The 71,419-nt window shown below is 43.9% G+C and overlaps 2 protein-coding genes and 1 long non-coding RNA gene across 7 annotated transcripts; all 3 read left to right on the plus strand.

Moving 5' to 3' along the window:
- Window positions 1-10,677: 10,677 nt before the first annotated feature.
- On the plus strand, window positions 10,678-32,312 carry ECHDC3 (enoyl-CoA hydratase domain containing 3). Its single transcript, XM_037846013.1, has 5 exons — window positions 10,678-11,006; window positions 15,095-15,216; window positions 16,643-16,740; window positions 21,165-21,365; window positions 31,073-32,312. Exons 1-5 carry the CDS (start codon window positions 10,840-10,842, stop codon window positions 31,382-31,384), a joined length of 900 nt encoding a protein of 299 aa, XP_037701941.1. The 5' UTR covers window positions 10,678-10,839; the 3' UTR covers window positions 31,385-32,312.
- A 10,309-nt stretch (window positions 32,313-42,621) lies between these two features.
- LOC119541776 lies at window positions 42,622-45,170 on the plus strand. The gene is made up of 2 exons (XR_005218344.1): window positions 42,622-42,799; window positions 44,248-45,170. It is a non-coding gene; the product is annotated as an uncharacterized LOC119541776 (long non-coding RNA).
- A 2,676-nt stretch (window positions 45,171-47,846) lies between these two features.
- Window positions 47,847-61,397, plus strand: LOC119541941 (transport and Golgi organization protein 1 homolog). 5 transcript variants are annotated; one of them, XM_037846342.1, is made up of 13 exons: window positions 47,847-48,317; window positions 48,992-49,123; window positions 50,792-50,810; window positions 51,555-51,652; window positions 51,915-51,992; window positions 52,325-52,385; window positions 52,549-52,684; window positions 56,206-56,307; window positions 56,945-57,149; window positions 59,674-59,891; window positions 59,937-60,050; window positions 61,046-61,085; window positions 61,186-61,397. In XM_037846342.1, the coding sequence occupies exons 1-11, from the start codon at window positions 48,240-48,242 to the stop codon at window positions 59,944-59,946; spliced, it is 1,137 nt and encodes a 378-aa protein (XP_037702270.1). In that variant the 5' UTR covers window positions 47,847-48,239; the 3' UTR covers window positions 59,947-60,050; window positions 61,046-61,085; window positions 61,186-61,397. The 5 variants fall into 5 exon arrangements, with proteins under 5 accessions (XP_037702270.1, XP_037702271.1, XP_037702266.1 ...); XM_037846343.1 differs by having other exon boundaries at window positions 56,945-57,005; window positions 57,114-57,149; window positions 59,674-60,050; XM_037846338.1 differs by having other exon boundaries at window positions 59,674-60,050.
- The last annotated feature ends 10,022 nt before the right edge of the window (window positions 61,398-71,419 follow it).

Genomic DNA, 71,419 nt, shown 5'->3' on the forward strand with positions numbered 1-71,419 from the left:
TAAACTCGTACCCTGCCACTTTGTTAAGTTAGTTAGCTCTAGAAGCTTTGTTGTGGATTTTTCAGAATTTTCTGTACATAGGATCATGTCATCTGCAAACAGGGAAAGTTTTGCTTTCAAACTTGGATGCCTTTTCTTTCTTTCTTTCTTTTTTTTTACTTAAGTGTTCTGGTTGGAACTTCCAGTACAATGTTGAATAACAACAGTGACAGTGGGCATCCTTGTCTTATTCCTGCTCTTAGAGGGAAAGCTTTCAGTCTTTTGCCATCGAGTATGATGTTAACTGTGGGTTTTTCATATATGCCCTTTATCATGTTGAGGAAGTTTCCTTCCATTCTTCGTTTTCTAAGTGTCTTTATCAAGGAGGGGCACTGGATTTTGTCAAATGCCTTTTCTGTGTCAGTGAGATGATCATGTGTTTTTTTTTTTTCCTTTGTTCTATTAATGAAGCATATTACATTGGTTGATTTTCTTATGGTTGAACCATCCTTGCATACCTGGGATAAATCCCACTTAATCATGGTGTATAATTCTTTTCATATGCTATTGGATTCAGTTTGTTACAATTTGGCTGAGGATTTTTGCATCTATTTTCATAAGAGATACTGGTTTATAATTTTCTCTTCTTGTTATATCCTTATCTGATTTTGGTAAAAGGGTTATGTTGGCCTTGTAGAATGAATTAGGAAGTGCTCCCTCCTCTTCAATTTTTTTGGAAGAGTTTGAGCAGGATTGGTGTTAATTTTTCTTGGAATGTGTGATAAAATTTACCAGTGAAGCCATTTGGTCCTGGTTTTTCTTTGTTGATTTGATCCTGGCTTTTCTTTGTTGGGAGGTTTTTGATTCCTGACTCAATCTCCTTACTTTTAATTGGTCTGTTGATATCTTTTATTTTTTCTTGGGTCAGTCTAGGTAGTTTGTGTGTTTAGGAATTTGTACATTTCATCTAGGAGGGAAAAGCCCCAAGATTCACCCTAGTTCCCCCTGGCCACACTCTTTCCTTGCCAATCCCCTGGCCTTGCAAGAGCCTCGAACATCCAAGCCCTCCTGCCTTGCAGCCTTCCTATTCATCCCCTCTGCTGGGTGAGCTCATCCCTGATACTTGCAGGGTTTGCTCCCTCGTTTCCTTCTAGTCTCTGCCCAACATCTTATCACTCACTGACTGCCCCTCTTGTAAAAGGGTAACCCACTCCTCCTGCTCCCTCCATTGCTGTGTTATTCTTCAGAGCATCTGTCACCATCTAACACTATTTACCTCCTTCTGCTTCTCTGCACTAGAATTAGAGAATCCAGAGAGGTGGGACTTCATACCTGGCACTTAGTATGCTCAATAAATATCTTTTTAATGGATGAACGGATAAAGTGTTATTTTCCCCACTTTTTATAGGTGGTAGCAGGTTCAGAGGTTAAGTAACTTGCTTAGGTCAACAATCTGGTAATCTAGTAACTAAGAACTAACCTGCCCAACCCTTCCTCCTAGCCACAAGCAGGAAGTCACCCCTCTCCTTTCAGTCAAGCAATGTCCCCCACCCAGCCACCCCACCCCCACTACTTAGCTCCTCTGCTGAGGCTATGTGGACTAACCCAGCCATTTATCATACTGCACAATGGAATGTTCCATCTGGTCAAAGGTTAACCTGTTCAGTGCATCTGTTCAGATGCGGTCGCAGTTGACTCGTCTGGGGGGGGGGTGGCGGCCGGTTGCTAAATCCTAGGCTCTCAGGATTGCTCGGAGGGTACCGGCGGCGGGGGCTCTTTCCCGGAGGCGAGGGCAAGGCGGGGGACTGGGCCCGGTCCCCGGCGGTGGCGTGCAAGGTGTGGAGGGCGGCGAGAGGAAACAGGCGGGACACGTTTCTTTGAGGGTGAGGAAGCCAAGAGAGCTTATTAGGGGAGAGTACAAGCTTATATCGGGCGGTTTAGAGGGCGGGGTAGCTGTAGGGGTTGAAGGCTTGGATTGGTTCTGAGAGGGCGCGGAGGTTGTTTGAAAAGGGGCGGGAGATGCTCCGGTAACGAAGAGGGTGGAGGGTGCGGGTAAGGCACGGGGGGGGGTTTTCTCCGGCAAGCCCTTCCCAACGGTTGTACTTTGGGGTGAGGAAATGGGGCCTGCATTCGGCTCCACTTTCTCAGGCCCGGGGGGCCGTGGAGGGCGCTACCACCCGTGCCCCACTACCTTTCCTATGGGCTGATCAGTTCCCCTGGCCCAGGCCCGCCAAGTCGGAACTCGATAACAGTGTCCCGCATTTCCCCCTTCTTTTCTAATTAGCTCTAGTGATGACGTCAGCCCTAAGCCGGGCCGGAAACCGCATGCGCTTTACCCCGCCCTTTCACAGGGCGGAGTTAGTCCGCCATCTTATGCCTTAGGCCCCGCCCTTTCACAGGACGGGGCTAGTCCGCCATCTTATGCCTTAGCCACTCCCACCGCGCCGCCATCTTGCGACGCTTGGGGCCTCCCACTTCCGCCTCCCCCTTCGGCGAGCTCCCCATCGAAGCCGCTACCGGCAGCCGCCGCCTCTCCTCCCACCCTGCTGACTAACAACCCCTGGCTGCCTTCTACACCTCAAGACAACCCTTGGGACAACGCTGCCCCTACCCCCACTCCCACGCCAAGCCCTCTGCAAGCGTGTCCTCCTTTCTCTCGTGCTTTTCACTGCTTTCCTCTTAACCTTACCCCCACACCGCAGAAACCGTACGACTGGTATCCCATTGACTCAGATACTATCAAGCAGCTTCGCAGGGCCGCCAAGGAAGACGGGTTACGTAGCCCATACGCTTCCCAAATACTGCAGGATATCGCCATGGACTTTTGCCTCCCCCAAGACTGGGCCTCGCTTGCCCGTACCATCCTTAACCCCGGCCAGTTCGTTGATTGGCGTGCCCACTTCCAGGCGGAAGCAGCTAAGCAAAGCGAGCAAGACGCAGCCACTGGAGTCTATCATCACCCCGAAGCCTACTTGGGCACGGGAGCGTTTATAAATGCATCCGCCTATATTAATGCGCCTGCCGCCTTTTGGCCTATCCTTCGGGGAATCACCTTGCGAGCTTTTGCCAACTGCTCTGCCTGTCGGCCTAATAAATTCACCAAGCTCTTCCAGGAGCCGAGTGAGCCTTTCGCCACCTTTGTCTCCAGAGTCGAAGAAACCTGCGCTCGAAAGGTAAGTGATCCCCAGGCCCAATATTACATGTGCCCATCCTCAAATCCTGGAAAATCGTACTGCAATTCCCCCAACGAGTACTACTGTGCATACTGGGGGTGTAAAACGTTAGCCACTAATTGGAAGCCTCCTGTTCCTAATCAATACCTTACCTTAAGGTGGGCCCCTCCAGGGTGCAAACTCCCTACTGTTAACTGGCTCGGCCAAGAAAGTGAGGGATCCTGCACACATCTTAATCTTACAGTGCAGCTCCCCACTGATCCCTCCTGGTTACTCGGTCGAACCTGGGGCTTCAGAATCTATTTGGAAGGAGTCGACCCAGGTTCCCTTATTTTGATAAAAAAGGAGGCTGTACTAAAAAACCCCTCTGCCATTGGTCCCAATAAAGTCATTAACCCCCTTTTTCCACAGCCCTCCAGCCGCACCTCAGCTCCATCCAGCCGCACCTCAGCTGCCAACAGCGCATCGCCAACCCCACCACCCCAACCTTTTCTGCCCCCCTCTCGTTACTCCTCTCCCCTCCTCGGCCTTATCCAAGCGGCCTTCACCTCAGTGAATTCCTCCAACCCCAATCTTACCTCCTCCTGCTGGCTTTGCCTCTGCACCTCCTCCTCCCTGTATGAGCCCGTCGCCTCCAACCTTTCCTTTTCAGAAAATACAGAGAATAGCCCCTCGGAATGCAATTGGAATACCTCTGCCGTCCCCCTAACCTTTCATTCAGTCTCCTTTACAGGACAGTGCATCCGCTCTCGCTCAAGTAACTCTCCCAACCTCACAGCTTGTGCCAACTACTCATCTCCCAGCAGCCCTGCCAAATTTCTTATTCCTCACAACTCCTCCCAATGGCTCTGCTCCTCTACAGGACTTACCCCCTGCCTTAATGTGCAAACCCTCAATACAACTAATGAAACTTGCCTCCTAATTGTCCTTATCCCTAGGGTCCTATACCACAGCGAGGAAGATTTCTTCCTCCGCCTGGAAAGAACTGCAGTTCCTGCCACTCTGCAAAAGCGAGAACCCATCACCGCCCTCACAATTGCCTCCCTCTTAGGTCTTGCAGGCGCTGGCACCGGAATCGCTGCATTAGCCAGTCAAGGCTCCGCCCTAACTCACCTCCGGGCGGCTGTTGACGAGGACATTCGTCACCTATAAGACGCTATTTCCCATCTTAAAAATTCTGTCAATTCCCTCTCTGAAGTCGTGCTCCAAAACCGCCGAGGTCTCGACCTTCTCCTCCTCAAAGAAGGAGGCCTTTGCGCCGCCCTAGGAGAAGAGTGCTGTGTATATGCCAATTCCACAGGTCTCGCCGAAGACAGCCTAAACAAGGTCCGAGAGGGACTAGAACGACGTAGCAGAGACCGTGAAGCCACCAGCTATTGGTCCCACATCTTTACCCCCGTCCTCCCATACCTCCTCCCTCTCATCGGCCCCCTACTAATGATTATTCTAGCTCTCACCTTAGGACCCTGCATTATCCGCAGAATTGTCCAGCTTGCTAAGAACCAAGCCAATGCTGTCTTTTCATCATTTGTGCAAGTCCAGTATCAACAACTTGCCTCCACTGAAGAGGCTGACCCTCCGCAGCGTCGCCACCCTCGTCCATCCCGCAAGCAGCGAGGCCCCTCTCGAACGCCCGGGCGCCACACCAACGTCGAGCTCCAGCCTCTCTGACTACCATCTACCCCTATCCCTTCCCCCACCTCCCCTTTCCCTCATCCCTTGGCGGATCTCTCCGGTAAGCTTCTTCCTCTAATTAGAAAAGAAGGGGGAAATGCGGGACACTGTTATCGAGTTCTGACTTGGCGGGCCTGGGCCAGGGGAACTGATCAGCCCCTAGGAAAGGTAGTGGGGCACGGGTGGTAGCGCCCTCCACGGCCCCCCGGGCCTGAGAAAGTGGAGCCGAATGCAGGCCCCATTTCCTCACCCCAAAGTACAACCGTTGGGAAGGGCTTGCCGGAGAAACCCCCCCCCCCCCCCCCCCCCCCGTGCTTTACCCGCACCCTCCACCCTCTTCGTTGCCGGAGCATCTCCCGCCCCTTTTCAAACAACCTCCGCGCCCTCTCAGAACCAATCCAAGCCTTTAACCTCTACAGCTACCCCGCCCTCTAAACCGCCCGATATAAGCTTGTACTCTCCCCTAATAAGCTCTCTTGGCTTCCTCACCCTCAAAGAAACGTGTCCCGCCTGTTTCCTCTCGCCGCCCTCCACACCTTGCACGCCACCGCCGGGGACCGGGCCCAGTCCCCCGCCTCGCCCTCGCCTCCGGGAAAGAGCCCCCGCCGCCGGTACCCTCCGAGCAATCCCGAGAGCATAGGATTTAACAACCGGCCGCCACCCCCCCCCCAGACAAGTCAACTGCGACCGCATTCAGAGAAACTGCTTTTTTGTTTCTTAAAGTATTGAAACGTAGTTTAACCTCCTCTTCATGTCTCAGGATTATCGTGCTTTTTTAAAAAAAATTTATTTTGATAACATATAGAACACAATTTTCCCATTTGTCTTTAAGTGTACAATTCAGTGGCATTATTACATTAACAATATTATGCTGCCATCACCACCATCCATTAGCAGAACTTTCCCGTCACCCGAAACAGAAACTATATATCCATTACACATTAATTCCCTACTTCCCCTCCCCTTGTCCTTGGTCACTCTAATCTACTTTCTTTCTCTATGAATTTGCTAATTCTAGATATTTCATACAAGTGGAGTCAAACAAAATTTGTCTGTCTGTTTCTGGCATATTTCTCTGAGCATGATGCCTTCAACCTTCATTCATATTGTTGCATGCACTGGAACTTCATTCCTTTTTACAGACGAATAATAGTCTGCTGTATGGATATACCACATTCTGCTTATCCACTCATCATGGATGGACACTTGGGTCCCTTCCACCTTTAGGCAATTGTGAATAATGCCACTGCAAACATCAGTGGTATCTGTTTGAGTCCCTGCTTTCACCACTTTGGGATCACATGGTAATTCTCCATTCAACTTTTTGAGGAATCTCAGGATTACCGTTCATGTTAGATGTGGCTCAGGTACATGAAACACAGATGCAGCAGGCCTGGAAGGCAGGAAGGAGCAGGTGCAAGCCCCTGCAGGGACTTTGGACCGCATTTTTCTTGCCTTTGGTCTCTTCTGAAGGGACCATGAGCTGGCATTAGTGCCCTAGCCCAGGGCTTCTGCATGACTGTCTTTCTCTAAGGTCTTTGAATGAATCAAATATTTAACCTTCCTCTCCCGAGTGATCTCTTGCCCTGCAGAAAGTCTCCAACACTGTCACTATCAGGAGCCTTTGACTTTTCAGCCTCAATCAGAATGTTACCTAAACCACAGCTCCGTGAGACCCAGGGCCTCTCCACAGCTTTCCACCACTCTCCCACATCCCTCACTGGGGTTCCCTAGGTTTGTGTAAGGAGTGTGAGCAGACTCAGGAATCTATGCTAAGTGGGATGGGGTGGGGGGAGAAAGTTGGTGTCTCCCACACCCACCTGATTTAGTTTCTAAATTAATTTACACCCACTTTGAAGCACAAGTAGAAGTTCGGTTTGCAAGAGACATTTGGATACTAGCTGGTGGGTGCAAATGAGAAAACTGGTATATTGAGAAGCATCTACAGCTGTATGAAGCAATGCAACTGAAATATTCCTGAGTTTATGGGTGCTTGACTTGTCTATAGCTTTGTGTGTGGGGGTAGTAGGGGTGGAGAGGGTCTGGGCTGGGGGGAGAAGGAGCAGGGTGGAAAGTCAAAATTGGAGAATCTTTCAGATGCCAGAGGGGTCTGGTTGAAGCCAAGCTTCTCTGTCTCAACTTCTGTATCCTCCGCCTGAGCTGTGTCATTACATGCCTGTCTCAATGGAGCCTGAATCAATAAAAGGAGAAGTTCAAACACTGTTCCATAAGAAGCTGAAAATCTGCCCTTTGCTTTCCTTTCTCTGCACCTTGAGGGTTTCTAAATCTTCCTTCATGCCTACAAAAGCCCCAGAACCATCTTTTATTCCATGAGATTTCTGCAAAGTTCTGGTGAGCACCTGCGGATCTGTAAAAGAAACTGGGAAACGTAGCAAAAACACATCTATGCGGCAAAGACGTGTGGCACAGAGATGACAACATAAATCAGGGCCAGAGAGAGGCCTGTTGGCAACCTGGAAATAAAAACCATGTCAGGCAGAAGACCCAGGTGGAAAATAGATGAGCAGGGCACAGAGCAAGAGAGAAGATGACAAGCAGCCCCTGCAGAAATGAAGGAGCGGCATAGCAGGCCCCGAGAAGCTGCTGGCATGAAAAGCCTCCTGCACTCTTGAGGATGGGCTGGGGTTGCAGATAGTAACGGTGACTCCTGCCTGGGTCCCTGGTGGCTGGCCGTCTCCACTTTCCTCTTTCTGTGTTGTTAACTGCTCTCAACGTGGGCTACGGGCTCTGAAAGAAATTAGGGTGGAACAGGGCGTGGAAGGAGCAGGGAGCAGGCACAGGAAGTGAGCAACAGAGACGAAGCCTCTGTTGACAGCTGCATTCTTCACTGGGCTCTGATGATCAGAACCAACCCTAACCTAACCTGGTACTCTGTATCAGTACCAACTGCATTAGCGTTAACTTGAGGGCATGACCTCTCAGAGCTGGGATAATGAGTCCTACCTCACAGATTGTTCTAAAGTCAAATGAGATGGCACCAAGGACCATAAAGTGCAACTATTAGTGTCATTAAATAAAATGTTAAAGTAGGTAGGAGTTAGGAGTTGTCTCGAAGACTTCCTTTGTATGCGTATGTCATCCTTTCCTAATTTCTGGATCCCCTCCAATTCTCTCCTCCACTCCAACTCCTTTGCAGGGTGGGGCATCTCTTCAGCACCTCCCATCCAAACCCCCATCCTCCCAGAGAGTGGGTGGGAGACATCCTCCCGCGGTGGGCTCCTGGCCCTCGAGGACCATTTGGGTTTGGGTGTTTGACCCTACGTGCTCTGCAGCATCTGTAGCACACTCCACAACTAAAAGGACAGGTAGAAATCCCAGTGCCCAAACTCGAAGGTTCCAGAAATTTAACTTTAGCTATGAACTCCATTTCTAAGTCAAGCCCCAATGCTGTCTGGTGACAGGTATGTAACTTCAGTCAATTTAGCTTGGAATGCCAACCACAGACCCTGAACTAAGCATCATCTGGTTAACACTCAGATGATATTTGTGGGTGGCCCTGATGGTCATTAGGGTTTTTCAAAAAGATTCTGGTTCTTCCAAACAGAGGGGGTGTGTGTCTTAGTTTACTGTAACAAAGTACCCCAAACCAGCTGTTTTAAACAACAGAAATTTATTATATCATGGTTCTAGGAGTTACAAGTTCAAAATCAAAGTGTCAGCAGCAGCCTACCTCTTCCCTGGCATCTGGTGGGTGGCTGGCATTCCATGGCGATCCTTGGCTTGTGGCAGCATAAATCAATTTCTGTTTCAATCTCTGCTTCTGTCGCATGGTCATCCCTCTCTGTCTCTATCTTACTGCCTGGCTCCAAATTTCCAGTCCTACTGGATTAACATCCACCCTAATCCAGTTTGGTCTTACCTTAACTCATCACCTCTTCAAAGATCCTATTTTCAAATAGGATCATATTCACAGGACTGGGAGTTAGGACTGGAACATGTCTTTTGGGGGACACAATTGAATCCATCACAGGATGTACGTCCCACACACCTAATGTTAAGTGCGGTCTTGTGTCTTGCTTTGGCAAATGAAAATGAGAGGAGATATCACATCCAGAAGGAGACTGTAAGACCAGTTTGTGTTTCTTTCCATGTTTTTTTTCCCCCTTTCTGGGAACTTTCCAGATAAAGGCTACTCCATCAGCCTGGGTCCCAAGACAAGGACAGTGCTGACATAGCACAGAACCTAGGACTGATCTGGGAGAAGCATGCAATGTTAGGGAGAAATGTAGTTTTGTTGTTTGAGCCACTGAGATTTATTTTTGTTGTTGTTACCTCAGCATAGTCTAGCCTGTCTGAAGGATTCAGATGATGTTCACACCCTCACCTTGTCTTCACTTGCTGACTGTTCCCCACCTCAGGGCCTTCACAGGTCTCCAGATCTCACTTGCCTATTTCAGAGCCCCCCCCCCCCCCCAGAGGACAGGGACCATTGTGTGGCTATAGCATCGCCACACCTGGCTGTGGGAAACTCTGCAAGGTGTTCAAGCCCATCCGCCCAGACATTCTATACACAGTTTCTTTAGAGACTGATGACTTCTCTGGGGTTCTACAAGGGAAGATGGGCAAGACTGCCTCAGCCAAGCTGGGGCTTCCACTGTTTCCACTTCCACCTCAGGAGGCTTGACCCCAGGCACTAGGCTCCCCTTTCCAAAATCCTCACAGCAGATACTCTCTTCTGGCTTTTCCCACAATTCCTTCTTGCCTGACCTTGTCCCCAAACCTGGGGAACCTTGATCTTGTCTCAGGCTGGAAGCTTTGCTCTGATTCATCAGTTGATCCCCCAAATTGATTATCTGTGTTCTTTCTAAGTGCTGGACTGTTAAAACTCAAAAGCCAAGAACTGCCTGCCTCTTGTCTCTGAGTTGCATTGGATCCTACCTTCCTTTGAGGGAATGAATGATGAATACTCTAGCTGTTGGATGGAGCAAGGACCCACTTGTCTTGTGCATGAGTGGCTTGTCCAATTAACAAGCTGAGAACAAAAGGATCTAGTGTGTGGCTACTTTAAGCCATTATGCAACCTCAATGGCCCCGTTTCAGTATGTCCTTTATGTGATTGTCATCTCTGTGAAACTGAGTGTGACATTGAACCCTCCCGAGTGGGCAACTCCCTTTGAGACTGTGAGATCCTTGAGGGCAGAAACCATTTATTCTTTGTACCCCATTATCTGCTGGACTTGGGGCATTTAAGTGAGGGTATTCTCCCCAAGCTTCAGCCTTCCGCTGCAGGGTAGCCCAGTCTTGTTCTCTCCGGCGTGCATTTGAAAAGCCCAAGACATAAATGTGCACGCGCGAGGTTCTCAGTGGGCAGGACCCAGAGCTTTCAGCTGTCCCCGTCTGGGCGGGACTCCCCTGCCTGAGATCTGGAGTCGCCGAGGAGCCTGGGCGGGTGAAGCACTTGGTGACAAAGTGGCGTCCCTAGCTCACGCCTCTCAGGGCCTGATGTCATGTATTTTCTAATCTGGGCAAACCACTGCATTTTTGTTGGCGGTGCAGAAAGAAACAAGCCAATCCGGTCCTCGCCTCCTTGCAACTCTCTAACAGGCCTGGCCAAACCACACAAACCGCGGAGCCAGCAGGCTGGTTTCCAACCGGCGCGCTTCTCCCCGGGCCGTGGCTGGGCCACAGTGGGGGCGGGGACGTGGGGGCGGACCAGGGGCGGGACCACGGTGAGGGCGGGGTCGCTCCCGGGGGCGGGGCCGTGGTGAGGCGGTCAGAGGGTGGGGCCATGGGCGAGGCGGGACGGCAGGCAGTGGGAAGGGCCGCGGAAGGGGCGGGTCCACGGGGGGGCGGGCCGGTCGGCTGTGGGCGGGGCCACGGTCATGGGGCGGGGACTTCCGGCCGGGAAGAGAGACCCGCGAGGCTCCCCCGGCTCCCGCGTCAAGCTCCTGTCTTCGGCCGTTGCCGCGCCAGCCCCTCGGAGCGCCACGAGCCTGCGGCCGCCCTGGGCGTCGGAAGCGGCGCGTGCGGTCTGCGGAGCCGGGTGGCCGCCATGGCCGCGTGGACGGGCCTGCGGGCCTGCGGGGTGTCGCGGCCCTGGCTCCGGCTCGGCCCTTGGGCCCCGCGAGCCGCCGGCCTCTGCAGCCAGGTTGGGGCCGGGGCCGGGCGGCCGGAGGCGGATGCGCGGCCGACGCGCGCGCGGCAGCGGGACGGCATCAGGTGAGCTGGAGCCGAGGGCGGACACCCGGCGCCCTCACCCCCACGTGGGCGCACGAGGCCTGGCGCGGCCGCCGCCCTTGACCCCAGTCGTTGATCTGTCCCTGCAGGTGTGGTCGGCGGGGAAGCCCGACGTTCAGTCTCTTCGGGGAGGAAGCCCCGAATGCCGCGTTAGCAGCTGTCCCTAGGGCGGGCGGGTCGCGCCGGGGACCCTGCCCGTTACAGATCCGAGGGCTTTAAGTGACTACCCTGGACGGCCCGAGCCCTCCTGGGCCTTCGCGCTCAGTGTGAGCAGCTCTGTGCTTTGGAGAGAGACGTTGAGAAAGCCAACCCTGATTCTGGCTCTGAGGCGAGACCAGGCCTGGCAGGGCTGCTCCCCTGGCCGTCACCCAGAAGCTCCGCGGCGAGGGCGAGTCAATAAACAGCACAAAGTCCACACCGTCCTCTTTTGCACAACAAGCCTAAAATGCTTAAAGATATAACTATGTACACACTGGAAACCGGACGGGAGGGCTCCTGGCCTTTGACATTTACCCAGCCAGGGCAGGGTTATCAAAGGAGGTCTCCGGAGCATGTCTCAATGTTTAGAAGTATAAAAAAGACTTCAGAAGTTCAAAATAAAGTGTTTTATTACCCTACCCTGACAAGCATCCCTTCCTAAGACTTCCAAGGCCAGGTTTGAATTTATAATTTGCAGGCTCCTACCAGTTTCCCTGAAAGGGGCAGAGATCCATCCCCCTGGCCTGCAGTTTTTTCCCTTTCTTCCCCAACTTCTGCACATCCTTCCCTCCCCTTGCACTTGTATGGGACCTTGGACACATCTGCAGACCCCTACCCCACCCCACCCCAATCAGCAGACCCATGTTGTGTCCATCCCTTCACCTCCTACCGACAAGGGCCCTTGGCCACCCTTTGGCCCTAACGGTTCCCACTGCAGAGGCAAGGAATCCCAGGATCCCAGCGTTTGGAGGAGGTGGTGATTTTCAAGTGGGCATATTCCATTACCCCAGTGGACTCCTTGTTGGGGGGCAGAATCCCAAAAATGCCCTTAGAGTGGCTTACAGTGATGATCTTCAGAAGATGCCGTGGTGCATCAACAGGGACCTTCTCTTGCCTTGTAAATGGAGCAGACATATAAATGGGAAGATGGCACCATTATCCCATGCCCTCGTAGTGAGAGTCCCCCTAAGATGGGGGATGTTGGTGAAGCTCGGCGCAGGTTTCTCCTGTTTTGAACCAATATAGCCAGTGCAGGGAAGGATTCAGACAGGTAAGATTTTAGGAGGTATTGTCAGCAGAGCTTGGGGACCAGTAGAACAAGAAAGAGATAAGAATCTAGGGTGACTTTCAGTTTCTGACTTGGACAGCTTAGCACTGAGATGGGAAGAGGAGAAGGGCAAGCTTGGGATTGGGGGGAAGGTGCCTGAGCACTGGGTCAAATACTGTCCCTCCAAAATTCATGTCCTACCCAGAATCTGTGGATGTCACCTTATTTGGAATAGGGTCTTTGCAGATGTGATCAAGTGAAGATGAGGTCACAGTGGATTATGGCCATTGTAAAGTGAAATGGCCACCTGCACTGGGCATGGCAGGGAGGGACCCCTTACTGAGAAAGGGCTTTCCAGAAGACAAAAATGACTGATCTGCAGAGGCTTTCCAAGAAAATAGAACAATGGAAGGTACCCTACAGAACTGCGGATAAGCAACACCAGTTTCAGTCAGGAGGCATGGCTTATCAGAATGGACAAATATACCACACTAATCACTGTATATCTGCTCCCTGCTGTGTAAGACCCACCCCTCTTAAAGCAAATGCAAACTTAACATCAGACAATCAGAACATTTCCTTGCTCCACTTTTGCCCTATATATGTATGTGTATATATAGGCTTCTCCTTTCCCCTACCTTGGCAGAACTTACCACTTTTGGTTTAGCACTGCCCAATTCATGAAATAAACTTTAACAAATTTTTAAAATGCTTCGGTTTATCTTCGACACTATGGAAATCCAGGCACAGGCACACAGGGAAGAAGGCCACGTGAAGATGGAAGTAGATGTCGGAGTGATGCTTCTACAAGCCATTACCGAGGTTGCTGGCAAACGGCAGAAGCTAGAAAAAGCAAGGAAAGATTCTCTGCTACAGATTTCTGAGGGAGCACGGTCTCCTGACACCTTGATTTCAGACTTTGGAGAGAATACATTTCTGTTGTTTTAAGCCACCCAGTTTGTGGTGGTTTGTTAGGGCAGCTTCAGCAACCTTAACACAGGCCCTGAGGTGGGGGAGCCCAGTAGGAATCAGAGCCTGTGGATCTGAGGCTCAGGAAAGAGATTCACATGGGAGCTAAAGATTGGGAACCGTCCATGTAAAGGTAGAAGTTGACGCCAGGGGTGTTGGTGAAGTTGTCTGGGAAGAGTGTATGGGGTAGGAAGAGAGCAAAGGACAGAACTCTGAGCATCACTGGCATCAAAGAGGTTAGCAGAAGGCTAGGAGCCGACTGAAGAAGTCACGAAGGAATAGCCAGAGAGGTACCAAAATAATCCGGAGAGGAGGAATACGCTTCCTGAAGGAGAGAGTGAACATCTATGTCAGCTACAGCTGAGCGGTCCAGAAAGCTATGGACTCAGAAATGGCAATTGGATTTGGCAGTTAGATGATGGGTGGGGATGGTGGGAACAGAAGGCTGCTTACCTGGAGTTGAAGTGAGCCCCACAATTTAGAAGACTGACTGTGTGTCGTTTGGAGGCAAAGGATTAATGGGACACGAGTAAGCAGATACTGCTAATGTGGCAAGGGCATTTGGGAGCCGGAATCTTTTTACACAGTTTTGCCTGGAGCCTTAGAGTGTAATTTAAGCACCTGTCACCAGTGGGATGGCAGCTTTGTATGTTTGCTACAGCAGGCACGCGCATTATTTTATTGACAAGTTTATATGCAGTCCTCTCACCACCCCCCAAAATACAGGTTTCGAAGTCTCTCAGCACGTCAGCGGCAAGTAATTTTTGTACCTGTGAGAGAGTACGTTTATGAGAAACAAAACAATCTTCAGTCACCTGAAGATTGCAGGAAAATTGAAATGATATTCCAAAGAATAGGTTATTCTTATTGCATTGAAATAAATTTGGTCATCAAACAAAGCTGTTTTCCTGAAAACTGTGGCACAGAAAGCTGTTTATGCAGGATCCGAGTTGACGACCCAGCAGTTGGGATATCAGATTCAAAAGAGAGCAAGTAAAGCAGAAAGCATGTGGGTGGAGACTGATGGGAAGCAGATAGAAAATATCTAACAATAATCTGTCTGGCTCACTGCCCATTTCTTATAACAACAAAAAGAAGACATTTCTGTGTACAGGCAGTGGGATGGCAACAGATTATTTTAATCGGCTTGGGTGCCCCCTTGAAATAGCAAACAGGCCCTTTGAATGCCAGCGTTTTGTTAGATGACGTGTCCAGAAGGGCCCTCCAGCTGAACGGCTTTGTACTTTTGTTCTTCACATATCTTCCCTTTTTCAGACAGCCTGGATTCTCATTGCAGAATTACAGAATGCCATTGTGGAAAAGAAGAACAAGGCTGCTGTCTGTGCGTGTTGGCGGACAGATCTTGGCAGCCTTTTCATTGGAGGGGGTGGGAGGCGCTTTACGGGAGGATTTTCATTCTTGGCTCCTTTATTAACCTCATTCTGAAGAACAGGAGGAAATAAGTGGAGGGAAGCCACTGATTGTCAGATATCCCCCTGGCCGCTGCCGCTGTCCCACGAAGCGTGTGTCTTCCCGGTAAGGTGGTAAGGATCTCAGAGCTGCTGTGACTTGCCCTTTCTGTGGAGGTGGCAGTAATGTTTTCGACAGCAAACCCAGGGAAGAAGAGAAACAATTCAGGGGAAGCAGGAGCAAAACCAGCCTGCAGTTGAGGCCATCTTTTCCCAATTCCGACCTCCGCAGCCCCAGCACACTGACGGGCCCTCCAAATTGGTGTTAGGCCCCAGCAGCACTCTTTTCTTGTGCTTTAAAAACAGCTCCCGAATCAGAAAGTAGTTGCAGGGGTCCTGAGTTCTGACTGGTGCACAACCTGGTAATTATAAAATGTTCTTCATAGGGACATCATCTTAAGCAATCCAAAGAAGAGGAATGCATTGTCACTTGCAATGCTGAAATCTCTCCAAAGTGACCTTCTTCATGAAGCTGAAAGCAAAGATCTGAAAGTCATTATAATTTCAGGTATTTTTTAAAAATTTTATAGCTATCCTCAGTGTTCTGCAGGGCCCAGAAAAGGTTTCTGAAAATTCTTTGGCTAACTGGGGTGTCTCCTCACTTACCTGGAGGATAGCTTTGAAGCTCCTTTACGAGAACACTGATTATGGAAAACTCTGGGGCAGTCGCCTTGGGCCTGACACCATTGGCTATGGGAATTACATTGATTTCTGTTGAGTGCAAACGTGTGTCTTGCTCCTTTTGAGGGGATATTAAACATTGTCACACCTGGCTAGGCTGGTCTTCCTACTCAAATCAGAGAATCCAGTTCCTGGGTACCCTCAGGGGCCCTTATCAGATGGGTTTAAATCGTGAGTCCTCTTAGGAGGCCACTTTGTCAGCTAGGGCTTGACTGCTGAGGCGTCAGAGTCAAATTTGCCTTTCCTGTTCTCACCGAGCATTTCAACCCACATCTGCTTTAATAAGGCCAAAGAGCTCACCATGTTTTGCTCATTTCTTTCCTTGCTCTTTTTCCATAAGAATTTTTACCGAATTACCTTTCTTTTAATGATGGTGGTTGTATAAATAATAGTAATGTCAGCATTTTAAAGCACCCACTGAAAAACATAATGGATACTGCTGTGTGATGCATTTCTTTTGCAAATTAAGGATCCATACTTCTGGAGGTGACCTTCTTAACACTGGTTGACTATAACTCTTCAACCATTTTTTTGTAGAGGGGCATAGAGATGAGAATCGGGTAGAGAGAGTTCCGCAGCCATGTGAGTGCATGAGCTAGATGGAGCAAAGGCTGCTAACTTCTTGACTACGGTTTCCTCTCTTATAAAGGGGAACAGTATCACCTGCCAAGTAAACAACAACAAAAGGGAAATAGGAGAAAGTGCTATCAAGTTGTCAGCAGGATTACATTCTGTTGTTGATAACACAGCAGCCACAACCTCAGCTCCCTCATCTGTAGAAGAAAGGGGTTGAGCCAGATGGCTCCTAAGTTCTCTTGGCACTTTGACTTTCCAGCTTCTATCCCCAATGGACGGTCACATTTGTAGGCTAAATTACTGGAGGTGTGGCGGATTTTGGTGGACCTGTGTGAGCCCACTCAGGCCAGTCAGAGTCCAAAAACAGAAGCAGGGGACCAGAGGGACAGCACCGTAAAAAGTAAATCCCTTTGGGTCCTGAGCCTTCTCCTTTTGTAATTGCCTGTTTTCTTTGGTTTCCACCACAGGCTTCCACTTGGATTTTCATTACAAAATATTGGCTGTGACTTTCCAGGTTAACTGGAATTACTCTTATCAAACTTGGATCATTAACTTTCTTGAAGTGCCTATAACAGATACAACTGTTTGCTAAAGTTATTTGGTAGAAAAGTAAGTGACTTTCCCAGCTCTCTTGACATCTTTTTCTTTCTTCTTTTCTCTTTTGAAAACATTTGCAGCTGAGGGGCCTGTCTTTTCTTCAGGGCATGATTTAAAGGAACTGACAGATGGGCAAGACCACACTTATCATGCCGAAGTATTTCAGACCTGTTCCGAGGTAAGCTGGGACAATGGTCAACGTTGCAAACCAGAAAATGAGAATTATTTTTAATAGTGAATTAGGTAAGATTTTATCTACAGGACTTAACCACTACAGAGCTACAGAAAACTCTTTGGTCATTGGTGAATCCGTCGTCACACAGTAATTTGGTTTAGACTTTTAAGATGTGACCATAATTTGTTATCAATTTTGTTTTGTGCCAGAGAAAAGAAAATATACCATGGCTTTGATAGTTGCCATCTCCAGGATTATGGGGTATCTATAGCTTACCTTGTCTTAGGTAAGAGATAAAGTTTAGAAGCTACATCTTTAGAGAGGAAGAATATGAAATTATTTGATTTTTTTTAAAAAAATCTAAACTAAACTGCTTCTGTTAGTTGGGAAGAGAAAGCTTTCATCACTGGAATAAGAATAATGATTTTTTACATTATTTTCAAGCCCTTCTTTTGACTTACCTTTATAAAGACCACCTCCAAGTAGGAAAATTAATCTCTTCATTTTTATTTCCTTTTCATTTCTATCTCTTTAACCATATTAAGGAGAGAACTTGCCAAATAACATAGAGGAGAAGGAGAGAAGGAGAAGTTTTAGATGCTTTACAAATCTATTAAATCATCCCTGGATAATAAAAAATTAAACATAGGATCAGCTTTAAGTAACACCCTATTCATTTGATGAGTATTTTTTGAGCACTGACTGTATGCATAGTACTTAAAATGTATGGAGGAATGGTAAGAAAATAAATGTTTCCTGCAAAACTTAAACTGGGAATCTATTTGAGAAACAAGATGTGTACATAAAAAAATTTACTGACCTGACTCTAAGATTATCTAACCTTTTTTCATTCATTCATTGTCTTATTCATTCATTTGGTCATTAATCACTCAACAAGTAATTGTCGAGCACCTGCTTTGTGGGCAAGACAGAGACAAGTAGGGAGGCCAATGGGAAGGCAATTCAGACGTATTTTGACCATTGTTTCCCTAGCTCATCCAGAAACCCATAAGGAGGTCAGATTGTATGGCTCTCATTTTGTGGAGGGACAGACAGGAAAAGGGATTCATTTGAGGCCTTCTGGTAAGGTGGAAGCAAGCAAGAGCTAAGACTTGGATCTTTTGTTTCCCATGTCACTGATATTTATGAAACACTCTGCTCTTGTGTTTGCCATGACTTGGTGCTTTAAAAATTATTTTTCTACTAATACCGAGCATGTCTGGCTGAAATAGAAAATCATCAGAGAGAACCCATAGCGCTTTCCGTCCTCCCTACAGGATCTACTTTGATCATTGCCGTGGTCTCCTCCTGACCCACCGTCTGAACAGGTTTGCAGAGGGCCACGGGGAGCCAGGGCTGCTTCAGAGGACAAAAGGCCAGATTGGGAATCTTCTGAACGGTGGAAACTCTGGCTAGCTGAAAAAGACGCTGTGCATAGCCCTGATGCAGAAAATAGGCATGGAAGTGTATTGATCTCTTTAATTCTATTTCTAAGAAAATCAAATTGTCTTGGATAAATATGAGCCCCATGAACTTGTGCAAGATTTCAATTTTCAAGTGTAATCAGTAGACTGATTGGAATGGAATGAGCTAGATATTTCATTATTCAGTTCATGCATGAGAAAATTTGATTTTGGAAAGGAAGGTAGAGGTATCAGGATTAGGCCAGCATGTCAAATCTGTAGTAAATTTGCTACGGCCCACAAGTACTGTGTGACAGTTAATTATTTACAAAGTCAGGAGTGGGCAAACTAAGGATTTGAACAAAACTAAGGATGAGAACAATGAGAAGGAGAAGAAAAACTTGGTTATGGAAGAGCGAAAATAGCCTTTTGTGGAGCTGAGTTGGCGGCTCCCACCAGAGGATTGTCCCTTGTCCCTCTTCCTATATGCTGTTGAGGTTTGAAGATGGAAATTCCAGTTCAGAAGGAGATAGTTCTCTTTCTTCTCCCACTCCACCAAGGAAATGACAGTGGGACGTGGTCTCTACCTTTTGGAAATAACTTGGAATCCTCAGTAACACTGTTAAATGAGGCTGGGGCAGAATTCAGTTTATGCCCCATTTTGGAGTAGGCAGGATGGTACTTGATTCAGGAAGGTAAAATAGGAGCCTAATCAATTCTTGACTGTCAAGGGATTGATTAGCCTCGCTTCTTTATTATCTAGATTCCCTTTGTGTTCTCTGAATTGCTCTCTAATTTTAAAATATTTTTTAAATGTAAAGAAATCAATTAATTCATTTATTTTACTGTAGATATAATGTAATGAAGTAAGAGTACTATAGCAAAATTTGAAAGTTAGAAAAACAAGGAAGAAAAATAAATTATTATATTTAAAATTTTTTTATTGTGGTAACGTATACAACATAAAATGTCCCATTTTAACCACTTTGAAGAATACAATTCCGTGGTGTTAATTATATTCACAATGTTGGGCTATCATCACCACCATCCAGTACCAAAAAGAAAATTTATTAGTTATACCATACCATAATCATAGCACCCAGGAAGAACCATAATTAATATTTTAGTGTATTTTAATCTTTTTTCCATGTGTACCTTTTTTTTTTGGTCTGTTTTTTTTCCTATTGTACTTTTTTTTTTTTTTTTTGAATAATCACACATGGCTGATTACATTGTATTTGTAGTTGTATAACATGATTATAGCATTGAATGCTTACTATGTGCCAGGCCATATTTGAATACTTTGGACGTATTAATTGACCTAATTCTCATGATTCTATAAGTTTGGTTTTATTATTATACCCACTGTACAAATGTGAAAACTGAGGGGTTAGTGACTTGTCCAGGGCTGCACAGCCAGTAAGTGACAGCCTGGGCATCGAACCCAAGAAGCCTGGCTCCAGACTGCTACGCTAAGCTCCAGGCTGCCATGCGGATGTTTCTCCAGAAAATTTCAATTTAATGAGAACACAGCATCCCGTTAAATGGTTATGGTTTAGTTTACATAACCATTTACTTACTTTTGTATATTATATTATGTATAGCTTTTTACTGTTACTTAATAATGATTTGGTGAACGTCACTGTCCATATAGCTTTTTCCAGTTATTTCTTAGAATAATTCCTAGATCAAAGGCATAAATTTTTGTATGGCTCTTGATACATACAGTTTTACCTAAGTACTTTTCCAGCGGTTTTATGAAATCCTAACCTTTCACACGTGGCAACTCTGGTCGTGGTCAGTCCCTTCAGTTCAGAAGGTGAAGGATGACAGAGCTAAAGCAAAATCTTTTTTTTCTTCGCAGCAACACTTTAGAAGTTCTTGTGAGCTCTTTCCCTTGTTATTCCAATTCACTGAGAGTAGGTTTATCACCATCCCCCCTCCCGGCCCTCACTGTGGAGTGCACAGACCCTTAAATTCATGATACTTTCTGTGTCAGGGTGTGTGTGCGTTCTTCTGGGGTCTCAGGTTCTCAAAAGGAGACCCTCCAAAAGCGTCAAGAACCACTGCTAGAGGATATGATACCATACCCTTAAATAGATATTGTTGTTTATTTTATAATGTAGCTAACAAACTACCAAATGTTGATGAATATAAAGGATAAGTTTCTTAGGGAAAATCTTCAAATTAAGGAAGGTTGTTTTCCTTTGGATTTGCGCCCCTGGGAAAACCAGCCCAGATTTTGTTCCTATCCTCCCCACTCCCCTCTCAAAGGTCAAAGAGCAATAATTTATAAAGTGCAGTTACCATAGCGACACAGTCTGTTCAGAGTGTCCTGAAAAAGTGGAGAAATAAACCAAGCTCTTTTGTAAGCTGCACAAATGAAAGTTCCAAATTAAAGTCACATGAGCAAGTTTTCCTCTCCCTATCTGTGCCCAAAGCTCCGTTTTAGGAATTTTATTTTGATGACAGCAGGGTGTTTTTCTACCACTTTGAGCCCGGAGAGTATTTGTAGTGGTAATTTGAGAAGTGATTACTTAAGGAAATTGCCTTCAAGTCCCTTTTCTACTTTAATTTTTCAAGGAAGCTCCAAATTCCAGTTTCCGACTTCGAACATGAGAGCTGCACAGAGGCACAGTCAGAGCAGAACTATTTGTAACGGGTTTTTTCCTTTGTCGCCAGAGAGAAAAATCAGCGCTCATCCTCACTGGGGCTGCTGGGGAAGCCTGGCATGGTGGGGGGGCAGGAGTCAGACAGAGACGGGCCAGCCCCCAGCTCCGCCTGGGTGGGGTTCGGGGTTCAAGGCCTTAGGCAGGTACTGCCCCTTGGAGCCTGGGGTTCATGGCTGGCCAAGAGGCGTCCGCCTCCAGGGGTTCTCGGGAGGACCGAATCGTGCAGCCTGGTTCCAAGCAGCTATTTAATACGAGGCCGTTCTCTCCGTGCCTTCCTTTACCCCCACGGGAAAACTCCCGTGGAAAGTGCTCTGGGGACAGCAGGAGTGAGTGGGCGTGTTTGCTCCTCCAGGTCATGATGCTGATCCAGAGCCATCCGGTCCCCATCATCGCCATGGTGAACGGCCTGGCCACTGCCGCCGGCTGCCAGCTGGTGGCCAGCTGTGACATTGCCGTGGCCAGTGACACGTCCTCCTTTGCCACCCCTGGTGTGAACGTCGGGCTCTTCTGCTCCACCCCGGCCGTCGCCCTGGGGAGGACGGTGCCAAGAAAGGTAAGTTAACGTCCTGTGGCCGTTCTCTAGTTTTAGTCCTCAGCGCCTGTGATGGTTCGTTTCAGAATTAGCTTGTCCAAGAGACCGTTTATCACCACAATTGCATGGAACTTTGAATAGGAAGTGAGATATGGTAGGTTAGTATAGGCTGCAGTGAAATAGTGACACATCCCAGAGTAATTTGGGCAGATAATAAAAAATTTATTTACAGCCTCCCACTCCCCGGCCCTGAGGATCTGGGGGAAGGTGTGGATGTGTTGGACATCCTCACCTGGACAGGTGTTGATGTTGTCACAAACATTGGGACTGGCGGTTTGATGTGCTGAGTCTTCGATCATGGGACTTGCCCTTATGAAGCTTGTTACTGCAAAGGAGAGGCTAAACTTGCATATAATTGTGCCTAAGAGTCTCCCCTTGAGTGCCTCTTTTTTGCTCAGATGTGGCCCTCTCTCTCTCTAACTGAGCCACGACAGGTGAACTCGCTGCCCTCCCCGCTATGTGGGACCCGACTCCCAGGGCTGTAAATCTCCCTGGCAATGCAGAGTATGACTCCCGGGGATGAATGTGGACCCGGCATCGTGGGACTGAGAGTATCTTCTTGACCAAAAGGGGGATGCAAAATGAGATGAAATAGTTTCAGTGGCTGAGAGATTCCAAATGGAGTCGAGAGGTCACTCTGGTGGACATTCTTATGCACTATATAGATAACACCTCTTAGGCTTTAATGTATTGGAATAGCTAGAAGTAAATACCTGAAACTACCAAACTCCAACCCAGCAGTCTGGACTCCTGAAGACAATTATATAAGAATGTAGATTACAAGGGGTGACAGTGTGATTGTGAAGACCTTGTGGATCACACCCCCTTTAGCTAGTGTATGGATGAGTGGAGGAATGGGGATAAAAACTAAAGGACAAATGGGATGGGATGGGGGGATGATTTGGGTGTTTTTTTCATTTTTATTATTTATTCTTGTTCTGGTTCTTTCTGATGTAAGGAAAATGTTCAGAGATAGATTGTGGTGATGAACACATAACTATGTTATCATACTGTGGACAGTGGATTGTATACCATGGATGATTATAAGGTGTGTGAATATATTTCAATAAAACTGAATTTAATTAAAAAAAAAAAAAAAGAGACTGTTTCTATCAGGACTTTGGGCCCAAGCGTATCTGGCTGGATGTGGTCAGGGAGGGAACAGCCTGTCCCTCTTTGTCTGCAGATCCACGGCTTCTTCCAGCAGGCAGTCATGTGCGAAGTCGCCTCGGTTCAATCTCGCAGGCCCCCAACATGACCAGTTAGGGTTTTTGTTTTGTTTCTCTCGTTTTCGTAAAGGAACATAGTTTTGTAACTTACCTGAAATGCACGGCTGCCCCTGAGATACAGTTGCAGGCTGAAGTAAGGCCAGGGCAGAGTCGCTGGCTGTCCATCTGTCTGCTGACAGCCTGGCTGTTCCAGAGGCATTTAGAGTCGCAGGGTCCCTGGACGTGTCAGGATTGCTGTGGTCACACCTCAGGCACGTGAAAAGCCCAAGAAGACCCAGCTTACAAAAGCATTTGGTCATTGCGGACCACAGTGAAGCCCCTCTTCTTCACAAAGCTTTATTGACTCCTTTAACATCATAAAATAATGCTTACATCCCTTAAGTGTAAACCAGCAGTGTCCTTATTCTAGAAAAAGAGCGTCTTCATTCTCAACTGGAAGTCTGTGAAAAGGGGGTGAAGTCATAAACCGTAGCGAGAAGGGAACCTAAATTGCTTTCTAGAATACATTCTCTGTTTTGGCATCAACTACGAAAATTAGCAGTCACTCATATGCCTGAGGCAGAACAGAAATGAGGCCCAAGGGGAATCAAACCCCAGAACCAAGAAGCTTAAAGAAGTGCTGCTCTCTCTTAGATTGCCTCCATATTAATTTTTATAGAAATGTATGTTTATTAGGAAACTCCGAAGACAGATACCTGCAAGCACACACGACAGTGGGCTCCACCTGCAAAGGGCGGCCTGCCAAAATACAGCAGCTTACTAAAATGTCTGCAGGCCGAGGGCACCTCTATCCCGTCAGGCTTAGGTGTCCATTCAGTAAATATTTGTTAAGTCCCTGCTTGGTGCCAGGACATCAGATTAAAATTCATGAGCCAGTTTATTAATAGTTGTGCAAATCAAACCGTGCAGCCTCTGCATAGTACGAGATTGTTGTACGTTTGGCCACCCTGACAGTGGTCTATCTTCTCAACCCCCGTCGTGCGAAGGGCCCCAGCTCTTCAGTGTTTACTGTCAGGGTGAGGACACAGCCTTCTTCCCTTCCTCCCTCCCTCCCTCCCTTCCTTCCTTCTTCTTGACACTTTTGAAATCCAGCTTACTATAATGAAATGATTCCTAGAAATTTACATGCTCTATCGTACTGGATGCTTATCACATTTGAAATTAGCTTTGAGAAGAAAGAGGAAAAGAATATGACAGAAACAGGCCTGAAGTTTCAAAGGAAGTCAGTTCTCAGAGCCTCGCTGTGTGTTTGTCCAGTGCAGCAGATGAAGGAGGAAGGACGTAAGAGCCAGTGTACCCTTGTCCTCCCCGAGGGAGTGCTGGCAAAGGCTGGGCCTGCTCCCAATTGTCCCCTCAGTCTCCCAGCCTGTGCTCCTTGTGCCCTGACCCCCCGAGCGCCTCCAAACCACCTGGCCCTGCGGGGCCTTCTTGTTTTCCAGCCCTCTGTTTTCCTACCCAGAAAGTGGTTCAGAGTCCTGAGTCCTGAGCACGGTGGTTCCCCATCTCCAGACCCCTCAATGCTGTGCTGCTGGGAGGCAGACCTGACATGGGTGGTTTGGGGTAAATGCTAATGAGCCAGCATCTCACTACCACCAGCAGGAAGAGTCGGTGGGAAGGGAGGCCTTTGCATTAGGAAGGAGAACAGGGCTGTGCCAAAACTCAGACTCCACAAAAAGCCACCTGCCTGGGGTCCCTGGCCTATGGCACCCCATGCACGCAGCCCAGCTCCCCACAGCGCAGCAGGCAGGCACTCTTCCCACTGGCCCCGCAAGCCCCTGCCCCTGTCACGCCTGCCTAGAGCATGTGCGGGTCACTGGTGCCCTCTGCTGGCCACCGCGGGGAGCTGCCAGTGCGCCGGAGATGGGTCAGCCCGTGCTCAAGTCAGACGGCTGGGCCCTTTGGCGAGTTAATAATGCATCTCCACTGCACCCCACAGACAACCTGCCTGGTGCAGCCGGGCCGACCTCGCTCAGAAGCTTAGAGCCAGTGCCTCAAGCAGAGGGCTCACAGGGAGCTGCCCGACTCCCTCCTTCCCAAACCAGCCATTTCTCAGCGGCATAAACACTTGCTTCCACCCATTCCACCACCCTAGCTCTGCGTGTCTGTGGAATCCGATTTCCTAAGGGCCTAATTGGAATAGCATAGCATTTCCAATTTACACAAGGGCCTTGGAGGCTTCCAGGGGCTTGCCTCCTGTTTCCTGCTAATTAGTCTTGTGCTCCCCCTCCAGCTTCTTTCCCTCTGAACCCAATCACTTCACAGCCCCTGCCCCCCTATACTAGACTGTATGCCCCGTGGTGCCATCGGCGCTGTGGTGAATGTGTGTATAGTAGTGCAACCCCCAGGGCCCATCCCCTCAGGCAGCTCTTCATGTTGCTTCCCAGCTGCCCTGCCCAGTCGCTGCCGTGTGTGTGACTTGAGGGGTCCCGGGAGTCCGCTCCACCTTAGTCCCCCGTCTCCGGCACCACAATCCCTAACATGCAGCACCAGGCATCGCAAAGACTCATAGTTGGGGTAGGTGTGCCAGCAGGAGCCGCTGCATGTGCCTCTGTGGTGCCAAGCACTGGGTTCTAGGCAGAGGATGGGTGAGGAAGTGAGTTCAGAGGGGTCCCCATTTGCTCAAGGGCCTGTCCTTGGCAGGTGGCCGATTGGGGATTGGAACTGTGGTTCTCCTGGCTCCAGGCCCACATCTTCCCACCAAGTCATGATGCCTCCAAGTTAAGCCTTGGCCTCAGCTCCCTTTGTTACTTTTCATGAAATGCCCCTAGGATGAGGCACTATAAAATCACCAACTTCTTTAGGCAACAAAAGACATGTTTGAAAGGCAACATGGGAGGATTGGGAGCAAGAGGAAGAGGAGGTATTTTCTTCTCTTTCATCTCAAGTTGGCTGCTGGGGGTGCCCTGCTCAGAAACTTAAATACCAAAGAAAGATGGTGCTGATGAGCTGTAAAATAAACAGGCTGTCTCCTAGGGAACGCCACTCCCTCACGTAATCTGTCTGGGTAAAGCTCCTTTAAATCAGTAGGTTTCTAAATAGGGTTATTCCTTGTACAGACAAAGAAACTGAAGCCCAGAGAAGGGGCATAGATGGGGAAGTCCAGGGCAGGGCCAGGCTCAGGCCAGGCCTTCTGGCACGTGATGGTATTCCATCAGCCTTCCTTTCGTGAACCTTCCAGTCTTGCCGACTGAGGGGCAAGTGCCGGGCATGTCAGAGCCCGTCCTCTCCTGCTCAGGGTCTGTCTCTGAGTCAGGGAGGAGGCCGCACACCACGGCTCTCTGGCTGGCCCAGGGCAGCGCTGCCTCTGTCACTCTGCCGTGGGGGCCCTTCTCCCTCCACGGCCACTCAGGCACTTGTTAATCCACACCACAGAAGCACTTGGCCAGCCACTGCTCCATCTCCCAGTGGTCTTTACCTTTTCCCTTGACTTGTTTGTTTTTAAAACCTGGTGTCTTCTCCTGGGACACATCCTGGAGGTGGCCTGTCTTGGCCGAGCTGCCCAGCTTTGAGAAGAGACCACAGAAGCAGAGCTGGCACCTGACTCAGAGAAAGGCCCTGCCAGCCCGTGACCAAGCATGGCCACCAGAATCGGCTCAGAGACCCAGAGGGGTGCCTCTGCCTCACGGTTCCCCGTCATTCCTCCCACAGTTGATTCTGTCGCTTTCCATTATGTCAGAGGCAGGGGACACAAGGAAAACCTCTAACTGTAATGGCCAGGATTGCTCCATTGTAAGTGACTCTTGTGTAGGGGATAATAAAAGATAAGTGCTCATGAATGCAGGAGCAGAAGGGACATCCCATGTGACATGGTCCCCTCACCCACCTGCAGGCCAGGCTGCATTTAAAGTGTTCCAGAAAGATGAGTGGCTTTCATCTTTTAAAATATTTCCACATGAGGTGATTTCAGAATTTAGCTGTCCTTGTAGCCACTGGACTGTAGGTAAAGGAGAAGCAGGGAGGATGTCCCCCACTATTTTATTTCTGAATGTTCCCATAGGTGATTGTGATCTGACTTTCTGTCTGTCTATCCATGGATGTCTGGCAGTCATTCTCTCTCTGGTTGACTGTTGAATTACATGACCAAAGGGGGAAAACATCTTTTCTGACTAATTAAAATCCCTCACATCAAAGCTTAAGATCATGTCCTTTTTCGTAGAGATCCTAAGATTTCTAGGAAGGAATCTAAGAAGCCACTTAATTCTTCCTCCCACCTCTGAGAACCTTCCCTTCTGCAGCAGATGAGGGTCTTCCCCATTTGTACATCTCCAGGACTGGCAATGCCCAACTCTCCCAGAGTGGTTCAGCTCCGCGGCTTATAAACTTGTTTAAACAAGGTTTTGGGGCTGCTTCAGAATGAAGCTGGTGCATAAATCCATAGTGTTCCAATGCTTGACACACAGCAGGTTAGTGAACCTATAAATCACTGAATGAGTAAGAGGATGTCTGGTCCTGGTTTGCATCCTTCCTCACGGAAGCCAGTCCCCAGCCTTCATGAGTGCAGCCTCATACCAGGTCTTTGAGATTCCCTTCTGTGGGCAAAACCGTCACAGTGCTCTCCCCTGGTTTGTGTCCTGCTTCAATGGACTGCTTTTTCCTGGCATTGCCAGCGCAGCCAGTCCCACCCAGGGTGCTGGGGACAGGGGCGCAGGGATGTGCAGTGAGGACCCATCCTCAGCAGGCCTGGGACTCAGCCCCGTGCTCTAGCACACAGAAGCTTGGACTCCAAAGGGCTCACACTGAAAACTTCTCACTGAATCCTGTGCAGCCACGATATCCAAGCCCGACAGGCAATTTCTAAACATGCCCTGGAGCCTGTGAAAAGGAGAACAGAGACAAGAGGTTCAGGGGCAGGGAGGGACATAAAAGGAAAGGAGAAGCTGAAGAAGGCCCTGTCAGGGGACGGTCCCCAGAGACACATCATGAGCCCACACTGCGAGTGCCCGCTGCAACCTCATCTTCTGATTTGGCTTCCTGGCCGACCCTTGGGGCCTCTATTACTCGCTGACCATCTTTGGCAGGGTCGTTTTTTTACCAGCTCTGGATCAGCAGTGCCCAGGGTTTAGCTCCATGTTCAACTGGGGGCTTCAAAAAATGCTTTGGGGTGATGATGCTTGTTTTAGTTTCCTGGGCTGCTCAAGCAAATACCATGAAATGGGTCAGGTTAAACAATAGGAATTTATCCACTCACAGTTTTGAGGCTAAAAGAACATCCAGATCAAACATCACCCAGGCAATGCTTTCTCCCCGAAGACTGTGGTGTTCTGGGGCTGGCTACTGGGGATCCCTGGTCCTTAGCTTGTCACATGGCCATGCACATGGCGGCCTCTCCGGGCCTCTCCCTTCTCTTCTGGGTTCCGTTAATATCCAGTGCTCTAGCTTGCTAATGTTGCCATTAAGCAAAATATCAGAAATGGATCAGATTTTATAAAGGGGGTTTATTTATTTACAAAGTTACAGTGTTAAGGCCATAAAATGTCCAAAGTAATGGATCAACGATCGGGTACCTTCACTGGAGGATGGCCAATGGCGTCCAGAAAACCTCTGTTAGCTGGGAAGGCACGTGGCTGGCATCTGCTCCAGAGTTCTGGTTTCAAAATGGCTTTCTCCCAGGACATTCCTCTCTAAGCTGCAGCTCCTCAAAAATGTCACTCTCAGTTGCTTTTGGGGTGTTTGTCCCCTCTTAGCTTCTCCGGAGCAAAAGTCTGCTTTCAACGACCATCTTCAAACTGTCTCTCATCTGCAGCTCCTCTCTCAGTTTCTGTGCATTCTTCAAAGTGTCCCTCTTGACTGTAGCAAGCTCGCTCCTTCTGTCTGAGCTTGTATAATGCCCTAGTAAACTCATGAAGGCCCAGGCTGAATGGGCAGGGCCACAACTCCATGGAAATTATCCAGTCAGAGTTATGGCCCACAGTTGGGTGGGGCACATCTCCATGGAAACAACCTAATCCAAATGTTCCTACTTAATCTCCACTAATATGTCTGCCTCCACAAGATTGCATCAAAGAACATGACTTTTTCTGGGGGACACACTATATACAAACCAGTACATCCAGCTTCTGGCTGCTCACTCTATGGCTTTATCTCTCTCTCTCTGAATTTTACTCCCCTTCAAAAAGGCTCCAGTAATAGGATTAAGACCCATCCAGATTGAGGTGAGCCACACCTTCTTAACAGAAGTAACCTGGTCCAGAGGTCCCACTCATGAGTCCACACCCACAGGCATGGATTAGGTTTAGGAAACATGTTTATCTGGGGTGCGTACAGCCCCCGACCACCACATTGCTGTTCCTGGTCAACTGAAAAAAATTATCTTCTCTTACACAACCCACAGGTGTTATGTCCCTGCTTCCTCCAAAACAGAGTCATTCAATTTCCAAAATAGGAGGAATTTGGAGATTTGGTCCAATTCCTTAACGTACAGAGGAGAAGACAAGGCCTAGTGTCCCTTTCCCCTGACCGCCAGCCTGGGGGTTCCATTCACACCCATGTGGCAGGAGAGCCCGGAGCGCAGGCTTTCGGTCTCTTCTCCATCCAAACTCCCTCTGAAGGTCTAGTCTTAAGACTTTAAAGACCATCTAAATCAGCAGCTCTAAACCAGGGGCGACACTGGCCTCTGGGGGACATTCAGCAATGTCTGGAGACAATTTTGATTGCCACAACCAGAGGGAGGTGGGGCATGTAGCAGGTAGAGGCCAGGGTTGCTGCTAGAGATCTTGCAATGCCCAGGGCAGCCCCCACAATGACACGTTTTCCAGTCCAAAATGCCAGTAACACCGAGGGTGAGGATCCCTGATCTAAGTGCCGATGACTCAAATCTCCATCTTGTGCTGCTCCAGTTAACAAACCACTCACAGCTTAGGGGCTCAAACAATCACAGTCATTTATGTTGCTCGTGACTCTGCCATTTGGACAGGGCTCAGCAAGGAAGGCTTATTTCTGCCCCACTGTGTCTGTGGCCTCAGCTGGGGAGACGTGCAGACTGGGTTGGGGAGTGACAGCTGGGTCTGGCGTCAGCCAAAGACTGTTCAGGTTCATGGCTGGCTGTTGGTGTAGCTCCCATCCGGGGCCTCGGCTGCGGCTGCCTGCTGGAACGCTTAGCAGAACCTCCTGGGGCTTCCTCTCAGCATGGTGGCTTGGTTCCAGCACTGAGCATCCTAAGGGAAAGAGCCAGGTGCAGGCTGTGCCACCTTTGGACCTTGAGAAGAACCATGGAGTTCCTTCTGCCATACTCTATTTGCCATCATTCATTCATGAAGTCATTAAGTCATCCATCAGCAAATACTGCTAAGTTAAATACTGTACACAAGGCACTCTTCTGGTGGTAGAGGTACCAAAAACCCCTGCCTTTTAGGCATTTGCATGCTAGTAAAGGAGATAGGGAATACATGTGTAAAATATATAGTGTTCTAAGTAGCGAAAAAATGCAAAGGATAAAATCATAGTGGGACTTTGTTTTACAAATCTAACAAAGTGCTCAGGCAAGACCTCATGAATAAGGTGGCACATGAGCAGAGACCTAAAGGCAGGTGAGGCCTGGGGAAGGAGCATTCTAGACGTGGGGGGTGGCACATGCAAAGGCCCTGAGACAGCAGCTTGCTTGGCGTGCTCAGGGACAGCAAAGGTTGCAAGGGGCAGAGGGAGAGGGAAGGGGCTCGCTGCCTGTCTGCTGTTTGTGTACCTGAAAACCCCTCTTTCCATTGTTAATTGGAGTTTAGAGAAGTCAGGCCGTGTCATTACAGAATTGAGGTTAGTGTACAGTGCCTGGCAGGAAACCAGAGTAAGGAGTTTATACTCCCATTTTCTGCAGGCCTCGAAAATCCAAGGGAGAGGGGTTCTGGAAGGAAAGAAGACGTCCTCTTCTTGCCACACCTTACATATTTATAAGTTAAAATGTTACTCTAGGCTCCGCATCTGGTCCCTGGAAGAAAAATTTTAAGTCCCCTCCTTCTCTGGGATACGGGAGGGTGCTCTTTCATATCAGGCAGGAGCCATGCCCCTGTGAACATTTTTCTCACTGTGGAAAGTGGCTTCCACACTGGTTTGGGGCAGGGGCGGGGTGGGCTGTGTTGCCCCAGCGTTTGCGGCTCTTGCCCATCACATGTGGCTGCCGTCCTGCACTTGGCCCTCGATGGCGGTGGTTTGAGCCTCCTGCTTCTGCAGGGCTGGGTGACCAGATCTGTGGGAACAGCAGGGAGAACACAAAGGGTGCCCTTTCCTCTCCTGGGCCACTTGTATTTCTTCACTCCTGGAATGATCCGATACTGCCCTGGCAATAGTCAGGGAGTTGAAGACACCAGGGATGATGGAAGCAGATCACTGGGCTAAGGTTGTATGCGAGCCAGATCCCGCCCCTGAGCAGAGGGAGATGGAGAGGGTAGGACGTGGGGGGCCATGAGCTACGAGGAGAGTGCCTTCATCATCTCATGCTTTCTCCCTTAGGTGGCCTTAGAAATGCTTTTCACTGGGGAGCCCATTTCGGCTCAGGAGGCCTTGCGCCACGGGCTGCTCAGCAAAGTGGTGCCAGAGGGGCAGCTGGAGGAAGAGACCATGAGGATAGCCAGGAAGATCGCCTCCTGGAGCCGCACAGTGGTGTCTTTGGGCAAAGCTGCTTTCTACAAACAGCTGCCCCAGGACCTTAGAACGGCCTACTGCCTCACCTCCCAGACCATGGTAGACAGCCTGGCCCTCCACGACGCCCAGGAGGGGATCCAGGCCTTCCTCCAGAAGAGGAAACCCATCTGGCCACGTTGAGCTGGTCCAAGCAGAGCCACGGAGGAGGGGTGGGCCCCGTGGGCAGTGCTCAGAGACCCTGATTCCCCACCCACCACGGTGCCTCCTGATTGTAACTGAAGACCGCCTGCTGTCACAACCCTGGTAGTGGTTTCGCTGCCTGTGGTCTGTGTTAAAAACCACAGTTCCGATTCCGTGGGTGGAGAATGCAGTGGAGATTCAGACGGGGTGCTAACTGAAGCGGAAAGTCCGGGAACACCTATGCTGTCATGGAAGCCCTGGCATTTGCTATACTCCTCCTTCCCGGGACTTTACATGAGGGATCGCCCTTATGAGGTAAGAGAAGGTGCTGGAAGATTGAGGTGAGAAAGGAGGACACCAACGCAACCTTGTTGGCAGAAGGGTCCTCTCGTGGAATTCATTTCAGTTGCTCAAGAGAGGGGGAACATTTCAGATCTCCACGAGATAGTCTCCATGAGATATTCTCCACTTCTCCACACTGAAAATCTTTTTTGATGCTCCTGAGAAATAATCATGCCATGGCTTTGGAATAAATCTTATGTGATTTAAGTAGATTAAATATTTATGAGACTGATGATTTTATCTTCCCAGCCAGACTTCAAGCTCTTTGTGGAAAGAAAGAAAAAAAAAATCAGTTAATTCTTTCTTTGTATGCCCATAAGGATGGGCATGCAGTAGGTGCCTAACATTTCTCTAATGAATGTCGCCACCGTCCAGCGTGCTGCAGGAGCAGACCCTGGGCTAACCCCGAGGACGCCAGCCCTGGGCAGAGATGGAAGAAAACAGTAGGCTTGCTCCTACCTGCTGGGAACCCTCTCCTCTGCTGCTGTACAACTTGGTGAATGTCATTAATGCCACAATTAATTAATGGTTAAAATGGCAAATTTTGTTATATAGATGTTATCACAATAAAATTTTAAAAATAAAAGAATCATCCCATGGTTGATTGAATTATGGACCCCAACATAGACGTGTACTTAATCTTAATCTGCGCCCCTGTGGGTGTGAGCCCCTGATAAAGAGGATCTCTCAAAGGTGTTATTATTAGTTAAGGTGTGGCCAACTGAAGCAGGGTGGGTCTTAACCCATGTTACTGGAGGCCTTATAAAGAGAACCTGGAAGTCCCAGAGACCAGAAAGGAGACAACATCGCCATGTGATGACTTGCAAACCAGGGAACCCCGAGTTTTTGCTGGCAGCCAGCACCAGAAGGCTGCAGACTCTCCCAGAGAAAGCAAGCCTTGCCGATGCCTTGGTTTTGGACCTTCCTCTAGCCTCAAATCCGAGAACCAACAAATGCGTGTCGTTAAGCCAACCCACCACATGTTATTTGTCCTAGCAGCCTGGCAAACTAAGGCCCGCCTCCTCTGGACCCATGTCCACACTCTGCTCAGCTCTGGTAAAGAATCCAAGCCAGTATCAGACACTGGAGCCCCTGACTGCACAGATCAGCACCTTGACAGGTCACTTCCTGGCCCCTGGTCTAACATGGCCCCAGAATCTCCCATCCTCCAGCTTGCCCAGGATGCTGGTCTTTCTCCATAAAGTCAATTTACTTCCCCTAAGAGTAGAGGAGGCCATTGGTTTGATTGGTGCTGTCGCTGGAGGGAGAGGACCCGAGGCTGTCCCCCAGTTTCTTCACTCATGTATGGGCCCTGATCTCGTGGAATGGGCGTCCCCCAGCATTGTCACTGGCTTCTGCTGCAATTGGCAATTTTTTCTTTCCCAGAGTTTAGAAGGATAGAGTGGGGTGTGTTCTCAAAATGGAGGCACTTGCTACTCAGAGTGCTGCTTGCAAACGGAACAATAAATAGAGCCCCCGTTTTTTGCACACTGTGTATGCACTGGTACCGTGTGCATGTCCTTGGCACCCAGTGGATGCTATGTTATTGCCCTTTTATAGATGAGTGGCTGAGACTCAGGTTATGTGCTTTGTCCAAGGTCAAACAACTGAGACTGCACAGAATGAAGATCCCTGAGCCTCTCTGTTTGATAACAAAGCCCCGGATAATCTCACCGCAGCCGCACTGCCACAGGGAGACCCAGGGCTGGCGTGAGGCCAGCCTGGGATCAGCAGGCCTGAGCAGTGACTCTCCAAACCAGGAATGGAGGAAGTGTTCGTTGCTACAGAACTTTGCCAGTACACAGGGGACGTCAGCTTTGATGATTGGCAGGTCACCAGTGGAGTGTTGACTGAGCTGATAAACATCAGCCAATGTCTCTAACTCGGTCAGGAAGGACTGGCAGTCCCAGTTGGCTCAGAGGTGACAGGCCAATGGGCCATACAGTACGTACCCCTCTCCAGCTGGCCTGCCATGGAGGCTACTGCTGTGTAGATGCCAGGTCACGCAGTGTAGATGAGAGAAACAGATTTAAATAAGCCGTTGCACACATTTGGCAAATGAAAACAAACAGTTAACTTTCCAGATTCTGAATGATTATGTGCTATGCCCCCTAACTGTGAAAGCCCCATTCCCTAGGCTGACTTCCCAGCCTAGGAGCTGACAGGCACCCAGGGACTCCCTGCAAGTTTTACTGGTAGCCCATGCAGAGAAAAATCTGGAAGGAAAATCTGCTGCCCACCCTCTGATGCCATATAATAAGGCAAATGTGATTTTTTTGTTGTTTGTAACTCTGCTTCCTTCCACCAGGGCATGGAATGAGATTTGTCTGACAACCACGTGCAGTGATGGCCTTTGGGAAGCCTCGTGTGTTCATCTTTTCCTCTGTACCAATCACTTCCCGGGTTGCTGAGCCCCATTGGCTCGACCCAGCAGGCCCAGGGCCTAGAGAGTAAATGAAATGGGTATTTACTTCACCCGTCCTGGGTGGGGTCATGCAGAAGGCTTCCTTGACCCCTGGAGAATATTGACAAATGGGGTGAATGACAGAGCACCAGCTCCCTGATTTATTTCACACCAATCACTGGGTTTTGGGGGAAGTTACCAAGTGAGAGCACCTGGTGATTTAGTGAGCCTGAAGTTGTGCCAGGCAGCCCTGCAAAGTATATTTTATTATCCCCACACTATGTACAAGGTTCGGAGAGGTAATGGCCTTTGCCCAGGGCCACCCAGCCAGGAGTAGCCAGGCTGGAACATGGGTCAGGATGTGCAAGATTCTGAGGCCTGCAGCCTGACTACCACCCCATAGTCTTCCCAGCAAGTGGAAAAGATCACTGTTCCGTTTTGGAGAGACAACAACTGACGTGCTCAGAGGACATGAATCATAAATGGCATGACCTAGGTTCATGTACCAAAGGGGACCTGGGGGAGAACACTGACCTGAACATCAGGAAACCCAAGTTCTAGCCCCAGGTTTACCAGAAACTGGTCTGAACGCTTATCAGTTTTCTAAGTACTCAGTTTCCCCTTCTGTAACGACAGCACCTGCAGACTCTGCTGTCCTTTTAGTTCTCACCTTCTGGATTGTACAATACTGGGATTTGGAAACCTGCCATCAGACTTGAAACACACAGTTTTTGTGCAAATAAAATGTTCTTATACAAATAGAGAAAATGAGTCAATTTACCCCGAGAAGTGGCATATACTGAAAACACATGATTACACTGGAGAGTGGAAATCCGTTATGGGCCTAGGAGCTTTTTGGAACACACCCTAAACCTTTTGAAGATGTCGTGTACATCTAGGAAGACTCCGTGGGGCAGGCCTCCCTCACAATGGGCAATCACACGTAAATTGATCTGGGTATTCCCAGCAGCCCTTCCATTATGCAGCCAGCTCCCTTTCTTCTCTCCTTCCTGTAAAATCCCATTTTGCTAAGAGTAGTTATTTCCAAAAGTGTGACCCACGCATCAATTACATCAAAATGCCTGAATTGTTAAAGATTCCTGGGCTTCATTCCAGACCTACTGAATCAGAAATTCTTATTTCTGGTTTCCAAAAGTGTGCATTTAAGAACAGATTTCCTGAAATGAGGGACATTACTACCAACCTTACAAAATGAAAAGGATTATAAGAGGATACTATGAACAATTGCAGGCCAACAAATTAGACAGCCTAGATGAAATGGACAAATTCTAGAAACACAGTAACTACCTACACAGACTCAAGAAGAAATAGAAGGTCTCAACAGACTCATGACAAGTAAAGAGTTGAATCAGGAATCAAAGCCTCCCAACAAAGAAAAGTCCGCAATCAGATGGCTTCACTGGTGAATTTTAGCAAACATTCCAAGAAGAACAAACACCAATCCTTCTCAAACTCCTCCAAAAATCGAGGAGGAGGGAACACTTCCAAACTCATTCTACGAGGTCAGCAACATCCAAATACCAAAGCCAGATAAAGATAGCAAAATAAAAGAAAATTAAAGCCCCAAATCCCTCATCAATAAAGATGCAAAAATCCTCAACAAAATAGAAGCAAACCAGATCCAACAGTACATTAAGGATTATACACTTTGATCAAGTGGAATTTATCCCAGGAATGCAAGAGTTCAACAAAAGAATATCAATCAACATAATATGCCACATTAATAGAATAAAGGGAAAAAACACATTATTGTCTCAATTGACGCAGAAGGGGCATTTGACAAAATGTAGCACCCTTTCTTGATAAAAAATACTCAGAAAACACGGGGTAGAAGGGAATTTTGTCAACATGATGTAGTGCATGTATGAAAAACCCACAGCTAACAACGTACTCAATGGTGAAAGGGCTTTCCCCCTAACGTCAAGAAAAAGGCAAAGATGTCCACTGTCATCATTGCTGTTCAGTATTGTACTGGAAGTCCTAGCTACAGCAGTTAAGCATGAAAAAGAAAGAAATGAGATACCCAAATTGGAGAGGAAGAAGTAAAACTATCTCTATTCACAGATAGCATGATCCTACATATAGAAAATCCCAAAGAATACACAGGAAAGCTACTAGAGCTGATAAATGAATTCAGCAAAGTGGCAGGGTACAAGATCAACATTATAAAAATCTGTGGTTTTTCTTTACACCAGCAAAGAACAATCCACTGATTTTGCATCTTCAAGAGATGCTCAACACCCTCCCGCTGCTGCTTCACCAACTTGATACAAGCTGTAACATGGATGTGTCTTGAAGACATCATATTGAATGAAGCAAAACAAGACACAAAAGGACACATATTTCACTTATATGATACCAGAATATGCAAATTCATAGAGACAAAGTACATCACAGGTTACTAGAGGCAGGAGAAGGGGAGTGGGGAGTTACTGCTTCATGGGTACAGAGTTTCTGTTTGGGCTGATGGAAAAGTTTGTTAATAGACGGTGTTGGTGGTAGCACAATATTATGAATGTATATAATGCCCCTGAATTATGTACTTAAAAGTGGTCAATATGGGAAATTTTGTGTTGTATATATGTTATCATAAGAATTATATATATTTTTGTATGAGTTATTTGATAGTCTAGATTAAATAGGCACTTTCCTATGGAAAAATTCTCAGTTTGGTACATCCCTCCCTGATGTCCCCCTCTTATGTGATGATGGTACTTTGTTTTATATTGAGATCTTTGGTCCATTTTGAGTTAATTTTTGTGTAGGGGGTGAGGTAGGGGTCCTCTTTCATTCTTTTGGATATGGATATCCAACTCTCCCAGCCCCATTTGTTGAAAAGACCATTATGACTCAGTTCAGTGACTTTGGCGGCCTTATCAAAGATCAGTCGGCTATAGATCTGAGGGTCTATCTCTGAATTCTCAATTCGATTCCATTGATCTATATGTCTATCTTTGTGCCAGTACCATGCTGTTTTGGCAACTGTGGCTTTATAATAAGCTTCGAAGTGAGGGAGTGTAAGTCCTCCCACTTCGTTTTTCTTTTTTAGAGTGTCTTTAGCAATTCGAGGCATCTCCCCTTTCCAAATAAATTTGATAACTAGCTTTTCCAAGTCTGCAAAGTAGGTTGTTGGAATTTTGATTGGGATTGCATTGAATCTGTAGATGAGTTTGGGTAGAATTGACATCTTAATGACATTTAGCCTTCCTATCCATGAACATGGAATATTTTTCCATCTTTTAAGGTCCCCTTCTATTTCTTTTAGTAGAGTTATGTAGTTTTCTTTGTATAGGTCTTTTACATCTTTGGTTAAGTTTATTCCTAGGTACTTGATTTTTTTAGTTGCTATTGAAAATGTTATATTTTTCTTGAGTGTCTCTTCAGTTTGTTCATTTCTAGCATATAGAAACATTACTGACTTATGTGCATTAACCTTGTATCCCGCTACTTTGCTAAATTTATTAGCTCTAGTAGCTGTATCGTCGATTTCTCAGGGTTTTCTAGATATAAGATCATATCATCTGCAAACAATGACAGTTTTACTTCTTCTTTTCCAATTTGGATGCCTTTTATTTCTTTGTCTTGCCAGATTGCCCTGGCTAGCACTTCCAGCACAATGTTGAATAACAGTGGTGACAGCGGGCATCCTTGTCTTGTTCCTGATCTTAGAGGGAAGGCTTTCAGTCTCTCACCATTGAGTACTATGCTGGCTGTGGGTTTTTCATATATGCTCTTTATCATGTTGAGGAAGTTTCCTTCAATTCCTACCTTTTGAAGTGTTTTTATCAAAAAGGGATGTTGGATTTTGTCAAATGCTTTTTCAGCATCTATTGAGATGATCAATTGATTTTTCCCTTTCGAGTTTTTAATGTGTTGTAATACATTGATTGATTTTCTTATGTTGAACCATCCTTGCATGCCTGGAATGAACCCCACTTGGTCATGGTGTATGATTTTTTTAATGTGTCTTTGGATTCGATTTGCAAGTATTTTGTTGAGGATTTTTGCATCTATATTCATTAGGGAGATTGGCCGGTAGTTTTCCTTTTTTGTAGCATCTTTGCCTGGTTTTGGTATTAAATTGATGTTAGCTTCATAAAATGAGTTAGGTAGTGTTCCATTTTCTTCAATGTTTTGAAAGAGTTTGAGTAAGATTGGTGTTAGTTCTTTCTGGAAAGTTTGGTAGAATTCCCCTGTGAAGCCATCTGGCCCTGAGCATTTATTTGTGGGAAGATTTTTGATGACTGATTGGATCTCTTTGCTTGTGATGGGTTGGCTGAGGTCTTCTATTTCTTCTCTGGTCAGTCTAGGTTGTTCATATGTTTCCAGGAAATTGTCCATTTCCTCTACATTATCCAGTTTGTTGCCATACAGTTGTTCATAGCATCCTCTTATAATTTTTTTAATTTCTTCAGGATCTGCAGTTATGTCACCTTTTTCATTCATTATTTTGTTTATATGGGTCTTCTCTCTTTTTGATTTTGTCAGTCTAGCTAGGGGCTTGTCAATCTTGTTGATCTTCTCAAAGAACCAACTTTTGGTGATATTTATCCTCTCTATTGTTTTTTTGTTCTCTATGTCATTTATTTCTGCTTTAATCCTTGTTAGGGATCTGTAATTTTATGTCTTTTATAAGAGATGGGAAATTTTCATTGATTATTTCCTCTGTTATTGCTTCTGCCCCCTTTCTCTTCTCTTCTCCTTCTGGGACACCCATGACGCTTCATGTTGTCATTCAATTCCCCGAGATGTTGCTCATATTTTTCCATTCTTTTCCCTATCTGTTCTTTCATGTGTAGGATTTCAGTTGTCTTTTTCTCCAGTCCCTGGGTGTTTTCTTCTGCCTCTTGGGATCTGCTGTTGTATGTCTCCATCGTGTCTTTCATCTCTTTTGTTGTGCCTTTCATTTCCATAGATTCTGCCAGTTGTTTTTTTCAAACTTTCACTTTCTACCTTATGTTCACCCAGTGTTTTCATTATACCCTTCATATCTTTTGCCATATCTTCCCTAAATGTTTTGAATTGATTTAGCATTGGTTGTTTCAATTCCTGTATCTCAGACGAAGTGTAAGTTTTTTCCTTTGACTGGGCCATATCTTATTTTTCTTAGTGTAGGTTGTAGTTTTCTGTTGTCTAGGTATTTGGTTTCCTTGGTTATTCCAATCAGGTTTTCCCAGACCAGAATGGGCTCAGATCTCAGAAGGGGGCAATATTCAGTATCAGGTTTTCCTGAGTGTATGTCTTAGAAGATTGACACACCCTGTGAGGCCTCTAGCTGCTGTACTTTTCCTAACCTGCCCAGCAGGTTGCACCTGTCAGCCTGTTGCTCCCGACTGGTGTAAGGAGATGTGGCTCCCTTAGTTTCTGTTTTGGCTGTTTTCCCACAAGCTCTGGGGTCTTGTTCTGAATGGGAGGCTGGTAGTAGAGCTGGACACTACCTCCTTCCTCTTAAGGAAGATACACCCCCTAGGGAGTTATCATCTGCATTTAAATAGGTTCTTTTTCTCTCTGACTCTGCTATCTCCACCCTTGTCTGGGTCAGAGCACTGCAAACTGAAAATGGCTGAGGTTTTCTCCACTGAGCTGCTCAGGTTGAAAGAGAGTAAAAGGGACAGAAAGCCCCCTTTCAGAGCCAGTCCACGGACCCTCAATTTCACTTGTTAGCCCGAGGTAACACCTGGTCTTCTGGGCCCCCCCTACTGGGACAGCAGAGTCTTCTGGTTCTTTAAGGTCAGTCATCACTAAAACCCTCTGTCTGCTTGTTGGGGATTCATAGTTTGTACTGATCAGTCCACATTTGTTCATTAATTCCACAGTTGGAGCTGGACTGAGGCATATTCTCTTGTCCAGAGAGTGCTGCTTTCTACCACAGCGAGGTTTTGCCATTAGGCCTGCCGTGGGGGAGGGGCTCTCAGCTCGGGTCCGCAATCTTTACTTACAGATTTTGTGCTGCGATCTCGGGCATTCCTCCCAAACCAGGTTGATGTATGATGTGTGGACAGTAATGTTTGTCCCCCTGCAGTTATTCCAGATTATTTACTAGTTGTTCCTGGTTGCCTATTAGTTGTTCGAGGGGACTAACTAACATCCATGTCTCTCTATGCCACCTCCTCTCAATACTTTTAAAAGAGATTTGTTATATGACATATGATCTATATTGGAGAATGTTCCATGTGCATTTGAAAAAAATGTGCATTCTGCTGTTGTTGGGTGGAGTGTTCTTAAAAATATATCTGGCTTTCACATTTTGATTCTTATGTGTCTAGATTAAGTTCTTTTTGTGTTTATCCTTCTGTGGTATATGAGCTTTGGATCTGTAGATTCATGTTTTTCATCAGATTTGGAAGTTGTCCATCATTATTTCTTCAAATATTTTTTATCCCTCTTTTTCTCGCTCCTCTTCTTCTAGGATCTCCATTACATGTATTTTGATGTGCTTAATATTGTGTTCTGCATGCCTCAGAGGCTCTGTTTTTCTTTTTTCTTTTTGTTGTTTTTTTTTAATTTTTGGTCAATCTTTTTTTTCTCTTTCTGTTCTTCAGATTGTATAGTTTCTAATGATCTATGTTCAAGTTCACTGATTATTTCTTCTGCCAACTCAAATCTGCTCTTGAGCCCATGTAGTGAATTTTTATTTTAATTATTGTACATTTCAACTGTAGTATTTCCATTTGGTTCCCAGAGTTTAATGTCTCTATTGAAATTCCCTATTTATTGAGTCATTGTCATCTTATCTTTCTTTAATTCTTCAAATATAGTTTCTTTTCATTCTTTGACCTTATTTATAAGAGCTATGTTGAAGACTTGGTCTACCGATTTCAACCTCCAGGCCAACTAATAGTCAATTTCTATTGACTTCTTTTTCTGAGTATGGATCGCACTTTTCTGTGTTTGCATATCTTTCAATTTTTTGTTGAAAACAGAATATTCCAAATAATATTTGTTTTAGATAATATTTTATCAACTCTGGATTCTGATTCTTTTTGTGAAGGTTTATTTTTTTTTTTAATTTTATTTTGAAATAATGAAGGTTTATTTTTTAATTTGCCTGGACTTGAATTGCATAATCCGTCTTCTTCACAACATGAAGGCTTTTTAATTCTTATTTTTATTTTTTAACCTGATTTCTTAGAGATTGCCCCTGTGTCTGTGTCGTTTAGTGATCAGCCAATGATTTAGACAGAAGTTCTCAAACACTTGGCCTATAAATCTTCCATTCTCTGCAAATAGATGTGGGGCAGGGGGCATTTGAAGGTCAGCCAGTTCTCAAGTCTGTCTTAGTTTTCACTTCCTATTTGGCTCTTTTTGGTCTCTGTCATACACATGCGTAGTTTCCAAGGCAGCCAGGGATGTGTGGAGAGCCCACCTCAGGCTTTCTATGTCTCCCTCATTTCCAAGATTTTTCTGTTAAATTTATGACTGGTCCACCACTTGCCCCAAACAGAACTACAATCTCAGTCTGGTACAGCTGTGGGTTACCCATTTGTCCCCTACCGCATTTTTTATTTTACTGTCAGTATTGCAGGTTTTCATCCTCTGCCCCAAATCAAGTTGCCCCCTTTGGCAACAAAAATGATATTTTCTCTGGTCAGCCTCTTGCTGAAAAAACTGCTACTAGAGCTGGGGAAGAGAGGCTGGAAATAGGAGCAGACCCACACAAAAAGACTGCAGACTTCTGTTGTTCTTGCCTGAAGTTCTAACTATTTTTAATGAATAAATGCTTCTCAATTTGTGTCTGCCTTTGCCAATTTCCAGTGTCCTGAATGTTTGTTTTTGAAATTTTTGTTCAATTTTATACTCGTTTTGAGGGAGAGACGATTTGCTGACCTTTCAAATCACCATAGCTGGAAGTTCAGCCTCTCAAGTGTTTTTTTAAATTTGAATGTCTTTAGATGGGGCATGAATTTCCCAGTTTTCCACTGTTTCAACCATCCCTATTGTTCTACACTTGGCTGACTTCATTACTTAGCTGCCTGGTCCTTGAAGGCAATTTGAGTTTATGAACCATGGTCCACAGGGATGACCTAGATATTGTCTTAAATGTATGGTGAAATGTGTAAATAGTGCTAATCCTTTCACTAACAGCTGCCTTACTAAAAGGCCTTTGTGAAGATCCTCTCAGATACAAAAGCATTGAAGACAAGGTCTTTATTTTGAGGGCCTCTCAAATCTTGGGGAAATAATGAGCAGGGACACAAAGAGATAACTAACAATGCAGTGCCTGAACTATATGATAAGCAGAAAAATATTCTCTGTAGGCGAGCAAGGACAAGAAATGATTTCCTAATTTCATGACTGTGGTAGTTTGGGACTGTTATCTACCCCAGAAAAGGCCATCTTTCAATCCATTCCTGTGGGTGTAGACCTATTGTGAGTGGGACCTTTTGATTAGGTTGTTTCAACTGAGATGTGACCCACCCAATTCAAGGTGGGTCTTAATCCTTTTCTGGAGTCCTTTATGAGGATAAAAGAGAAAGAAACACCCTGGAGATGCCATGAGAGAACCCACAGATGCTCAGAGAGAAAGCCAACTGGAACCAGAAGCTGAAAGGAACAGAACCCAGGAGCAAAAGACTAGCAGATGCTGGCTGTGTGCCTTGCTATTTGACAGAGGAATCCTGGATGCCAGCAGCCTTTCTTCAGAGAAGGTATCCTCTTGTTGATGCCTTAATTTGGACATTTTTAATGGCCTTAGAATTGTAACTTGTAACTTAATAAATCCCCATTTTAAAAGCCAGCCCATTTCTGGTATATTGCATTCTAGAAGCCTTAGCAAACTGAAACAGTGGCATACAGGCCCTTTAATAGTTTGGAAGATTTCTTTTCAATTAATAAATATTAGTTCATATAAATATTAATAAATACATTTATTTATTAATAAATTGATAGAAACTTGGAATGAAGTTGCTTCAGTTAGAGAGAATAAATTGGTGCACCCTAATAAAGAGAGAATTGAGGGTGCTGGATCTTATGGAGTAACAGACATCATCTTGTTGCTGGTCTAATGTGGATAGTGAAAAGAAAGCTGAATCAAGAGCCAGGAGACTTGGGTTCTAGACCCAGCTACTCAACTGCCTAGCTGGGTGACCATGCTACCATTTCCACATCTGGAGAATGAGTAGGTGGAGAAGGGGGGCACTGTTTTTATTCACATGCTCTGTGTTTCTAAGGGAGAAGGAGGTAAGCTTTTCCCTAAGTCTACAGAAGACCTCTTTGATGTTACCACATGTGAGGATGTTGGTCACCAAAATTGCTCAAAGCAATCCATAAGCACTAAAGTCCCAGAATGATTACTTAGCCTCCCCTGTATAACCATATGTTTCATGTGAGCAAGCCTCAAGATCCAGGGCTTGACTTATAAAGTAGGGGTGTCCTAAGTTAGCATAGAATATGTTATGTCCACAATAATCCACCCATATCTCACATTATTATCACTTAGTTGTACAATCCTCATCACTCTCCATTTAATTTAGCTCTTGTAAGTACTTAATTACTTATCCCTAGAATTTGTGTAATACTAGTATGGTAATCCTATGAAATATAGTCCCTTGTATGGAATAGGTAAATTTTCCAATATGCCCTTCTGTTCTCAACTCTCTGTTCAATTGTCAAACTAGAAGTAATCATGAAAGAACCTATCTATATTTGTGCTGACAATTTGTGGGAAATATTACTTTAAACAACCCCTTTCAGTGTCTTGGCCTTCAGTACACCTCTGATACTTACAATCTCATTAAAAAAACATTGTTCTCCCTACCCAGTACCATTCCTTTGAATTTACAACACTGTTTTTGTTTCCTATGAGTGTAACAAAGTTCAGAAACAACACCAAAATTTTGTAAAATCACTGATTCACATACCTGAAATTTTCTATACATAGTTTCATAGATACTCTCAGATTTCTTTCATTGGTCCTTTTCAAAATAAGGTTGAAAGAAAAGATAGAGCTAGAGACCAGTGTTTTGGGGATTGTATGTTCTAACTTGTGGAAGTTTTTGTCATGAGAATTGCTGGGGCAGGGTAGGATTACTTTGTAAATGATTCGGGGATTTTCTGAGTGTTTCAATTTCCCATATGCTTGTTTCCATTTTCATAGAAATCCAAGAGTCTCCACTGGCTATGCTCAAAAATATAAAACACTCTTTGGCTGACAAGTTATAGAAGAAGAATAAAAAGAAGAATCCTAGTGGAACAATCAAAGCAACATGGTACAACATTTCAGAAGGAAACTTACTTATGTTTAAACAGTTAATGTGTCTCCTGCAAACCATTTGCCATACTTTAAACCATTTGCAATAACAAAAGCTAAAGTTTCCCTAAACATAATCTTTCATGATTTATCTTTCATCTTAGAAATATTTGCAGCATTGTCTAGAAATTTTCCTTTCCTTGTAATGATGTCAATGCACCATAAAATGTGATTATAAGAAAAGCACATATTAGCGTGTTGTGTATATGAATTTGGGAATGGAAAGGTTTTTTTTCCTATTCATTTGCTCCCTTTTCAGAAAAAGTAACAATAACAACAACAGTAGCAACAATAACAAAACAGTCGTTTATGGTTAGGCCAGAGCTTTTAAAAGAATTGTTAATTCCAGAAAGGTGAAACCCCTGTGTCCTGATTTCTTAGTTGCCTTGAAAATCATGTTCTAAAACTGTAACCACTAACTTGACTGGATAAACAGCAGTGTGCTAGTGTGTGTAGAAAGAGTGTACTGCTCCCTCAGATTTCACTGTTTTCATCCTTTTTTCCATCTTAGACTTATTCTTTAAGACCAAAACCTGTAATTTCCTTTAGAAATACTCTAGAAAATCTATATTGTGTAGAACGATCATGTGTTTATAAAAATTTTACAAGTTTAGATTATAAAATAAGAGAGAAAATCATGTGTTTTGGGGCATATTTTGCATGTTTTTTGTTTTCCTTCACAGAAACTGATTCTTTCAACTCTATCACCAGGTAGTTGTTAGTGTTTTAAATTGGAATATTAAATGTGAAATTAAAGAAGCTGTTAATGATTCTTGGCTCTGTCATCTGAAATTTTAAACACTTAATTTAAAGTTATAATTTTAGACTTTGTTTTTGTTGTTGACCGTAAGAATTACAATAAATCACTGTTTAAAAGAAAAAAAAAAAAGAAAAGCACATAGGACAAGTGTCCACTTTAATGAATTTTTGGGAAACAAAAAGAAAATAACCAGATCCAAAGTCAAGAACTAGAACCTTCCCAAGGAGGACTCCCACACAAACATCCAGTGCCTTTCCTGGCTAATTAATCCCTCTCCCCACCTATATGGAAAATCACTATGCTGACTGTTAAAATAATTAAAATAGGTATCCCTATAATGTAGTTTTCCCTACTTTGGAACTTCAGCTTTAATTGATTTGTTGCCAGTAGCATTATTTTCTTTATTTTGTTTGCATATATTATTCTTCTTTGCAATTACGCTCCACTGTCCTTCTGGTGATGAGTATTTGCCTTGTTTCCAGCTTTCGGTAATTGCCAACAAGATTCTGTAAACATTCTTGACCTTGTCTTCCAGTGCTCATGAGAACCCATTTCTAAGAAACAGACCTTACTGAGTACCAAACTTAACTGAGTTTGACTTTCACATGTGGTGACATGCTGTTTTCCAAATCAGGACCTCCAAATTACCCTCCTACCAGGAGTTCAGCGGAGTCTCCAGTGACACTTGCTGTTGTCAGACTTCTACATTGTTAATAAATTCACTGTGTGCAGACATGAAAAGATGCCTCAACTTGGGATTCCTCAATGACTCATGAGGTTGAAAGGTTTTAATGAACTTAAGCATTTCAATTTCCCCTATTATTTTATTCATTTTTATATTGAACGGCCAACTTTCTCTCACTAATGATGGGCTTTAAAAAGTACTCTATATGTGAGACTTGACATGGTGCCTAGAGGATTGGGTACAGGAAGAAGAAGTCAGAAGATCCATAAAGCTTCCAGAGAGAAACAGTTGTAGGAGGGGCCTGTGAAGGGTTAGAAGTGGGGGGAGGGGCGTTCTATAACTGAGGGGCATGGGGGGGGGTTTGGTCCTCTGTGATTGGCCAGAGAAGACGGCTGCTGATTGGTCAAGGGAGGGCTTATATGATGCACAGTTTCCAAGGCATCAACAGAATGGGAGAAGCGTGCGAAGAAGACAGAGCCTTATCTGCCTCTTCCTCTTCCTCCAGAAAGTCTCACCTTACCTGCTTCTTTGTCCTGATAATCTGTTGACCTGCTGACCTCTTTCGGAGCACCTGTTCCACAAACCCTGCACTGTTTGCCACACCAGTACCCACTCCTCCTTCTCTCTGATTTTCCTGGTCCACCACTTCACCACCCAATTCCTCTCCTACCCCAACCCCACCTGACCTCCCCTCCTCTATTCCCAGCCCTCCCTTCCCCCTTCCCCTCCCTTTCCCCTTCTTCCCCAGTCACCCCCCTTCCCTCTTCCTCCCAGCCCTCAGAGCCCGAGACACCATCAACCAACATGGGGGCTCCAGGGCTGGTATTTTGCCTCCTGCTGCTCCAGGCCGTCTGGTCAATGTGGTTTCAGCCAAACATTCAAGTGAGTAGATGTTTAGCTTGCAGTACTTTCTTCCTTTTCAATGGGCTGTCTTACTGTGATTTTAAATAAGCTTCTCTTCAGGTGTTTGAGGGGAACTGGCCCTCCTTACAGGACCATGTCCTTCAGTTTCTTGTTCCAGCCTTAAGGGAGTCTGTCCACTGCTGTCTCCTCCAGTTCTGGCTCCTACCAACACTGCAGGTTCCACACATAGGAAAGTTGGAAACTGTGGGAGCCTGAAGCATATGAGTGTATAGCATCAAAAAGAAAGGAGTTCTTGAACGGTAGCAGTCAGCATGACAAACTTGCTTCTGGGGGCTCTGGCTGGATGGGGCTTCACCCTCTAGCCACCATTCTGAGTGTTAATGTGTATTTGATTATGACCCACAGTATCACTGGAAAAGGTGAAACAAAGATACATATTTTTCTTTATGTGGCTCTGAATTCTTTCCCTCTTACAGAATCTCACTAAATTTTCCTGTATCCCATCTCATTCTGGAATGTACCTCAGGACATGGACAATTCTCCTTCCTAACTTTCAAAACCATTCTTGTTTCTCTGTCTTTATTTTATCTTGAAGTATTTTCTTATTTCTCAGAGGCTGAGGCACTCCCAGAAGTGCAGGTTCAGCACCTCCATCAGTTGTGCTCTAGGTACAGGTTCATTATCGCTACCAGCACCCGGATGTTTGTCAGATGTCACAGGAAGACTCTTGAACATGACAACAAAAAGACAGTACCTATTTTTTAAAAATTACACACTTTTCATGCTTCAGCTATTAGGACCTCAGATAAAAGTGTAAGAGAGGTCAGAGTTTTGGGTTTTTATCTCAGGAGAGTTTTCGTTTTGCATCGATCAGACTTCATGTTTGATTACTGTGAAATAAGCTGTTAATGCATTTGTCTTACAATTCTAATAATATATATGGGGTTTAAGAAGTTGAAATCTTTGCCATTTTTATGGGGACTTTACCATTCAGAAATTTCCTATTCATTTTACCTATTTTTTTTCCATGGTGGCAGTTTATTGGTTGAAGAGTGCCTTGTTAGTGCTGGCTTTGATTACAAGTGAAATAAGGTGAATTCTTGATTGTGATTATTTGGAACTAGGTTCCTCATTGGCTCTGATTCTCCAAATTTAAAACTTGATCATGCACAGCAATGCACCGTTTCTCAGATAGACTATCTTCTTGACAATTCTGACATATGTCCAGTGTTCAGAATGAAGCTTAGTTCTGAAGAAAACCTCAATTTTTATGGAAGTGTTGGCTGAAGAAAATTCTGTATTGAATTACCATTGGAATAATTATTCCAGTGGAATTATGAGAGCAGTCATCTATCCAATTGCATCAATGTGGGTATCAGTTGTATGTTTTTTATATAATTGGTATCTCAAAATGACAAAATACATATATACTGGACATATCAGTACTAAAAATTCTCTCATTTCTATCTGTTGTACAGAATCTTTATTACTTGTTGTCACTTTTGACAATTATCTTTACAGGTCATTTGTATGTTTAGATCTTTTCACATGGATCTAATCCAATCAGATTACGTATTTACCAGTGAAACACAAGACTTCCTGACTAATGTAAGTTCTTGATTTCTTTTGATATTTCTAATTATCCATTGGCTTGTGGGTCCATAAATCTATTCTAGCTTATGTTTGAAAGACTTTGACTTTTTTGTCAAAAATGAAACACACACTGTGTACCAAGATTATTTTTCTATTGCTTCATTGAACTATGCTCCCACACTCCACACATTGCCTGCCAGGTCCCTGGATGAAAACTAATCTGCTGTCAGTATAGATTAATATTCATTGTGAAGATTATTATATAGCTTGAATGTAGAGCATGTACCTGGTTTTGTTATGTTTTGTTTTGTTTTCCTGGGACCTTTGGCCCAGCATTATCACCTTGAAATCCCTCCACGGTGTTGTGTGTATTTAAAGTGTGTCCCTTTTTTCCTGTGTTTTATTCCATTTATGTATATAATGCAAGTAATGAAACCATTACCTTGGAAAACTAATGTCAATTGAATGCACTACCCAAAAATAGTGAAATCCCAATTTCCAAACAAAAGCTTGTCAAATATAAAACCTGAAGCAAATTTCCAAGTTCTTTGAAGAAGTGGAATCCAGTGGAGATTTTGGAGGGACTTGGTTTTCTCTTAGAGACTGATTCAAGGTTTCTCTGACTGTTTTTTGTACCCCTTATACTGTTCATTTCTGAACTTCTCATTCTTCAAGTATTGCTATTTCAGCTAGCTGGTACTCTCCTGGAAAACTTTCCATATGGGCCTGATTTTCAAGGAGCTTCTTGGACTCCTGTTAACATTGCTGCCTTCTTCATAAACATTTCTCTCATCATTTTCTTTTGGATGTATGTTCTAGATGTGAGTATATTACATTAATTGGGGGCATACTGTGAGTCATAGAACACTTAGGCTTTTGTAGTTATGATCCTTTGGTTTTGCTTTAGATTACTAATATGAATTCCAATTTGTGCTTGAAATTGAACCCAATCTGGCAATATAATTAGTTTAAATATTTAAGACAAAGGACTCAGGGAACAAGATGACTGTAGAATCTCTAAATGAATGCCTCAACTTAGAAATATATTGTACTGAAAGAGAAATACAAATAATTAGATGGGGCTATCACTTATTTTATTGGAACTGTGAATTCTCACAATCATTCTGGAAACAGTTCACATGCTATAAGTCAAACCTGAAAAGTATTGTATCCTTTTACTACATGTAGCCTACTTCCAGAAATCCACAAAGATTACCTTTCGACTTTGTTTTGATTTACGTTTTGATGCATTCTTATAAACTCTGAGGGAGATATTCATAAATATACCACTCTTGTCACACAAAAGGATCTGATTTTGACCCACAGAAGAGATCATTTTACCCTCCAAAGCATTTGTAGCATTATTTGATAATACATCTTGTGAAAGCAGAGGGCCAGTTTTACCTGACACCAAAACTATGACACATTTAATTGAAATTCATAGTTTCTTCTTATGTAGTGATGTGATTTTTGACTCCATCAAAGAAGCAAAGTCTTCTATCCATGTGTTTCTCCCATATCCCCAATCTCCCATTCAATGCCCCCAAGGGCTTCCTTGAGATGAAGAGTTCAATGACTTGCCAGTGGGATCCTTCTCCAGGTATTTTACAATAACATTATAGTGTTCTCATACTACACTAAGATTCCATTTTTACAATGAGGTTTGTGGGTGACCTCAGCAGGTAATCACTTGACATGTCTGAATGGGAGAATATATTCTAGGTGATAAAGAAATATGACTTTACTTGTCTTTTAAATAAGTTTACACCTGGATGTTATTAAGTTATAATTCAGTGATGTCCTTCGGGGATGAGTGGTGTTTTGTAAGGACAATTTGCCCTCCCTGGAAGACATCATTAGCTGTCATTTCTGCTGTTCTCCTGCATTTTCACTGGCAGTCCCCATTCCATCCTCATTTGAGGATTTCTGTATTTTCTGAGGCCATCGTGTTGCCAGGCTTATTACATTTGTTAATTCACGCAATGTCCAACACTGGGTATATTATCTACGATGCTTCATGGTTATGGAAATTGGTGTTTCTCTGCATAAAGATTTTGCCTTTATTTTGTTTGCTCCAGGTATTTTAAAATAATTCCTGGCACTGAAACTCAGGTTTTCACTTAGGGGTTGTGAAGTAAGTGATCTGAGGTTAGTTGTACTTTAGCATATTTATTTTAAAATATCTGCCATTCTAATTGTTAAACATAGGTAGATTTCCACAGGTTTAAGATAGCAACAGACAGACGGTTAAAAGTGAAAAAGGTATTTCCTTAGTGATATTACCAGAAACTGAATTTGAAACATCATATATCATTTGAATTACAAGGTGTTAAAAATATCTTCTGTTTTTTCATCCTATGGATTCTGTATTCTAAACCACTGCAATATTAATATTTTCTTGTTTATGACTTTCACTGTTTATCAGGATATAGATAATTTTTATTAATAAGTGTTTTTACATTAAATTTAATGTTGTTTCCTTTTTCTAGGTGAGGCATAGATTACATGGTAAGATTTTAGCTTCTATTGTACATGAAATATTGTTGCATTGTTACTTTTGATGTGGGTTCTACTTCAGTTAGAAGAAGATACCATGATTTCTGATGTTTGGTGTTTTGAAAGTTCTGGACAATTTTAGAATTCCTGGGTTTCTGGTCTGAATGAATGAATATGTAATGTTACTGCCAACGGGAAAAGAGACTGAGAGGAGGTTCAGAAGGGACTCAGGAGAAGAAAATCGTTTCAATTTAGGTTAGAAATGCTTAGGGAACACTTGAAAATACTAGTCTGTATTTTGCGGTGTGCTGTGTCTGGCAGGACCTGGCTCTATGAGCAAAGGAAAATGAATGACACACTGCTGGAGTTTATGAAGAAATGTAAGGCTTTGAGAAGGCTCCAAATAGCGCCGGCAAAGAATATGCTTGAGAGACTAATAAGCGAGATGATATGAAGGTTACATGGAGGGAGCTATTAATTCCAGTGAGAATGAATGGAAATGAGCATGATGCAAACGGATAATGAAGTACATTCATGCATCATATGTGGGGATAATTAAATATTGATGTTTGTTGAGACCCAGGACCTCAATACTTTCCATATCAGGGTCAAAAGAATGAATTAAATCCCAGTTAGAGGAGTCTGAATTTCTGGGCCTTGGCCTAGGCACTTTGCCTTAATAGTGCTAGATCATGTGCCTTTGCTGCAAATATGGTAGGGAAATTCCATTTTATTCACTTCTCCTAATCTTCTTAGGGAAATTTCTACAAGAAGAGTCAATAGCTGCAACTCTGAAGCACTATACAGAGGACAATCAGATATTCTTCAAAAAACTACATGATTTTGAAGTGAAGGTATACATAATTTTTACTTTTTCCATATTTCATCTTCAATTCTTTCCATGCATCTTGTAATTTCATTATGATTTTATACTTTCCTTCATCACAGTGTCTTATATCACAATTTTCTATAAATGACCTGGATCTGAAGCCAGCATCATATATGTATAATATTGTGTTATTTAGTTCTCTCAGGGCTCACCCAGTTGGGTTTAGGTTTTAATAACACTGCAATGTGTATTTTGACCGCCAAATCCTTTATTATATTTTTCTATAGCTCGGGTGCATAAAGAATGTTTTTGAAGAGATCAACAAGACAAATAAAATTGTCTGCGAGGAAGTGAAGAAAATTAAGGTAAAAATGCCGACTTTTCCTGGATTCCGACTTAATACATGTAATAGAGGTAAATACATGTATAAGTAATGAGTTGTAATTACTAACTCCAATATATTTTGTGCAGGATAATAACAAATTAACAAGAATTCCAAAAATAACAAAATGCTGAATGGAATCTAAAAAACTGCTGTTTGAGATAATTCAAAAAGTGCAAGTTCTATTGGAATTGAAGGGAGGGCAGAGTAGGATGGGCCAAGAATCAGTAAAACTGTCATTGCTAATTGTTCCATTATGGCTTTTGAGGTTTCTGTTGTAAACTGGATGCAAAATTTCTCTTTTGCAATGTTTAGGCTGTATTACCATCACACTGTGGCCTGGGAGACTCGCTACCAAGAAGTTGTTCTCCAGAAGGTACGTTGGGTATTGAACAGAAATTTTAACTTAGGGGAAATCCTTTGACATTGGATAGTAAGGAATGGCTTCCTGCTTTCTGGTTCAAACTTCTCCCTGCAGCCTCCCAATTTCATAGTTTTGTGTGCAAACATGCAGTTCACAAATGTTCTGTATATTACAGAATCTAAAAAATATCAGGGAGATGAAGACTCATTGCAGTCTACGAAAGAAGCATTGGAATCAGAAATGAAACAGCTACAAATGAAGAGAGAAATGCTCCAGGAAGCATATGAACAGAGGAAGACAGCAATCCAAGAGTAAGATATTCCTGTATTCTCTGCTTAAATAGAGATGTGTGAATGAATGTGTGGAGGCAGGTAGATAATTTGATCAATGTTGAGGAAGCTTAAGGCCATTCTTTGCCATACTTAGGAGAAAACTGTCTTCTTTACTTTCTGTCTTGATTCCATAACCTGCACTTTTCTTTCCTGCCTAAGAGTTGGGAGAGATACTTGCTTATAATTGACACTTGGCAAAAGGGGCTTAGGAACCAACAGCTTCTACTGCTCAGCTGCTTCACTCATTTTGAGAATCATTTCTGTTTCTTCTTCCATCAATTATTTCACCTTTGCATTCTCCGGGACCAAGTTCCAAATTGGGATATCTCTTCCATTTTCTGTATTTAACAATCTGGACTGATTGATGTGATTTGTACAGTGGAATATAATATTAAAAACACTGTAAGGAATATTTTGCTATCAATGATGACATGCATTAGAGAGTTAATAGATGTCAAATATTCAGAAGAAATATTTCCTAATACCAAATGGTCAAAGGGTCAGAGTTATAAACATGCAAAGACATCTTTACAGAGATTACAAGGGTAATTCCTTAGGTTGTGGAAACATACATCAGAGTTTGGAGGTAGGTAACTTTAAATATATAAATCTTTTAGAGTGCATTTTGAGTTCTCACTCCACAAAGGAACTAATTTCTTTTAAATTGTGTTTTCTGTCTCCATTGTTGTTTGTGTTTACTCCTATTCTTATATCTTCTGTTTATATGATGATTTCCAACCACACAATTTAGTATTTTCTCATTGCTTTAGCCAGTGACGCTTGATGCCATTAAATGCTGAAACCCTATTTTGCAGCTTATCAAAGTTTATTCCTTTTCTTCACAGTTTTTTGAGGTTTATGCTTAATGTCTGGCTGTGGGAGATACATGTAGCAATGCCGTATTTGTTTTAAGGAACTAAAGTCTGCTACTAATAGGCATCTGTTTAAAGGAAAAGAGTTATCCTTTATGGTGTAGATTCAGCAAATCCAACATTATTCAGTCCTCTGCGTGGTGACTGCACTTCTCTCCCTCTGAAAGCTGCCTCCTCAGCTCAGGGCCACTCATCTTTGCTGCGACAGTCTCTTAACTGCTTTCTTTTTATCCAATTCCTGGCCATTCTTGCCTCTTCTCAATGTCAATCTGTCCACGCCACAGCTGTGAGACTGAACTTCTACTTTAGAAGCCAAAGCATAACATCCCCAGATACAGTCTTTGGGAGACATTCAATGTACTGATGGTCAGTCATGGCTTCTCAGGTGTGCACAGGTTGCAGCCCCACAGCCAGAACCACAAGCCAGCTGCGTGCTTATCCTGTAGCCCCTCATAGGGACACTGAGCTGCGGAAAACCCACACAGCTCCATGGGATAGCAAAAAATGTTAGGCCTTTGTGCGTATTTTCTACGGTAAAATGACCACTTTAATCCTTTGCAGCCAGCAAACTCCTGCCCAATCCCGTCAAGGTGTGCCTCCAGTCCTTCCTGGAGACAGATAATGCTCAAACAGGCAGATAGAGACTTATGGCTCATTGCTGTATTTCTCAAATAACCACTATGTGTCTGGAAGAAACAGGTCCACACACAGAGCACCATTCTTCCAGTGTTCTAAATCTATCTTCAGTGTGGTCAACTCTGCTGGTAAATCCATCCATTGAGTTCATAATTTCAGTTAACCTCATTTTTCAGTTTTATAGCTCCTGATTCTCTCATAAAATACATAATCTTGACTTGCAATTACTCAAACACAGACACATAATTAAAGGTTCACTGATGACTTCTTATTGAGTCCCTCTCAGCCTGTTTCCATTGAACATTACTTTCAGTCATATCACAATGCATTTCCTGTCATTTGGTCTTTTTTATTGTCCTGAGGGCCAGAAATTGTTGTAAAAATAATTATAATTTGAAACATAGGATGAGAGTACCTTCCTGAAAGAAAGACTGTAGTTCATTCCTCCTATGAGCTGAGGGACACTAGCATTCACAGAGTCCCTACACAGAGTCACCAGTTGAGACCGTTCACAAAAGCTCAACCATTACAGTGTTCAAGGTATTTATTTCCTGCCATAACTCCTAGAGTACAGGTTCTCAAGTCCCCAAAAAGCCAGTAATTTTCTAGGCAACACCTCAAGTGGCAGACTCTCTGAACACATGCACATCCGGAAAGTATGATGAACTGGCTTGTATCTCAGTAGTATCTTTTGGAATTCATCAGTGAACCCAGGGAAGAGTACCCCAAATTCAAGGCTGACCACATTCACAGGTTTCCTTCCCCAGCTATATCTTGGCTTTATGGTTCGTTACTCCCTTGTGAATTCAGTGAGGTTTGATCTCACATAATTCCTATTTCAAGTTCTTGTTTTTCTAGGGGAATTCAGACCCACGTCCCGTAGCCTGAAGCAGTCTCCCCCTGATCTTCCCTCAAGACTTGTTCAGTGTTACCCTTCCCAAGCTCAAGGTCAGGGTTGCTCTGTCTTCACTGGTATCTTGAATGTATCTGCTGCGAGTTCCTTTAGGGCAGGGACCATGCCTGGGCCCCTCTGTATCCCATGACTTTACACAGCACCAACCACTGTGTCACCACACAGAGAATATATGTATATTACTGACAGGACAGCAAGAAAGGAGTGTATAAGCCTTTCTTTCTCTCTTTAGAGGTACTGTCCTTGTTTCTTTGATTTATTTGTTTTCTCATGGTCCATAGAAAATAAACTGTTAAGAAAATACAGAAGCAAGCTCAAATAAAACTTACACCGTTGACCCTTGCTTCCTTCAGTATCAATGAACACAATCTTGTTCAAGTAGACTGACACTCAGGACTCAAAAGTTTTCCACCTAAGGTCTATTGTGAGCAGATCGCAGTGTGACTATCAGGTAGGACAGATCACATATTAATTCAGTAGATTTTGCCTGTCCTAAGATTTCTTTCCTATAAATAATGAAAGTCTCTTGTCTGAGCTGTGGACATTCCAGGGGTGGTTAACACAGTTTCACTGCAGTGATCCCATGGAAGCATCTCTCATTGTCAGAATGTGTGTCATGTCCCTTGACCTTGGGCTATGACACAAAGTTATTCATCTGAGATATCAGAGTTGTCTGCCTGAGCCATCTTCTTGGGTACCTTTCTAATAGCTGCTCAGTCCTGCTGTTGAACATTGGAATAAAGTGAGATTTCAAGCAAGAGATTTGCCCTAGGAAGGATCATAATGTGTCCCACACATGCATTGCAGATTTATTCATTCAATACACTAATGAACAGAAGAGAGTGATGGGGCAAACTGGAAAATGCAGGCAAACTAGCCAGGAGGCCCAAGTCTGATTTTTCCTCCTCCATGAAAAGAAAGCTTGGATTTTGTTTCTCTGGTTGTGTGGGTGTAAATCTCTTAGTTTATGTGAAAGGTGGGAGGGCACATTTGAATCAAGACCTCAGACTACTGAGAGGGAAGAGAAACAGAATTCACATAACAAAATAGGATTATCATGTATTTCTTTCCCATTACAGGAATGTGGAAAGGAAAATGCAGGAGCATCTGGAAAGTGAGAGGCAGCTACTAGCCATACAGAAGAAGTTGAAGTCGGCTACGGAGGAGGCACAGAAATACAAGTGAGTTCAACTTTGGAGCACAAGGGGCTCATGGAAACCCTGGTGGCTTTTTTGTATTTTTTAGTGTTTTCTGAATTATTATACCCACCTATAACAGGAACATAAATGAACATGGGAAAAATGCATTTTTCAGTTTGCTGTTAAAAAATATATAGATACCAAACATTTCCTCGAAGCCCAACTGTCAAGTACGTGGTTCATGCAACATTTCTGGTGGGTGATGTAAATTCTCATAAATCCTTGGGATACAATTTGGTGTAGTATGAATCCCAATCCATAAGGATGATTGTGCCATTTTATAGGCCCAGTTTAACAGACTTGGCAAATGTGCTAAGGATATAATGAAAGGAAGAAAAGTGATTTGATGGAAGATAATAAGAGCAAAAATGTCATGGACAAAGTGAAAGCAGCTAAAGACAATATAGCATATCAATGCAAAATCTGGGCATTAAATGTTAAATAAGGAAGGTAGGTAAAAATAGCTCTGATGCTACTCTACTCTTATAATCAGATGAAACATTCTTTATATGTGAATAAATTGAAGCAAGATACAGATGTTAGGGCAATGGGAGGAAGGTTAGATTATGTTCGTATTCAGTATTGTGCTTTGACTGATGAATGCAATTGTGCATCACAGGGGAAGAATGGGAGAACTGGAGGAAGATCTGCGGCAGTCAGAGCGCACTTTCATACGCCAGGTAGCATCAGCCTGTCAGTCGGGGAGACCTCCTCATCACCTGATGCAAGTGATCACAATGGGGCTCAGAATCCCGAAACATATGCTTTTTGATGTGTTTTATTTTCAGAGCATCCTTCATGAGAAGCAGGCTCACGACTACTGGGTAAGCATATTATTTTTATCTTGCTCTTGTGCACAATCTATCAGGACTAAATGTGAATATGATTTCACCCCTCAGCTCAGAGCATGTGCCCTTGAGAGAGAGCTGATTCAGAAGACTACCAAAAATCAAGAATTGAGACAAAGGTACAGGATGTTATGCACATGATTTTTTCAAGCTGTCTTCAAGTGTTTTAGGTTAAGCTGGTCTGTTTCTGGGAAAACTGTATCTTTCTGTCCACTTTTACTTTATATTCTGGATTAGTGGATGTATCTCGAAAGAAGAGTCTGAAAGAGCAAACCAGGATTCAGAAGCCAATGCTGGGAAGACCTGACAGGCATATTCCTCCATGCAGAGTTAGGGAGCCCCATGAAAAGAGCAGCCCTCAGTTTCTGCAGCACAATGTGCATTAATTGGGGTATCATTCTGCTGCCTGGAAACCACCACAAGTACTTACTAAAGACAGCAGGTGTGTCAAAGGGTGATGAGACACTGTCCTCCCTCCTGGACCCTGAGACAGTCAGCAGGACTGCTCTATGCTTCCCCAGGTTCAGTGCTTTACTGCAGACCATAGGGTCAGTACCCATTCCCACTTGGCAGTACACACTTTGAAGGATTTGTTTTACTTTTTTTGAAAAAAATAACATGACCATTTTAGAATGTGGACTCTTTGCCCTCATTAGAGAAAAAAAAATTTAATGCTTTCTCTTTGTGGATAGTCAGCTTCAAGATGGCTTCTGGACTGCAACAAGCATGTAATGTTACTGGGGTTCCTGTCTCCTTTTGTATTGTTTTCATTTTTCATTGTGAAGCTTAGTATTCTGGAAGAAAATACAACTCCTTCATCATTAGAATCCTATGATGCTCTAAATATAATGTTTAATCTTTTCATATCATGTGCCACGGATCAGTCCTTTATGTATTATTGTAACATAAATGTCTGTAAGTTCATTCAATTTATGAATATTTAACTAACACCTGGTCAGAATCTGCCTAGAGGGTGATCAAGTCATGAAGGGATTGATCCTGTATTTTGGGAAGAAACACACTTCATTCCACTACTGGAAACCTCAAGGCACAGGTGTCTCCACTGGTTTCCTTGACCTGGAGAGGCTCCTGGGTCACTTACTGATTGAGGTTTTTGGTCATGTTATTTTACAACTTTCACCTTTGGGGATCCTGTGATCCACATAACTGAAAATTGTAAAACGTTGACCCTATAACTTCACCTTCTGCTTTTCATTCATTTGTGACTGCTCCTAGCAGAGTAGATTCATTGTAAATTTCTTAATTCATCTTTGTCCCAGCTGTTTTAGGAATGTGTCACTACAGAATCTCAAAATATTTTCTACTAGGTAATATTCTTTTGAATTGTCAGAAATTATGTATGCTGATAACACATATCACAATACAAGCATAAAAGTATACTAAAAGTACACTTCAGTGACTCACTGTACACAAAAAGTACATTGAAGTGAGATACGGAACACTTAGATTCATTCATTCTCAGTAGGGCTAATTTCCAGCCAAGGTCTTACCTTGAGTTATGCTCACATGAGTGTGTCCTCTTATGTTTTTGCAGGTCCCATAGCTGGTAACTTCTCTGGTCATACCTCACAGTACTTTTCCTCCTTGAAATAAAGCACAATTTATTTAATACTGTTGCTTAGCGTTCGTAACTCAATTTTCATATGATAAATGTGACCTGCACCTCAGAGTGTACTAAAATGTATCATCTATTAATGCAGATACATATTAAAGATAAGACTAATTTTTTCCATCAGAAAACACTTTCCGTGATCCCCTGCTGGATTCTGGGAACACAATCTCTCCAGTGATCTTGAGCTCCTGGGCAGCACTTCTTCAGAATATCAGGGTGGGAAGCTGAGGGGGATGAGCAGGAGCTGGCAATCAGAGCTGCTACTGATCTGGTCTCAGTCTCAGAGCTGTATGGCTCTGGGCAAATGATTTAGTTTCTCCCAGTGCCTCTGTCCTCTTAAACTGAGAACAGGACATTCATGTTTATTGTGCAGTGTCATGAGAAACACAAATGAGCCAGGAAAGCTGGAAGAAGACTCTCTGAAAATTAGCTCTTGGTAACTCTGGAGAATTTAGACTTTTCATTGCCTCTCATTCTAGGTATTCTTAATAGGCAAATGGTGAGCATTTGTAATATGGGTGAAGACAGGGGGCAGGAGAGTCCTGGGAATGGATGTCTCCTTTCTGGAAGATGATGACTTTATTTGCAATTGCCTCTGCTAAGCATCTGGAACAGTCCCATAGGCCTTTCCTCACTCTGCAGACATGGGCAATGTCACATGTGGTGAGAGCAGCTCACCCTGTGGCACCACTGAGTGGTCAGTGGGACTGAGTGGGAAGGTGCAGATTTCTAGCCATGAGGCTCTTCTTCTGAAACTAGGTAGAGGGCCCGGTGCCAGGCAGCAACACCTGCTTCCTTGAGAGTCAGCTTTCATTGGTGTTGGTGCATTGGTCTGTCTTATGTCAACTTCATTCCTTCTGTCTGTAGGTTAATATGGCCCACTCCTCTCCAAGAATCACCCCTCATGGACCACCACATGAGAGGCCCTTGCTCACCAATGCCAAGATCTGGGCTGCCTCCTCCAACCTGGTGGCTCCACGGGCCTCGGCTGCGACCTCCACCTCCACCTCCATCTGGATGTGTAACTCCACCTCCACATCCAACTGGGCTGCCACCTCCAACCTCAATTCCACCTGGACCTCCACATTCAACTAGACATCCTCCTTGTGGACAACGAACTGGACCTCCACATTCAACTAGACATCCTCCTTGTGGACAACGAACTGGACCTCCACATTCAACTAGACATCCTCCTTGTGGACAACGAACTGGACATCCGCCTACACCTGCATCTCTTCCATTTGGTATAAACTCCCCAACAGTAGGAACGGTTTTGTAAAACACGTCCAAATTTCCCTCATCCATACCTATTGACAATGTTAGAGTTGCCACAGCAAGATTTGCAGTGTGAGAGCACACCTGGCTGAGCACCTAGTAACATTCCTCCTGTTTATTAGGACACATGGTGGGTGACAGCATTTCCCCACAATGAGCAGGTGTCCTTTGTAGAAAAGGAAAGAGGACCTATAGAGAAACACACAAACATCTGTTCTGCAGCTATGTGCTTGACATCTGCCTCATGCTAGGCTCTGTGTTGGACAAATCACACCCCTGTCTGCAAGGCATGCATGAATTCCATGCAGAGTTGACACATGAATGTTTAAATGGCACACTAGTGTACACTGGAATTGTCTTCATCAAAATTCCTTTGCTACTATCAATACGTCAGTTGGTAAATGAAATAAGGATCAATTTTTCTCTTTGAATTCAGAAGCTTCTTAATTGGTGTGAGAAAGAATGCCCTGGGAGGTTGGGGAATATATTTTTCTTTAGACAGGCTCCCAATGTATCTATAAGTTAAGATAAAATCTAGTTCAGAAGGGGAGACCCTTAGTGCAATTCCATGCCCCTAGTGAGATGCTACAACTTAACCTCTCTATCTCTCTCGCTTCTCAGCATTCCCACCCTTGACTCTAAAGTTTGCATCTCCTAAACATAACATAAAATACCTGGATTCCTTGCCAGAGTTCTTGCTGTCCCAGCCCTAAGACCTACTTCTGTGGGGACTACATAGAGCATCTTCTATTTTATGCAACAAATGGTAATAGTGTTAATTCTATAAAGTCATTTTGAGGAAGAACAGATCAAGTATTAAAAGTACCTGACAAAATACTCAGTACAGGATAGGCACTCACACATCTCACAGCTTAAGTGAAATGACTCACCAAGTTCATCAAAAGAAAAAGTCTATAGGAAGCACTAAAGACACACTGAAATAAAAAATAATTTTGCCTTGCAGGAGAATCGTTCCAAGACAGGAAGGGGGACCGTCAGTGTTGGTGAGCCAGCTGGGGATGTCATAAACTTGTATCTGATACTATGTTCAGGTGTGATCCATAACTTTTAATCTGCAATCCCCTCTCCTTCATTTCCCTCCAGATCTGATCAACCTGGTGAGAACCCACTGACTAACCTACCTTCCTTGGAGATACCAACCCTGCCCACAGGTGGGAATCCTCACCTGGCTGAAGCCCTAACCACGATAAAAACCCAAGACAGCCCCCTTGCAGACTCTAAGCCATTTAAGAGCTTCTTGAGAGCATTGTCTTTCTGTGTCCAGGCTTTAATGATGCAAGTAATAAAAGATTTAATACCCCTTTGATGTGCGGTATCATCAGTCTCCACATCTGCACCAAAACTGGGAGTGATGAAAAACTCCCTATCTTACAGGATGATCAGACATCAATTAGAGTCAAAATACATTCTAATACAAGTTAAAATATTACATTATGTGTTATTGTACATTGGTTTGAGTTGCCCATATTTCAATATAGTTCCATTGCACCCTGTCCCTACCACTGAAAAGAGATCCAGTTTACCATGTAATAGAAGGTATTTGAGAGACAACAACAAAGAGGCTAAATACTGGATTCGTATTGAGAATTGTATTTAATATAGGAAATATGGTTCTCAAAATTGGCTCATTCAAGTACATTTGGCAAGTTCTTACCCAATGAGACAAATATTGATCACTGCCATGGGAGGATGCAGACGATTTAGGAGTCTAGTAAGTGTGCATTTGAAGGATCATGTCCCCTTCAACAGAAAACACTGATGATGCAGCAGGTGTGACACCCTGGCTGTGCCCTTAGGGAAATGATTCAGTGGTGAAAGTTGCCACAAATGTTCTTAAACCCATCAAGTGGTACGTGCAGAATATTGGTTTCCACACAAAAACAAACTATTATGGTTCCATGTTGCAAGTAAGGGATTACAGTGTCTGCTACTCTAAAGTCTCTTTTATATGAGGGTGGGAAACTGACTTTAGAAGCTTCATTTTATATAGGGGTTTCAGTCCATTACTATTATTATTTTGATGGTGAAATTGTCCCTGACTTTCCCAGCAGGACCCTTTGAAGATGCTGTTTTTCAGTTGACATATTCCTTAATTTATATTTAACATATGTACAAGCTGTACTTGGACTTTTTGTGCACCAGGTCTGGAAGCAGCAATTGCTCTCTGGTGCCCCAGTATCTTTTAGTGGAAAATGGTATTCTCACTGCTCCTGGGATGCACCAAGGAAAAACACTTCATTGAACAATGCAGAACAGTCAAGATTACAAGATGAATAAGCAAAATCAGTGGTGCTTCTGTACATTAGTAATGAACAATCTGAAGAGCAAATCAAAACAAAAAAAAAAGGTCCCATTTAGAATAGCAAAAAAAAATATCAAATATTTAGGAATTAAAACAAAGATTTAAAGGAATCATACATAGAAAATAACAAATAATAACTGACAGAAATTGAGGAAGATCTAAATAAATGGAGGGATATTCCGTGTTCTTGGACTGTAAGATGACCATTAAGAGAACAATTCTACCGAAAGCAATAAAAAGATTCAATGTAATTATAATAAGAATTCCAAAATACTTTTGTCAAAGTGCAAATACATTCATCAAGTTCATATAGAAGGGGAAGCAGTCCCAAATAACCAAAACCATCTTGAAAAAGAGGGACAAATTATTCAACTTTGTGTTGGATGTTCTAGCTAGAGCAATTAGGAAGACAAATAAATGAATCAAGAAAAGCATCCAAATTGGAAAGGAAAAAGTAAAACTTGCATTGTTTGCAGATGACATGATCTTATAGGTAGAAATCTTGAAAAATCAATAGCAAACTACTAGAGCTAATAAATGAGTTCTGCAAAGTGGCAGGAGAGTGGATCAATTCACAAATATCAGTAGTGTCTCTATACACTGGTGATGAGATTTCTGAGGAAGGAATCAATTTAAAAATCCCCATTTAGCTGCCACTGATAGACTCAGAAACTAGGAATATGCATAACCAAGGATGCAAAGGACTTGATACAGGAAACTGCGAAACATCGCAAACTGAAATCATGGAGAGACCTCATTAAATTTATTTAAGGTAGAGTAATAAAAACAGCAGGCTCTGGCAGAAGGAAAGATACATAGACCAATGGAAATGAGTTAACAAATCAGAAAAAACCTTGCACATTTGGCCAGCTGTAGTTTGACAAGGTGGCCAAGTCAAGTCAGTGGAGAAAGAACAGGTTGCTCTGTTCCAGTTGAGAGAACTTGTCCAGCTTCTCAAAACTCAATTGACCAGGGGATGGGGCAAGATGGTGGAGTGGTTAGGTGTGGAATATAGTCCATTCTCTAGTGCAGCTGGTAATTAGAAAGAAACTGTATGAAACAGTGTCTTCACGGTTTCCAGTGACCACTCGTGCCTTCTACACTAGTCTGGAACAGGTGGAAAAGCTGAGATCACAGCAAAACCTGTAAGTTTCCATGGCCAAGGTCTGGGGCTCTTCCCCACCAAGACTCTGCAGACTGTTTTACAGCTAGCTCCCTGAGGGAAACACAATCTGCTGGAAGTTAGTAAGGGGGGGCTCAACCTGGCCTCAACTGCAGAATTAATTAGCGAATTAATTAAACTTTTGGAGTTGGGGGTGTTTGGGGAACTGGAGAAAGGCTGGGCTCAGGTAAGGGGAGGGTGCATGTAGAAGCAAGCACACAATCCAGGTCTCCAAAATGTTTTTTTCTCTACATTTTTCCCTTTCCTTTTCTTGCTCTCCGACTCCTTATCTTTTCACCTTTCCATAGCCCCTGGCAAAGACAGATTTAATGCTGCTGCAGAGTAAATATCCCGACAATAGCCTAAAGCACATAACTTTAAATATACAAGCACTGACAAAAGATGGGGAGGTGAAAAGGCTAGAAAAAGGGATTTCTTTTTTCTTTTTGTTTTTTCTCTGTTATTTTTTTGGAAAACTATTCTAAGCAGCTCTTCACAGAAGCCTCCAATATTTGCAACAGGGAAAATGAGAGAGGTCTGACACACAAAGCAATGAACCTAGTGGGGGAGACAATTCCCCAAAGCACATAACTATCCCAAGAAAATGAGGGTGTGGCCCAGCACAATGGGCAGCGCTCCTTCAAAGAATGCAGACCACAGGGGCTGGAATTCAGAAACCAGCTTCTTTCAGCCATGCTCCCCCAAATGACAGAGTCAGCAGAAGAAGAAAACGCAACACTCTTCTTTATATAGGTGCAGGGGGTGGGGAGGCTGTGGGCTGCCAAGCGACACCTTCTAGAGAGGATACGAAAAATACAGAGAGTAACCGCTCACAGCTGGTTCTCATTCTCAGGGAAACTCCACATCCTCCTCCTGAGACCTGGGCCTGCCCGGACTGGGAAAATCTGACTGGGGTTGACCATGTATGAGGAGAAAAAGGCTACACAGATGTAGGGCAAGAAACAAAAAAGGAAAGGTGAAAAATTCTGACGAGCTAAACAGAACGTAAGTGACAGGCTTATAATAAGTTGAACTAAACACCAAAGGATAGAGAACAAAGTTAACCAACAACAAAGCCCTAGATAAAAGAGTGAAAATGAGCTCCAGAAATGGAAATGTGCTGACAAATCAGAAGTAAATCGGGTGGGCGGGGCAAGATGGCGGACTGGTGAGCTGTATGTTTTAGTTACTCCTCCAGGAAAGTAGGTAGAAAGCCAGGAACTGCGTGGAATGGACACCACAGAGCAATCTGACTTTGGGCATACTTCATACAACACTCATGAAAATGTGGAACTGCTGAGATCAGCGAAATCTGTAAGTTTTTGTGGCCAGGGGATCCGCACCCCAACCTGCCAGGCTTAGTCCTGTGGGAGGAGGGGCTGTCAGCTCCAGGAAGGAGAAGGGAGAACTGCAGTGGCAGCCCTTATCGGAAACTCATTCTACTGATCCAAATTCCAACCATAGATAGACTGAGACCAGACACCAGAGAATCTGAGAGCAGCCAGCCCAGCAGAGAGGAGACAGGCCATAGAAAAAAACAGCACGAAAAACTCCAAAATAAAAGCAGAGGATTTTTGGAGTTCCGGTGAACATAGAAAGGGGAATGGCAGAGCTCAGGCCTTGAGGCTCATATGCAAATCCCGAAGAAAAGCTGATCTCTCTGCCCTGTGGACCTTTCCTTAATGGCCCTAATTGCTTTGTCTCTTGGCATTTCAATGACCCATTAGATCTGTGAGGAAGGCCCTTTTTTTTTTTTTTTAATCTTTTTTTCCTTTTCTAAAACAATTACTCTAAGAAGCCCAATACAGAAAGCTTCAAAGACTTGCAATTTGGGTAGGTCAAGACAAGAGCAGAACTAAGAGAGCTCTGAGACAAAAGGCAATAATCCAGTGGCTGAGAAAATTCACTAAATACCACAATTTCCCAAGAAAAGGGGGGTGTCCGCTCACAACCATCATCCTGGTGGACAGGAAACACTCCTGCCCATCGCCAGCCCCATAGCCCAGAGCTGCCCCAGACAACCCAGTGTGATGGAAGTGCTTCAAATAACAGGCACACACGACAAAACTGGGCGTGGACATTAGCCTTCCCTGCAACCTCAGCTGATTGTCCCAGAGTTGGGAAGGTAGAGCAGTGTGAATAAACAAAGCCCCATTCAGCCATCATTTCAGCAGACTGGGAGCCTCCCTACACAGCCCAGCAGCCCTGGGGGGACGGCACTCACCTGTGACATAGCACAGTCATCCCTCAACAGAGGACCAGGGGGTGCATGGCCTGGAAGAGGAACCCACTTGCAAGTCTCAGGAGCCATACGCCAATACCAAGAACTTGTGGGTCAGTGGCAGAGACAAACTGTGGCAGGACTGAACTGAAGGATTAGACTATTGCAGCAGCTTTAAAACTCCAGGACCACAAGGGAGATTTGATTGTTAGAGCCACCCCCCCCCTCCCTGACTGCCCAGAAACACGCCCCATATACAGGGCGGGCACCACCAACTACACACGCAAGCTTGGTACACCAATTGGACCCCACAAGACTCACTCCCCCACTCACCACAAAGGCAAAGCAGGGGAGAACTGGCTTGTGGAGAACAGGTGGATCGTGGACGCCAACTGCTGGTTAGTTAGAGAAAGTGTACTCCACGAAGCTGTAGATCTGATAAATTGGAGATAAGGACTTCAATTGGTCTACAAATCCTAAAAGAACCCTATCAAATTAAGCAAATGCCAAGAGGCCAAAAACAACAGAAAATTATAAGGCATATGAAAAAAACAGACGATGTGGATAACCCAAGCCCAAGCACCCAAATCAAAAGATCAGAAGAGACACAGCACCTACAGCAGCTACTCAAACAACTAAAGATGAACAATGAGACCATAGTACGGGATACAAAGGATATCAAGAAGACCCTAGAAGAGCATAAAGAAGACATTGCAAGACTAAATAAAAAAACAGATGATCTTATGGAAATTAAAGAAACTGTTGACCAAATTAAAAAGATTCTGGACACTCATAGTACAAGACTAGAGGAAGTTGAACAACGAATCAGTGACCTGGAAGATGACAGAATGGAAAATGAAAGCATAAAAGAAAGAATGGGGAAAAAAATTGAAAAAATCGAAATGGACCTCAGGGATATGATAGATAATATGAAACGTCCAAATATAAGACTCATTGGTGTTCCAGAAGGGGAAGAAAAGGGTAAAGGTCTAGGAAGAGTATTCAAAGAAATTGTTGGGGAAAACTTCCCAAATCTTCTAAACAACATAAATACACAAATCATAAATGCTCAGCGAACTCCAAATGGAATAAATCCAAATAAACCCACTCCGAGACATATTCTGATCACACTGTCAAACACGGAAGAGAAGGAGCAAGTTCTGAAAGCAGCAAGAGAAAAGCAATTCACCACATACAAAGGAAACAGCATAAGACTAAGTAGTGACTACTCAGCAGCCACCTTGGAGGCGAGAAGGCAATGGCAAGATATATTTGAAATTCTGAGTGAGAAAATTTCCAGCCAAGAATACTTTATCCAGCAAAGCTCTCCTTCAAATTTGAGGGAGAGCTTAAATTTTTCACAGACAAACAAATGCTGAGAGAATTTGCTAACAAGAGACCTGCCCTACTGGAGATACTAAAGGGAACCCTACAGACAGAGAAAAAAGAAAGGACAGAGAGACTTGGAGAAAGGTTCAGTACTAAAAAGATTCAGTATGGGTACAATAAAGGATATTAATAGAGAGAAGGGAAAAATATATATGACAAACATAAACCAAAGGATAAGATGGCTGATTCAAGAAATGCCTTCACGGTTATAACATTGAATGTAAATGGATTAAACTCCCCAATAAAAAGATATAGATTTGCAGAATGGATCAAAAAAAATGAACCATCAATATGTTGCATACAAGAGACTCATCTTAGACACAGGGACACAAAGAAATTGAAAGTGAAAGGATGGGAAAAAATATTTCATGCAAGCTACAGCCAAAAGAAAGCAGGTGTAGCAATATTAATCTCAGATAAAATAGACTTTAAATGCAGGGATGTTTTGAGAGACAAAGAAGGCCACTACATACTAATAAAAGGGGCAATTCAACAAGAAGAAATAACAATCGTAAATGTCTATGCACCCAATCAAGGTGCCACAAAATACATGAGAGAAACACTGGCAAAACTAAAGGAAGCAATTGATGTTTCCACAATAATAGTGGGAGACTTCAACACATCACTCTCTCCAATAGAGAGATCAACCAGACAGAAGACCAATAAAGAAATTGAAATCCTACACAATCAGATAAATGAATTAGATTTAACAGACATATACAGGACATTACATCCCAAATCACCAAGATACACATACTTTTCTAGTGCTCACGGAACTTTCTCCAGAATAGATCGTATGTTGGGACATAAAACAAGCCTCCAATAAATTTAAAAAGATGGAAATTATTCGAAGCACATTCTCTGACCACAATGGAATACAATTAGAAGTCAATAACCATCAGAGACTTAAAAAATTCACAAATACCTGGAGGTTAAACAACACACTCCGAAACAATCAGTGGGTTAAAGAAGAAATAGCAAGAGAAATTGCTAAATATATAGAGACGAATGAAAATGAGAACACAACATACCAAAACCTATGGGATGCAGCAAAAGCAGTGCTGAGGGGGAAATTCATAGCACTAAACGCATATATTAAAAAGGAAGAAAGAGCCAAAATCAAAGAACTAATGGATCAACTGAAGAAGCTAGAAAATGAACAGCAAACCAATCCTAAACCAAGTAGAAGAAAAGAAATAACAAGGATTAAAGCAGAAATAAATGACATAGAGAACAAAAAAACAATAGAGAGGATAAATATCACCAAAAGTTGGTTCTTTGAGAAAATCAACAAGATTGACAAGCCCCTAGCTAGACTGACAAAATCAAAAAGAGAGAAGACCCATAGAAACAAAATAATGAATGAAAAAGGTGACATAACTGCAGATCCTGAAGAAATTAAAAAAATTATAAGAGGATGCGATGAACAACTGTATGGCAACAAACTGGATAATGTAGAGGAAATGGACAATTTCCTGGAAACATATGAACAACCTAGACTGACCAGAGAAGAAATAGAAGACCTCAATCAACCCATCACAAGCAAAGAGATCCAATCAGTCATCAAAAATCTTCCCACAAATAAATGCCCAGGGCCAGATGGCTTCACAGGGGAATTCTACCAAACTTTCCAGAAAGAACTGACACCAATCTTACTCAAACTCTTTCAAAACGTTGAAGAAAATGGAACACTACCTAACTCATTTTATGAAGCTAACATCAATCTAATACCAAAACCAGGCAAAGATGCTACAAAAAAGGAAAACTACCGGCCAATCTCCCTAATGAATATAGATGCAAAAATCCTCAACTAAATACTTGCAAATCGAATCCAAAGACACATTAAAAAAATCATACACCATGACCAAGTGGGGTTCATTCCAGGCATGCAAGGATGGTTCAACATAAGAAAATCAATCAATGTATTACAACACATTAACAATTCAAAAGGGAAAAATCAAATGATCATCTCAGTAGATGCTGAAAAAGCATTTGACAAAATCCAACATCCGTTTTTGATAAAAACACTTCAAAAGGTAGAAATTGAAGGAAACTTCCTCAATATGATAAAGAGCATATTATGAAAAACCCACAGCCAGCATAGCACTCAATGGTGAGAGACTGAAAGCCTTCCCTCTAAGATCAGGAACAAGACAAGGATGCCCGCTGTCACCACTGTTATTCAACATTGTGCTGGAAGTGCTAGCCTGGGCAATCTGGCAAGACAAAGAAATAAAAGGCATCCAAATTGGAAAAGAAGAAGTAAAACTGTCATTGTTTGCAGATGATATGATCTTATATCTAGAAAACCCTGAGAAATCGACGATACAGCTACTAGAGCTAATAAACAAATTTAGCAAAGTAGCGGGATACAAGATTAATGCACATAAGTCAGTAATGTTTCTATATGCTAGAAATGAACAAATGGAAGAGACACTCAAGAAAAATATACCATTTTCAGTAGCAACTAAAAAAATCAAGTACCTAGGAATAAACTTAACCAAAGATGTAAAATACCTATACAAAGAAAACTACATAACTCTACTAAAAGAAATAGAAGGGGACCTTAAAAGATGGAAAAATATTCCATGTTCATGGATAGGAAGGCTAAATGTTATTAAGATGTCAATTCCACCCAAACTCATCTACAGATTCAATGCAACCCCAATCAAAATTCCAACAACCTATTTTGCAGATGTGGTAAAGCTAGTTATCAAATTTATTTGGAAAGGCAATATGCCTCAAATTGCTAAAGGCACTCTAGAAAAGAAAAAACAAAGTGGGAGGACTTACACTCCCTGACTTTGAAGCTTATTATAAAGCCACAGTTGTCAAAACAGCATGATACTGGCACAAAGATAGACATATAGATCAATGGAATCAAATTGAGAATTCAGAGATAGACCCTCAGATCTATGGCCGGCTGATCTTTGATAAGGCCCCCAAAGTCACTGAACTGAGTCATAATGGTCTTTTCAACAAATGGGGCTGGGAGAGTTGCATATCCATTTCCAAAAGAATGAAAGAGGACCCCTACCTCACACCCTACACAAAAATTAACTCAAAATGGACCAAAGATCTCAATATAAAAGAAAGTACCATAAAACTCCTAGAAGATAATGTAGGAAAACATCTTCAAGACATTGTATTAGGCAGTCACTTCCTAGACTTTACACCCAAAGCACAAGGAACAAAAGAAAAAATAGATAAATGGGAACTCCTCAAGCCTAGAAGTTTCTGTACCTCAAAGGATTTGTCAAAAAGGTAAAGAGGCAGCCAACTCAATGGGAAAAATTTTTTGGAAACCATGTATCTGACAAAAGAGTGATATCTTGCATATAAAAAGAAATCCTACAACTCAATGACAATAGTACAGACAGCCCAATTATAAAATGGGCAAAAGATATGAAGAGGACATACAAATGGCCAAGAAACACATGAAAAAATGTTCAGCTTCACTAGCTCTTAGAGAGATGCAAATTAAGACCACAATGAGATACCATCTAACACCGATTAGAGTGGCTGCCGTTAAACAAACAGGAAACTACAAATGCTGGAGGGGATGTGGAGAAATTGGAACTCTTATTCATTGTTGGTGGGACTGTATAATGGTTCAGCCACTCTGGAAGTCAGTCTGGCAGTTCCTTAGAAAACTAGATATAGAGTTACCATTCGATCCAGCGATTGCACTTCTCGGTATATACCCGGAAGATCGGAAAGCAGTGACACGAACAGATATCTGCACGCCAATGTTCATAGCAGCATTATTCACAATTGCCGAGAGATGGAAACAGCCCAAATGTCCTTCAACAGATGAGTGGATAAATAAAATGTGGTATATACACACGATGGAATACTACGCGGCAGTAAGAAGGAACGATCTCGTGAAACATATGACAATATGGATGAACCTTGAAGACATAATGCTGAGCGAAATAAGCCAGGCACAAAAAGAGAAATATTATATGCTACCACTAATGTGAACTTTGAAAAATGTAAAACAAATGGTTTATAATGTAGAATGTAGGGGAACTAGCAATAGGGAGCAATTAAGGAAGGGGGAACAATAATCCAAGAAGAACAGATAAGCTATTTAACGTTCTGGGGATGCCCAGGAATGACTATGGTCTGTTAATTTCTGATGGATATAGTAGGAACAAGTTCACAGAAATGTTGCTATATTAGGTAACTTTCTTGGGGTAAAGTAGGAACAGGTTGGAAGTAAAGCAGTTATCTTAGGTTA

Source organism: Choloepus didactylus, chromosome 8, assembly GCF_015220235.1.
Source record: "Choloepus didactylus isolate mChoDid1 chromosome 8, mChoDid1.pri, whole genome shotgun sequence".
NCBI classification, from domain to species: domain Eukaryota; kingdom Metazoa; phylum Chordata; class Mammalia; order Pilosa; family Megalonychidae; genus Choloepus; species Choloepus didactylus.

Excerpts from the sequence above, each read along its gene's own strand:
- ECHDC3 (XM_037846013.1), top strand. The coding sequence starts at position 10,840 with ATGGCCGCGTGGACGGGCCTGCGGGCCTGCGGGGTGTCGCGGCCCTGG. Across the intron at positions 15,217-16,642 it reads GAAAGTCATTATAATTTCAG|CTGAGGGGCCTGTCTTTTCT; the intron begins GTATTTTTTAAA and ends AAACATTTGCAG. Across the intron at positions 21,366-31,072 it reads GGAGGACGGTGCCAAGAAAG|GTGGCCTTAGAAATGCTTTT; the intron begins GTAAGTTAACGT and ends TTTCTCCCTTAG.
- LOC119541941 (XM_037846339.1), top strand. The coding sequence starts at position 48,240 with ATGTTTAGATCTTTTCACATGGATCTAATCCAATCAGATTACGTATTT. Across the intron at positions 52,386-52,548 it reads AAGAAGTTGTTCTCCAGAAG|AATCTAAAAAATATCAGGGA; the intron begins GTACGTTGGGTA and ends TGTATATTACAG. Across the intron at positions 57,150-59,673 it reads AGCAGGCTCACGACTACTGG|GTTAATATGGCCCACTCCTC; the intron begins GTAAGCATATTA and ends TTCTGTCTGTAG.